At 35.1% G+C, this 72,089-nt stretch overlaps 1 long non-coding RNA gene across 3 annotated transcripts; it reads right to left on the bottom strand.

The window, feature by feature from the left end:
* Positions 1-41,497: 41,497 nt before the first annotated feature.
* On the bottom strand, positions 41,498-68,167 carry LOC141520842 (uncharacterized). Of its 3 annotated transcripts, none has more exons than XR_012477772.1 (4): positions 68,115-68,167; positions 49,184-49,364; positions 47,992-48,125; positions 41,498-41,654 (listed from the first exon to the last, which is right to left on the bottom strand). It is a non-coding gene; the product is annotated as an uncharacterized LOC141520842 (long non-coding RNA). The 3 variants fall into 3 exon arrangements; XR_012477767.1 differs by lacking the exon at positions 68,115-68,167 and adding an exon at positions 58,949-59,070; XR_012477771.1 differs by lacking the exons at positions 41,498-41,654; positions 68,115-68,167 and adding exons at positions 47,546-47,700; positions 58,949-59,070.
* Positions 68,168-72,089: the final 3,922 nt, after the last annotated feature.

Below are 72,089 nucleotides of genomic sequence, written 5' to 3'. Positions count from 1 at the left end.
GGAAAACAAAATAATTCCATGACTGTGGAAATGCCAAATGCAACATCAGTTAGATGTATTTGGGAAAGGGAGAAAAGTGGGCGGGGAGGAGTTTGTAAGGGAAGTGGCCAGGAGGAAAGACAACCAAGACACAATTCCTAGGGATGAAAATAAATGAACTCTTTTCTTCTCATTCTCCAGCTGCTATCAAAAGACACACACACTTCTTATAACCTGAATTCCAAGTCCTGAATGCGGAGGATGGCAGCTTTAATGGTTCAATTTGAGTGCTTCTTTTTCCTTCTAGTGTTCCCTGTATCAGCTGTTTGGAAATGAGTTAATAATGTCAAATTGAGTTGAAATTAATTTATTTAATTGTTTTGTCAATTCTTGGCCATTCATACAATTTTTTTAAAAGAAAAAAGAGATCTCAAAATCCTGAAGGTGTCTTACTGCTCTGTGGAAAAAAAGTATAGTGGAGCTAGTAGATCTGAATGGGGTTACTTATCTGTTGCTATTGTTCTATTGCAACCTCTATCATTGTACTCAGAAGAAAGAAATATGAGATTTCTTTTGTATGTTCTCTATGTGGCAATTAGTGCAGTGAAAGATCTGGGGGGTGTGCTTCCTAAGTCAGTCAAAGCAGCAACATGATGCAGCATCATATGGAAAGCTGTAAGCGATAAAATATGAAGAAGAAAGAGGAAAAACCCAGTTTCCATAGCAACTTAGCATATTTTAGCTAGGAAGATGAATGTTAAAAAAAAAAAGTTCCACTTAGAAACCAATTAGCTACCTTGTCATCAATGGCTTCCACACATGTTTAAAATGTAACTATGTGAGCTAACTCTTTAAAATGGTCTCTTTTGAATCTCATTTTCCACACTGCTATGAAAAACATTGGTGTTTAATTCATGCAAGTGGTGTAAACTTCAGTGTGGAGGCTTAAAGATTCTCTTCTGAGGAATAGCAAGAAGCAATATCTCAATTAATTAGGCATTTGTGTGTGCAAGAAACTTTTCTATTAATGATTTGACTTTAATATGGAGGATCAAAATATTAGATCTAAAAAGAACCTTACAGATCAATCATAGGTGAAGAGAGTGAGGTCCAAGGAGATGAGAACAGTGGTCCAAATACATGTACTTAGTGAGTGGTAAAGCATGGACCTGACTACAAGTCTCCTGATTCCTGGAACTTGGGTGTTTAAGAAGTTCAAAGAAATGGGCATAAAAACGACTATAATTGTTAAAAAAAAAAAAAAAAGAAATTTAAAATGTTTTTGAGCTTATGATTTTTGTACAGGAGATGTCATTCAGTGATTTATTAATGAATTTATCATGAAAGGATATTAAAATATCAGGTATGAAGGTCCATTGAGCCAATTAACTCTTCATTCATTGAGGTGGATGAGCAATGATTGTGATCATTGGAGTTGCTGTCACTATTTTGTTTTAGGTTACCAGAGACAGTTTCCTGAATATCTGGAGCTAAATGAGAACTAGTTGACTCCACAGAGAAAAACTGATCTTCAGATAGTCTCAGTTGGGTCAAGTAGATGAGGTTGAGCTTGACAACTGTTCTTTACATCTTCTGCAGGATCAATCTTTAATGTTGTCTTAACATCTCTTTTTGAGATGTTGCCATTATGTGTAGAAAGGTGATTCTGAAATTAAGTTTTAGAATAATAGAACTTTTTTGCAACCAAGGAAGTAGTATGTGTAGGATGCTTCTGGGAAAGGCTATGCTTTGTGGTGATAAAGCTGTCCTGGGTGACTGAAAGCAATCCTGCAGCTATTTATTTCACATTAGTATTGAAGATCCTCATGTTTTTGTTTGTGGTACTGTGTATCTGCACCAGGAGCTTCCAAAAATTTGCTTACTCTCAGTAGTCTATTAAAAGACATAATTAGTTCAGGGCAAAGTCATTTAGTAAAATGACATTGTAAGAAAAGTACCAATAAACATTTGTCTCATAGATATTTGGTGCATTGTCCCCCTTTGGTGTATCAGTGGAAAGAGTGATCACAAATAGAAACTGGATAGAAATGTACTTATTCTCAATCATCAATAAAAATTACTACTGTGATCCAAATACTGTGCTAAGTGCTAAAGATGAAAATATATAAAAAAGAGAGATAGTCCCAAATCTCAGAGAGGTTTCAATCTAATGAGGGACACATCATAAAAATATCTGCAAAGCAAAGTTGGAATGGGAGGTGCTCGGCATGGAAGCTTAGTAGAAAAAATTTAAAAGGAGTGTAGCTGGGTAGGAAATGAAGATGTTTGTCCTTTGCCCCTCCTTAAAGTAGGAGTCTTGACTCTACTCTGTAATCAGAAGGGCAGAGAATCCTGATGAAGTAATAAAGCTTTATGGGTCTTATAGGATGATGAGATATCCTGTTATGACTAAGGAAAGCATGGGAGAGATAACTGTTTTTTTTTTTAGAATTTTAGGATCATGGGGGCAGCTAGGTGGTGCAGTGGATAAAGCACCAGCCCTGGAGTCAGGAATACCTGGGTTCAAATCCGGTCTCAGACACTTAATAATTACCTAGCTGTGTGGCCTTGGGCAAGCCACTTAACCCCATTTGCCTTGCAAAAACCCCCTAAAAATAATTTTAGGATCTTTGATTGATGTCTTTCATTGCTTCCATTGGTTCATACCAGTATAGTAATCTGAATCCTCACTAGTCCCATTGCTTCAGTTGACAATATTCCATAGGAGTCAGAAGGATATTGTTCCATTAGACATTGTCAAACAGTGTCTACCACCACTAGCTCCTTGCTAAGATGAAATCTTTGGATGGAGTGTGTCCATACTTTCTTATTTGACTCTTTAAAAAGACAGGGAAAAAAAGATGGAGAAGTAAAGGCAAGAAATTCCAGAAGCTCTGCCCCCCACTCCAAATGCCTTTAACTTCTGTCTCTAACCAAATTCTATAGAGGCCAAAACCAAAGAAAGACTGAGTGAAGCAATTTTATGGCCCAATACAACTTAGAAGATTCACAGGAAGAGTCTCTTTCACTGGGGTTGAAAAGGACCATGTCAGCCACCTGAGCAAAATGGCTCCAGCCATTCAGGAACAGTCTGGGGGGGGCACATGGGTCCATGACAGCAGGGTGGTTTCCAGAGCTCCTAGTCCATGGATTGCCAAGGACAACTTGGAAGGTCAGCAGGAAAATTGGGCCACACCAAAGTGAGTGGGGAACCCAGGCCAGAACAGGCCTCAGCACAGCTCTGTTCCCTGGATCCAGAAGCAGGCTTACAGAATCACCCAGAAACTGCTTCTAGAGTTCTCAATTCATGGATGGGAAGGGGATCAGGAGAGACTGCATAGTCTCTCTGCTATCCCTGGGGCAGGACTCTATTGATTTGCCCATACTCAGGTACAGGTCACAGTCTGGGGCCCTATACTGTCATAGCAGAGCCAGGACCCTTTTCAGGACCCAGGGCGGGCGGGGGGGGGGGGAGAAGGGGGGGTGCTTGTGATCTCCACAGACCAGAACACTCAGGAGAGCAGTCAGCGACTCTCATAAAACCTTAAAACAACTGAGGTCCCTGGGGAGGGGGTGAAGAGGGGGGAAATGTCCCTGAAACAGTTGCAAAAACCCTCAAAAACTTGGGAAAGTATGTCCTCCACCATGGAAGCAAAGCCTCACCTTAACAAAGAGTTAAAATCAAGTCATAGGCTGGGGAAATGAACAAACAACAGAAGAAAAAGAATCCGACTATAAACAATTACTTTCGTCCCATGAAGGATCAGAACACACACTCAGAAGATGATAGTCAAAGCCTGTGTATCTAAAACCTCCAAGAAAAATATGAATTGGTCTCAGGCCATGGGAGAGTTCAAAAAAGATTTTGAAAATCAAGTAAGGGAAGTAGAAGAAAAATTAAGAAGAGAAATGAGAGCAATTAAGGAAAAATCATGAAAGAATCAAGTCAGTAACTTGGTGAAGGAGAAACAAAAAAACACTGAAGAAAATAATATCTTAAAAGACTGTTTAGGTCAAAAGGAAAAAACAGTCCAAAAGGTCAATGAGAAGAAAAATGCCTTTAAAAAGCAGAATTAACTAGATGGAAAAGGAGATTTAAAAAAAACTCTCTGAAGAAAATAATTCCTTCAAATGTAGAATGGAACTAAGGGAAGCCAATGACTCTTTTAGAAATCAAGAAATGGGGGTAGCTAGGTGGCACATTGGATAGAGCACCTGCCCTGGAGTCAGGAGTACCTGATTTCAAATCCAGTTTCAGACACTTAATAATTGAAAGACACTTACCTAGCTGTGTGGCCTTGGGCAAGCCACTTAACTCCATTGACTTGCCAAAAGAAAAAACCCTAAAAAAAAAAGAAATCAAGAAACAATAAATCAAAACTAAAGAATGAAAAACTAGAAGAAAATGTGAATTATCTCATTAGAAAAACAACTGACTGGAAAACAAATCCAGGAGAGATAATGTAAAAATTATTTGACTAACAAAATCATGAAAAAGAAAAGAGCCTAGACTTCATTTTTAATCTCCAGGAAATTGCCCTAATATCCTAGAAACAGAAGGTAAAATAGAAATTAAGGGAATTCACTGATCACATCCTGAAAGAGTTTCCAAAATAAAAACTCCCAGGAATATTATAGACAAATTTGAGAATTACCAAGTCAAGAAGAAAATATTCTATGCTGCTTGAAAGAAACAATTCAAATACCATGGAGCTACAGTCAGGATTACACAGAATTTAGCAGTGTCTAAATTAAGTGCTCAAAGATCTTGGAATATGATATTCTAGAAGGCAAAAGAGCTTTGTTTACAACTGAGAGTCAACTACCCAGCAAAACTGAACATCTTCTTTCAGGGGGGAAAAAATGGACATTCAGTGAAATAGGGAACTTTCAAACTTTTCTGTTGAAATGACCAGAGCTGAACAGAAAGTTTAATCTTCAAGTACAGGAATCAGGTGAAATATGGAGAGGGTGGACAAGAAGGGCAAATTATGAGGAATTTAATGATGTTGAGCTGCTTGTATTCCTGCATGGGAAGATGATGCTGATAACTCATAGGAACCTTCTCATTTATCAGAGAAGTTAAAAGGAGCATATATATAGAAAAGGCATGGGAGAGAGCTGAATATGAAAGTATAATATAAAAATAGAGTCAATGGGTGAAAAAGGAATGTACTGGGGGAAAAGGGAAAGGAGAGGTAAATTTGGTTAAGATATTTCACACGAAAGAGTGAATATATAGGTTTTGCAATGGAATGAAAGGAGGGAAGCTGAGGGGGATGAGTGAGCCTTCATTCTCATTGGAAGTGGCTCAGAGAGGAAATAGTACACACACTAAATAACTCAGAGAAATATATCTTATCTCAGAGGAAAAATGGACAGGAAAGGAATGGGAGAAAGGGGGTGGTGGAGGGGGTTGATAGAAGGTGATAGAAGAGAGGGGAGTTTGCAGGAGAGGGTAGTCAGATACAGCACACATTTGATGAGGACCCGGATGAAAGGGGAGAGAGAATAGAATAAATGGGAGTGGGAGGAATAGGATGAAAGTAACACTAACTAGCAATAGCAACTATGGGAAAAAATATTGAAGCAATTTCTCTGATGAACTTATGATAAGGAATGTGATCCATCCCAAAGACAGAACTGTTGGTATCTGAATACAGACTGAAACACACTTTTTTTTCCTCTTACTTTCTTTTTCTTGAGGTTTCTCTATCTTTGTGGGGAGGGGGGAGGGGAATTGTGTTTATTTTTTACAACAAGACTATTGTAGTGATGTGAAAAAATAAATAAGTAATGATTTTTTTTTTAAAAAATACAGAAAAAATCTTTACCTTTTCCTCTCAGAGTCTGACCTATGAGGTGTAGGTACCAAAATCTTTAGAATAAAGGACTAAAAAATCCTAGCTATTTAGTGCCCATAGGTTTATACTTTCTCTATCCCTGCTCCTCCAAAACAAAACAAAAATCACAATCAACCCTCTTTCTTGGTCTCCTCAGAGATTTTGCAGGTACAATTAAATATACTTTCAAAATTTTCATTTCTGAAGATTATGATCTAAACCTGATGACAGTTTTTTTTTTGACAACTACCAAAATAGTTCAGGAGAATTGGAGTTCCCCGTTCTTATATGCTGAATCTCTCATGTAGATGAGGCATGAGGCAATCTAAGGCAATCTAAACCCTGATTGTTTTGCATGAAAATGAGGCTTCTCCATGTCTGAAAAGGCTTTTACTCGCATGCTTCCATAATTAAATGCTAATTCATAATCTAGCATCTAGATTACAGATAGTGTTTTCATTACTGTCTTTTCTAGTCTATGTACATCAAAATATTCTTCCTTGACTTCTCTGCTCCTCAATTCCCTGCAATCCATATTGTATCAATTGCCAAGTCTTTCCATTCTCCCTCTATAACATCTCTTAAATCAATACCCTTCTCTCTATTCACATGACCTTGACTCTGTTCATAACTGTATACCTTTGTTCTGAATGATGGCAATAAAGTCCTGACTTATAATTTTAATTTTTCTTTCTCCAATCTATTCTCTACATAGTTGTCAAAATTATCTTCCCCAATCCCCAGATCTGATATCATCATTCTTTTGCTCAAAAATTTTCAGTAACTTCCCATTTCCTATAGGATAAAAAAAAACCAATCTTTTCAACTTGGTATTTAAAGAACTTCACTGTTTGGCTCCAACCTTCCTTTCAAATCTCTTACTAAACTTTGTTTCAGTCAAAATGCATTACTGTTCTCCCTACTTAATATTTCCACTTCTAATTTACATGCATTTGCACAAGCTATTTACCTTTCTTGAAATATGTACCCTTCTTAGCTTCAACTTTAAGAACCCTTATCTTCTTTAAAGATGCCTTACATTATTCCCCACTTGTCAGTACTTTTCTTCTCCTCAACTTATCTTGAATTTACTTTATTGTTTGTCCTTCCTTCTGGAAGAAGACAAATGACATCAGAAGGGTGATGTCTTGACTTACAAATGAATTGGATTAAAGTGAAGGAGAATTGTGCAAAGACATCAGCCTCACTCTCTCCTCCAGCATCATTGGATTACAGTGGCAAGATCAACTGGTGATGGCCCTGCATGCAGTGGGGTACCTTGGTCTTTCCTAGGGCTTGGTTTACCTGGCAAGAATTGAAGCAAAAGAGGGTCTAGGTTTTCTTCATAAGGGAATCAATCTGGGAGGGGAAGACCCTCATAATTTGTGATTAGAACAGATACAATTTGTATTTACATTCAATGAGCAAGTGAGGCTTGGGCTGTGCCCTGTTATTGGCCAATCAGTAAGAGATAGAGCAATTTGGGTTTAAAGACAAAGTTAAGTAGCTCTATTTGAATAACAATGGACTTTAACAAAGTCTGGTTTTTCAGCCTTATGCTTCAAGAAATAAAAAATGAAAACTACATGAGACAAAAGAATTAATTGTCTCAATTTTTCTAGGGGGGAAGATAGAATAAACAGAGAAAAAAAATCTAGCTTCTAAAGTCCAAGATTCTTTGCAAAATATAAGCAATCAAAATTTATATTCTTTTGTACAGAACACCCATGTATAAGGGTGTGATTCTCCATATGGACAGGGGGAGAATATGAAGAGGAAGAGGATTAAGAGAAGGAGAAAGAAATAGCAGCAAGGTCCAGGAACTGGATCTTTGAGTCCTCAGGGGACAATTACTATTATTCACAGATTGTTGTTCTTCTTTTCTTCTACAAGAGGACCAATGACATTAGGAGGGTATATCTTGACTTACAATTGAATGGAATTTAAGGGAGGCAGGGTTGTGTAAAGTCATCAACCTCAAGCTCTTCTAGAGTCATTGGAGTTGAATGGCAAGACATAAATCAAGATGATTGGGGCTGACCCCTACAATGGCTTAGCAACATATGTATGGACTCCTCCTAGTAAGAGGACAACTTCTAGAGGGGCAAGGCTGCTTCATTTATGTTTCTATACTCCCAGATCAGGCCTGATCCATAGAATGTGACTGACAAATATTTGTCAAATTGAATTAAATTGAAAATATTCCCATTTGTCCTGAATTTTAAAAGTACCATAAATAGGAATTTTTGCCCTCTAGTCTAGCAATACAAGCTATGGTCAGCTCAAAGATCACAAAAAAAAAACACCCTCACTGGGAGTAAGGGGAGGAAGATAATGCCTGGATGTGAATAGAGAGACCCAAGGGCACCCCACAAGGCCATTGCTAGGAGGCTGATATTGATAGCTTCCTAATATAATTATTTTTTTCTTGATAACTAGATCCTAAGATTAGTTATTTCTTTATACTTGGCATCCAAATAATTTGTTACTCAAGGCTAGGGATAGATTAATAAGCTTTACACAAAATAAACTTTATACATGCAAAAATCTTTAAGTAACATGTCAGAAATTAGAACTGGAAAGTACCCTTATTTTGTCCATTCACCTCATTTTACAGAAGAAGAAAAAGAGACCCAGAGTCAGTATCAGACTGAATGACCAAGATGAATTCTGAATCAGATTGAATGAATCAGATGAATCCAGGTTTTCTGACTGATTGATTGTTACATTGTTTGATTATTCAAGCTGATTATTGTTTCATCCAGATTAACATTGGGTTTTTGTGTGAAATTGCCTTTCTTGGCCACAAATCTCACTGTTAGGATAAACAACTGAATAGGAAAAGTGTCACCAAGATCATCTCTCCCAGGGAGATGTGAAAAAAATGGTTTCTGGGGAGGGTGAAACAGTGGCTTACTTCAAGGACAATGGGAATCTGAACCTGGGCCTGATCCAGCCTTTTGTAGGCTGATGTGGAACATGAGCAGGTGATGATTTTCTTTCTTCTCTTCTATTTATGTCTCCATGTTAGCACTGGGATCACAGCACTCACTAGAGCTGAAGCAGGGGCTAAACTGGGCTTCCCTCCTTTCTTTCCCTTCTTCCCTTATCCCTGAGAAAGAGCTTGGAATGTCCTCTTCCTTCTCTCTCCCCTCAGAGGCCATTAGAGCTTTGGCTTGGAAGTTTATGTTTCCTCGTCATACTCTCAAACACCTCTACTGGCCAACAAGATGCCTTCTTCTTTAAAGGACTCCAAATGCACTGGTAGTGACCTCTAAAATTCCTGCCCTAGTGAAGGATGAAGTGCTAATGATCTATGAAATTTTGCTCTGGAGGTTTAGAGAAAGCATGATATAGCAAGTCAGAATCAAAAGACCTGAACTCAAGTTCTGGTGCTGTCTGCTTAAGATGTTAAACAAGTCAATTCATCTCTATGTATTTCAACATCTTCAATTTTTCAATGTCTCAATTTTTACAGAAAAGTACTCAAGTCTACATTAAATTAATTATGTTCACTGTCCATGGTGTCCACTTGATACCTGGGCAAATTCTGGATCTGAATACATACTTAATAATAATACATTTTCCAAAAACTGCACCTGCTTTCCACTCAAACCTCTGGAAATGATCTTTCTATTAATTTCACATTTGAGAAGCCCTCCTTGGAAAATCTGATTTATAGCACTCATGAGGGGCTGGGTGGTTCAATCTTTCCTCTGGCAAAACTCACCATTCAATGAAGCTTAAAGCATGCAGATGCTCCTAATAAAATGGAAAATGCTTTTCTATTAATAATGCGGCACACTCCTCTTTGTCTCCAGATCCCTTTGCTGACTCAAAAAGAAAGTATTGTATTGTGTTTTCGTATAAATCTAACATGTCTCTAGGGAGAAGATTATATTTCAGTCAATGATAAAAAAAATGGAATTTGAGATAAGGGATTTGAGAAGGATTTTATATACCCTCCCTGATGTTTCTTATATTCTCCTTCCAGCACTGTCCTGCCTTCTTCCATCCTTTCTTGAGAATTTCAAAGCTGAATGTGCTGGCAATGACACTTAAACCCTGGGTGAATTCTTGGCAAATAGAATAACCCAATTTCCATCAATGGTCATGATTGTGTCCAAACTAAACTTTGTCCTATGTGAAAAGGAAGGAAGGTGAATGGCAGCTGACCTTAAGATGAGATATCCATAAGACCAAGGATAAGTATTCATGTCCATTTAAAGGGGACCTAACGTTTACAGTCACCTATTCACAATGATTGTTTTTGGCTCTTCATCATCTCTCACCCACCACAATTGCCAGGATTTTTTGATTCTTGCCTCTTATATTTATCATCCCTGTCACTTTCTCTCCACTCAAATGACCCTCAGATCTCTTACTATGAATGAATGAATTAAAAATTGTGTTTACCATGTACTAGAATTGACTACTAGTCACCCAATTTTTCCTCCTGACTCAAGAATCTCCCTTCTCTAATCTGTTGTCAACACAACTGACAAAAATGGTAATAAAGATCTGGCTATGTCACTATTGTCCTCAAGGAAATCCACTCATTCTATAATTGTTTCAAGAATTAACTATGAACAACTTTATGTGACATTTGATGATATTCACAACAGAACTCCAACCTATACATATTTCCAGGTTTGTTATATGACATTGCTTCTCCTCATACACCCTATGTTTAACTGGCCTGCTTTCTTATAAATTGTAAATGGTATTTCATCTCCTTTCAGTGTAGAAAGATTGACCCCTTTCTGATAATGCCTGTCATGGAAGAGCCAATCTCCTTCCTTGGACATAATGAATTTTCTCTTTATTTCTATCTCTTAGATTCTCTAACCTCCTCCAAATTTCAGAACAAATGTCACCTCTTTCAAGAGACTCTACCTGATTCCCCAAATGTTAATTTCCTCTTTCATTACCATTACTTTTCTTTGCATATATTATTGCATATATTTTGTTTTTAGTTGCATTCATGTTTTTCCTGCAATTAGAATATAAAGAAACAAAAAAGAATGTAAACTCATAAAGAGTAGGGACTATTTCCTTTTTGTTTTTGTATTCCTCAAAGCTTAAAACAGTGACTGGCTTGCAGTGGACATTCAACACTGACTGATGTATCACTTATGTTTTTAGGAATGGTTCTTGCTAAAGTGATAGAAAAATCATTAGGAAAGAGAGAATTATGCCTACAAAGTATGATACTATCTCATCTTTAATAGTGTTTGATAATTATGTGGTATTTGAAAATACAGAGTGCTTTATATATATATATATATATATATATATATATATATCATCTCATGTGATGATTTCAACAACTTGTGAAGAGAGTACTTTAGGTATTATTATTATTATTATTATTATTATTATTATTATTATTTTCATAATTAAATCGAGGCAGAAGTAGTTACCAGTCCATGATCAGAGAGTTAATGAGTATTAAAGATAGAATGCAAAAATAAGCCTCTCATGCTTCCATGTCCTTCAATTCTCTTGTTAGCTTTTTTGGCTCCAGAATAAAGAATGTGTTTTGACTGGGAGATTCCATGTGCTAAAGGAAAAGAGAAAACTATTGATAATGAGAATAACCACTCCATGGCAGTTATTCCTCTTAGATCTACTCCTTAAAGCCCAATAACATCTGGTGACCTGGCCAAATAACCATTAATCCACTTTCTTTAGTTGGATTCCAAATCTTTCTAAAAACATCTTGTTTTCACTAAAAGAATTACTTGGTTCCCAAAGAACAGGGACTTTGTTGAAGTCAAATATTTTACCTCGAATAAGTTAATTAGAAGAATTTTATATGTTTATATAGATAGTATGTGGGTTTTATAATTATATAAATGTATTATATTTTAAAGATATATTCATCTATATGTATATAGGATTTATATATCTATATGTACACAAATGCATACAGACACAACCCTATATGTAGCACACCCATATATATATGCATATATGCATATATATATACATGCACACATACACACACATACACAAACACATACAATCAAATCTAATCCCCAAAATAGCCTTCTCTCAAGGTTTTTTCTTTTTCTTTAAATCACCTTCCACAGAGTCATCTTCTTGTTCATTACTGCACTGTGTTCATTTTAATGCCAGCAGTATTAATAACATCTGTGATTACTATCTCATTAATATGATGTACCACAGAGACTTCTTTGCTAACTTATATACAAGCATACCTCATTTCATTGAGCTTTGCCTTGTTGCACTTCACAGATATTTTTTTGTATTTTACAAATTGAAAGTTGTGGTAATCACAAACATATCAGTGACATTTTTCCAGCAGCATATGCTCACTGTGTCTTTGTGTCATAGTTTGGCAATTCTCACAATAGTTCAAACTTTTTCATTACAATTGATATATATATACATATATATATATGTGTGTATATATATATACATATATATATTATATAGTTGACATGTGATTGGTGATCTTTGATGTTATTATTACAATTGTTTTGGGCTTCACACACAGTACCCCCAAAAGACAACAAATTTAATTGATAAATGTGCATTCTGATCTCTTCAATGTTGGACTGTCCCCTGACTCCCTCTCCTTGGGCTTCCCTATTCCCTGAGATAAACAATGTTGAAATTAGGCCAATTAATAAACTTACAATAAACTCTGAATATTAAGTGAAAGAAAGAGTCCATCTATGTGACAAACTTCATTGTTTCTAATTTTGAGAAACTGTCACAGTCACTCCAACATTCAGTAATCACCACCCAGATCAGCCAGCAGCAAAAATAATAGGGCAAAACCCTCCACTAGCAAAATGATTATGATTCATTGAAGGCTCAAATGATGATTCGCATTTTTTAATAATGAAGTATTTTTAATTAAGATATGTTGTTTTAGAGATAATACTATTGCACATTTAATAGATTTGCTTTATTTGCAATAGAAATGAAAAAAATCATATTGCTTTATTGTAAAATTTACTTTATAGTTGTGGTCTGGAATCAAACCTTCAGTATCTCTGAAGTATGCCTGTATATTCTTCTTTCACATTTGCATTGTTTGCTTAGGGGTGCAAATGAAATATCTCTTACCTTTTAAGATTAAATTCTCCAAGAGTCTTTACTGGTCCTTCCTCTTCTTTTCCCCTCTTTTTTTCTCTCCCACTCCACTGCTAATACATCCTTCTGAGATTACTTTCCACATAGAGAATGTAGAACAGAAAAACTCAGGGTGGGATAGAGGAAGGAACATATAGAGGAAGTCTAGAGTACAGCCTGAAGAAGAATAAGATTTGGGTAGTCTGGATGCCCTCCCTAATTAGAGGTTATGGTTAGAAGGCACCACCATATGGGAAGGGTATATTTCTAATTTTATAAATTCCAAAACTGGAGTGAGACTTGATGAAAAGCTAGATCATAACTCTAGACTTCAGGTTGGTGGAGCAAATCCCAAGTATATCATAGAAATGAATAAGAATCATAGCATACACATAGCCCAAATAATGGTACTTATTTGTAAAAAGCTTTTCAGTTATCATTTGTTCAATATGGAGGCATGGCACAATTAAATCTTTTCACTGAGAATCACTGGATTAGTCATTTTGGGTGAGGTGTTGCTATGGAATATTAAATCATTTGGAATCTGCAAAGAATATCCACACATGCCTTTTCTAAACTCTGCTAACCTAAAAGATAGCTATTAACATTGTATTAATTCAAGTCAACAGTTATGTACCTACTGTGTATAACTCATTAAGGATATAAAAATAAAATATAATTCTCTATTCTCATGGAGCAAGCATAACCTCATAGTCCATAGGAATTAGGAAATATTTGACTTAAAATGGAAAACTACAGTACTCTATCTCTCAAAATGTGCTAGTGAAACCCTAGGTATTTGTGTGACCTTTTCAAGGAGTCTGCAAAGTGAAATTATTTTTATAATAATGCCAAGCATTTCAATTTCTAATAAGGTACATAGGAATAAATATATAAAACCCACATAAACAAAAAAGGTGAGTCATTTTTCCTTTGTACCCCTAAACAATCAATGCACATGTGAAAGAAAAATATACAGGCATACCTCAGAGATATTGAGGGTTTGCTTCTAGACCACAGCAGTAAAGTAAATTTTATAATAAAGCTAGTAACATGATTTTTTTTCATTTCTATTGCATATAAAGTAACATTTGCACTGTACTGTAATCTATTAAGTGTACTATAGTATATGTCTATAACAACAGTATAGCTTAATTAAAAATACTTCATTATTTTAAAAAAAATGCTAACCATCATTTGAGCCTTCAGTGAGTCCACCTTCATGTGCATGGGGTCACTCTTTTCTAGCCCCTACCTTCAGTTGTCCTTGAGGCACATGACTTTCTTCTAATCTAGTGGTCTTCAAAACATGCCTGGGGGACCCTAGGTATTTATGTGACTTTTTTCAAGGACTCGGAAAGGAGAAATTATTTTTATACCAATACCAAGGAACTTTAATTTCTAATGAAGTTCATAGTATTAAATATATAAAACCCACATAAACAAAAAAATCTTTGACTTATACTGTATTGATAGGATATCATATATGACTTAAATAACATAAACCATTATTTTGCTCTCCTCCCTACATACAAGCAAAAGATACATTTCATAGATCATGGTGTCAGAACAAGAAAGTACCTTAAAATTCATTTAAGTTTTGCTAGAATCATGAATCATTCTCTGAACATCACAAAAAATCTTCATATAATCTTCAATTGAAGATGTCCAATAACAAGGAATTGGATTCCACCTAAGGAATTCCATTCCCTTTTTGGACAGATTTAATTGTTAGGAAGTAATTTCTTATGTTAAAACCAAATCCGCTACAGTGTGATGCACTCTCACTGCTCTTATTTCTTCCTTCTAGGACTGAAAAACAAGTACAGATACTCTTTCATTTTTTAAATAGTTGGGGAAAAAATTGTCAAAGATGGGTTTTGGCATATTTAGAACCTCAACCAAAATGTGTACCTAGACAGGAAGTTTTCATTATGGATAGATGTGTCAACCATGGTAATAAAAACTTGAAGTCTTTAAAATCCAAGTTAACACCAAGTGAATATCACTCTAGCTCTTTGCTGAAATTTCCCAGGAGGCTAGGGATTGTCAAATGCAAGCAGGCAATGCTTATTTAAAATGTCTTCATTTGTAGTTTGACTGACATTGACAATTCCTGCCTACACATTAATGCTTATGATTTACCCTCACTTGGTTACCACAGAGAATAAAATTCTAAGTACTCCTGTATGTATAGGCAGGATCACTTTCTTCAGAGACCTGTCAATGAAACAATGTCCATTTTCACAAACCGAGTTTCACTTGGAAGTTGAGAAGTAACATATTATATATTTAATATCAAATATGAAAACACACTCATTTTGTAGCTTTAGGTTATTAATATTTTTATAAGATTGGACTATAAAAATATTATGGATATAGGACTTGCTTCTTTAAATAATTAGTCTTTTTTCCCCCAAAATGTTACAGATACAGGGAATCTTAAACTTAAAAAAGACCTTAAGTCATCCTATCCATTTAAATTTAAATCATTTTATACTAAGAAGAATGCCATTTTAAAGGTCTTCCGAGAAAAACATTCTATAATTCCCCAATAATCCATTTTGTTATTTACAAATATACACTTTAACTTTACTAGTCCTTAGTCTTATCCCTCTAACACTGTCGGATTAATCTACCTAAAACACTGTTTTCATTTGTCATATATTGGTTCAGTTCTTAACATCATTTATTCACAAATCTTGAATTACTGACTTTTGTGCATAGATGAGAGGCCCAATTCTTCAGTCTACTATTATTTAAGGTTCTGTGCAACAAACTCTGTCCCTACCAATTTTGCATTCACTTTTGCATGCCTCATTTAAAGAAAGCTATTGACAAACTGTAGCATAACCAGAGAAAGGTGAGTAGAATGTCCTCTCCCCAGGGGACTTGAAACCATGCTAAAATAGAATAGATTGAAGGAACTGGGATCAACAAGTCTGGATAGGAGAGGTTTAGTGGGAGCAGGATGAATATCTGAAGGTCTGTGAAAGATAAATTAGGCTTCTTGGGTACAGAGGATAAGGACTAGAGGCAGTGAATAGAAGGCATAAAGAAGCAAATTTTATTTTGATATAATTTATTGTTATATTAAAATTACATAAAATAACAATTATAATTATATAAAATTATGCAAAAAATTATAATTTATAAAATTTCATGTCAAAAGTGAAATAGTATATGGTGAGTACCCATTCCTGGATGTCTTCAAGTAGAGAGTAGATGAGATGCCATGATATAGAGATTTCCTAGTAAAGTACAAATGGACTAGATAACCTCTGAACTATTTTCCAACTTTGAGATTCTTTGAACTTGTGAAATGGCATTTTTTATTTTCCTTTGCTCACCAGCATAAGAAATATCTCTACCAGACTGGTCTCCTAGGTTTTCCTCAAATACAACTTGCTTATTCCCAACTTTTTGTGTTTTGTTCAGCAATTGTTTGCCATCAAAAGGATATTCTCTTCTCCCTTCTGCCTTTCAAATCTTATCTATTGTCTAATGTTTAGATTCAATCAATTGTCCCATGAATTTTTTTCTCAATCTCAGTTGTTTATATTAACCACTTCCTTCTCTGAATTGCTAAAGCAAAAAAAGTTATATTTAACCATATAAGATCTTGGCTTAATATATAAGATTATGGAAATGTTAAAGTCAAAAACACATTTTTTGTGTACCTGCAACAGAAATTTCTTGAGATCAGAGATCAACTCTTATTCTTTTTGTATACCTGGTAGATTAGATACTCAGTACATATTTTTAAAATTTTAATTCAGCAATTATTCACTTAAATTATACATTTATTATAGTCTTTTATGTGCAAGACATTTTTTATTTTCTTTGTGTAAAATACAATATCTATATTTGTATTTCCATAAATTATCTCCTTGTAGCTTCCTAATTGCAGTGCTATTTTCTTGACTTGTTAGTAACTTTTTATCCAACACCCCTGGAAGTTTTGATGTCATAGTAACAGTTCTTCCCATCGTATCTTGTGCTCCAAGGTTTTGTTTACCCCCCCTAACAAATTTTATTTTATTTCTCTCTGACTACTCACAAATTTATTGAAACTATCTTGAATCCAAATCTTATTTATCTTATTTTTACTTTGTTTGATGATTTTAGTATTCCCTTCAGAACGGGTAGATAAAGGCTAATCCTAAAGGGATTTGTTAGATATTCTCTAGGCGATAACATTCTTCATTTTTTTTGCCAGGAGTAATTCAATTTTAGGGAAAATAGTGTATAAATTATTTGAGACAAGCAACAGTTTTGATATGTTTTTTTTTGTGACAGCAAAGGCTGAGTGTATATTTTTCTACTGGCCTAAGGCTGACTCAAAATGTATAATCTTGATCAGATAATGCCAAGTTGAACTAGTTTCCCCATTTCATCTAGTTCCCTGCTAGATGATCCCTGGCTTTCATGACATACTCACGTGTTTCATTGCATTTTTGATTCTGTAGTTTTAAGAATTGATAATACTCCAAAGAAATGTGCAAAATTTGTAGCTTCAAAAAGCAGCCTTCAATAACTGTTATAAATATGACAGCAGCTACTGCTATAGGAAAGTCAAGCATTTTAAGTATAACACCTTCTGGTAATACCTCCCTTAGGGGGTGAGTGTTAGAAATACTATCATAAATGCCCAAATTAACAATAAAGTACATATGAAGAGAAATATTATCTACATCCAGAGAAAGGACTGATTAAGAACTGATAAATAGAAGTATATGCAGAATAATTATATATACCTATATATTATAACATAATATATATATACATTTTGATACACATAAAGATACAAATACATAGATACATATGGATATATACACCTATGTGTGTGTATACCTATTTGTGTCTAATTGTAGCCATTTCTTGGGGTGGGAGTACAGAGGGAAAAAAAGGAATATTAATCATAAGTTTGTTATATGTTTAAAGGAATAGCAAGTTGTACAAAAGAGATTCATAGGTTCATATGAAATCATTTAAAAAATTATATATGTTATGGACATTCTTGTTTTATTCCATAAAATAAAAATAAAAGAAATACTATAGTTGCTGTGGATGAGAAAAAGTATAGCACTCTTTAGAGTAATCTTCCTTAGAGCATTGCAGTCAAGTATATGTATTTTTCTCCTTTCTTTGGAGCATACACTGTTCCCTAGAAATTAAGTACATGTATTTTTCTCCTTTTTTTTGGAGCATACACTGTTCCCTAGAAATTGATTGGAGATTTGATTATGCATGAATATCCTTTGTTCATTTGTATTACTCATATTACTCATATCACATGTATTACTCATTACTGAAATGAGTCTACCACCCCACCCCCAACCAGTTACTGAACCTGGAAAGTTGATAACATTCAACAGCAGGAGAAGTACCTTCTGCCTGATGGATGTCTTGAAGGTAATCATCAAGGTAAGATGAGACTTTGGTGAAGTTGAAAGAAGAGTCTTTCCCACTCACAAGATGGCAAAACTGGAGTCGTCTAAGGGTCACATTCTCCAAGTGCAGCTAGACCCCAGATAGCATTATTTAAGGGACAATTAGCTCTATTTTCCCTTGTCTTCTCCATTAGCATTGACTGGGGATGCAGAAATGTCCTGTAAGGTCTGCATATATTAGGAATAAACATTTCTCAGAATGGTTGTGGTGGCAGCAGCAGCAGTGGCAGGACTGGGTTTGCAGCAAAGAAAAGACTGGAAAGAGGGAGAAGGGCAGGAAAGATGATTCCAGCTGGTATTTGACTGGACTGTGGTCAATAGAGGTGAAATATAAAATGCCTAATTTTCTGGCTTTCGTAGATAACTGAGACTCAACATAAGTGATTGAACTAGTAATTTGTTCTGATTCTTATAGGATTTACTTTATTCACATTTGCTTTTCTGTGTGGGAATAAACTACTTGTCCATAATTCACTTTTATTGTTTTTTTTTTTTTTTTGGTATTTCCTTTACTTAATCCACTGAGATGTGAGAGGAAATGCTAGACTAGGGTCAAACGTGGAACTGTTCTATGAGTAACTATTCTATGAGTACTTAGAGAAGGGATGAGGAGGCAATGAATGTGAGAATTAGGAAGTCTATTTACCCAATTAAAGAATCAGGAAATCTCAGGGTCAGCTATTTGGGTAGATAAAAGTTTAGCCTCCTAGTCTTTAAAAAAAAAAACTTCCTGGGAATCTGATTTTATTGACATAAAAATAAAAACAAGTCAAAGGGCAAAAATTGCAATTAAGATTACAAAGATTAGAGTACTGAAGTTTGAAAAAGTATAATTTTACTGATGAAAGACTTTTTTCATTCAAGGGGATATCCTAATCATTGTCAGAACAAATTCCTAGCAATTAAATCATACTATAAAACATCCACCAAAGAAAGAGTTTGAGTTATTTTGTACTTCCTAAAATCTTGTCAACATTGAAGAAATAATGAACTCTGGTTTATCTGTTGACATCACTGGAAGCACACCTGCTCTGGAATTAGAAAAATTCCCAAGTGAGGATGGAACACTTCCACGTGTCTTTAATACTATGTCACATAGCACAAAAGTGTAAGAAATTAATCAAAGAGAAAAATATGTCAAAATGACCTGTTTCATTTGTTTCATTTCAGATGTGTTTTGCCTTGGAGGTCACTTTGTAAGTTTGAAGGTGCATGGTTCAATGAAAAAGGAATGGTTCATTATGATAAAATATGCAAGAATGGTTTGATTGTGACAGTGGCTGAGATAAAAATTCAGAGATTTGGGTTTAGAGTGGTGTAATAGTATGCAGGTGAGGCAAAATGTAAAATATCTAATCAATCACTAAGTATTCCCCAAAACTTCTTTATGTCCTGATTAAATCTAAGCAGCATCTTTCCATAAGATTGTAATAGAAATATGTTAAGTTCTCAAGACTTTTACTGTTAATGTGCAATTATAGGTTTTTTTAAATTTTTTGTGTATAGGAATAAATTACTTATCTCATATTTGATTCATGTTCTGCACTGAATATTTTTTTTTAATTCCTCCTTTTGGAAGAGCCTCTAGATGTGTACAATTAAATAAAATAGTCTCTGGCAAGCGGGGGTGAGAAACTTAATGAATCAATGAGTATGAAAAAGGGAGACTCACTCCTATCATTAGACATCTTGTCCCAAACTGATCAGTCCAGTTGTATGTGTAGGTGTAGAAAACAGAATGGATTGTTGAACGGAGAAAGAAGAGTAAGAAAGATATTACAGAAGAGGAGACAGATTTGAAAGATGTTTCTGAGAAGAAATTTCAGAATCTTGTAACTGAGGAGAGTCAAAGAAAAGTTCGAAATTATGAACATAGGAAAGTGCGTGAATATCATCTAGAGGCCAGAGGGAAGAGCAGGCCTTATGCAGGCTTCTGTCTAAGTTTAGGACCAACTACTGAGAAATAACACTGATACCACCCTGGGCCTTTTAATTACACTTTCCTTCTTTCAGGTCGGGCTGATGATTGTGATAGAATGTTTTAATCAAGTGTTGTGCTTGAGGCAGAGTACTATTCTCCAATAGGGTTGATTTACAGTTAATAGGATATTTAATGTCTGATTATGCTAGTCCAAACAATCTTTTAATTTAGATATTTGCACAATGTACAAGGTTGTCTACCTTTGTATCCTGGAAGTAAAGTATGGGTTCAACATATTTAGAAATCAACCTATCAATAAATGTATTTTAAGAAGTGTCTAGTGGTGGCTAGGTGGCACAGTAGTTAGAGCACCAGCCCTGGAGTCAGGTGTACCTGAGTTCAAATCTGGCCTCAGACATCTAATAATTACCTATCTGTGTGGCCTTGGGCAAGCCACTTAACCCCATTGTCTTGCCAAAAAAAAAACCCACCAACACCTAAAAAAATTTATAAAGCATCTATCATGTACCAAGCATTTTCAATGAACTGGAGATATCAAAAAAGAGGTAAAAAGACAGTGCCCATCCTCAAGGAACTTACAATTGAATGAAGAGACAACATTCAAACAATATATAATAAATAAGCTATATATATAGGGTAAATAGGAAATTATTACCAAAGGAAAGGCATGGAATCAAGGGGGTTGGCAAACCCCCTTTGGAGATTTGTGTTGGGGCTTAAAGGAAGTCAGAGAAAACCAGTAGACAGAATTGAGATGGTCCAGCATTCCAGGGATGAGGGATAGTCAGAGAAAATGCAGAGTTCCTCATTTAGTTTGCTCAGAAGGACAGATCTTTCATTTCAGAAACTCTGGCCTGTCTTCTCTGATAACCACTGTACCTCTCAACTCTCATTTACCAAATCAGTCAGAGGATCAAAGAATTGACAAAGTTGTGTCCATTGATTATCTACTTAAATAGGAATGACTTCTAAAAAATCATCTCTAAGGAAATCATTCAGTCTTTTCTTAAAGACACACAGTGAGTGGAAACACAGAGGGTTTTACTTTGACATAGCTCTAATTGTTGGGAAGTTCTTTAATTGAAGTCTAAAGTTGTCTGTGTCTTGGCAATTTCCACCCATTGCTCTAAGTTCAGTAAATTAGTCAATGACTGTTTTGCTCCCAATTCAAGCAGTGAGTCAATCAACATGTATTTATTAAGTGTCTAATACTGGCATGGTGCTAGGGACTGGGCATACAAATGCAAAAAAGTGAAACAAATTTTACATAAAAGAAACTATTCCTTTTATGGAGTAAAAGAGAATAAACCATTTTCACATTTATATAACAGTTCAGGTTTTTAAAAATTGCCTTCTTTATAATATCTCTGTTGGTATTAGCATTATCACTTCAATTTGATGTATTAAGAAACTGAGGCTCAGAGAGATTGAGTGAATTTTTAAAGGCCACATAACTCTTAAATGTAGAGAATGGAATTTTTTAACTCAGGTCCTTTGGCTGCAGGGACTATGTTCTTTCTCCCCTTTCATAATGTTTATCCTTTTCTGGTGAGTCCATTCTCCTGTAAAAACATTGAGACTAGCAAAATACAGAACCTGGACAGGTAAATATCTTGTCAATATAGATATTAACTTGAAGAGAAAATTGTGGCTTTATTGTTTCCAAACAAGTATTTGAAATTGTCAATACAACATCCCTCCTTTAAGGAAAATTCTTATTCCAGTGCTAAAATTAAAGCATCTCTTAAATCAAAATATTCTACAAGGAAAGTTTGCTAATGAGTATAACTGGAGACAATTTAGGTGAGAGAAGAAAATGGCATATGTGTTTTATATACTAACTCTGATTTGCCAATTTCCATGCCTTTAAAAAAGTTCATTTTCAAAACATCAGTGCTCTATCACTTGACAGCTTTCTGCATCTGAAATTCTAAATTTCTGGTGAACTGCAGTATGCAGTTAATGTATGTAAATTTAGAAAATAGTGTATCTGAATTCATATGCATGCAACCCTAAATGATACTCAGCTTTTAGATACTAACTTGTATGGTTGATGGTTTTAATATTATTATTTGCATCTCAATAAATTATGCTTGCAAAAGGAAAAAAATAGAAAAATCCAGGTTTTATTAATAGATATACTAATCATAATGTGGAAAGCAAAATTGATAGGAAATTCAATTGCATGATTTCATAACATCATGCATTTCTGTGTATTCTGTATCCAAATGTAGGATGTGAGCAGCACAGTGAAACAGGCATGGCTGTTCTGAGAAAACACCTGACTAGAATTCATGAACAAAATCTAAGTATCTTTTATGATTTTCAGTGTTTTTTCAGACTGTTTCAAAAATTAAACCCAATAATGTTTCCCCTCTAAGTCAGTCCTTTTTAACCCTCAAAATGTTTAAGGGTACTATTATCCATAATTTAAGATTGCAAAACTAAAAACAGAAAAAACATACTTAAATACAGTGGATATTTCCACTATGGATTTCACCTACAAGAGCATGCACAGTGAATTCCCTGCAGTTGTAAAACAGTGAGATAATAGATCCCTGGCCATTTATTTTCTTTTATTTGTATCTATGTGTGATCTAAATGTGTATTGTGTGTTCAAGAGGGAGAAGGAATTGGTAATAGAAGAGGTATTAGCAATAGGATTTAGCTTGAACTTAGTAGTGGGCAAGCTAATGGAGGACAGAGGAAGAAACAGAAATCACAGGGATAACAGAGCTAGGCTGTCTTTAATGGGCGTCATATGGCGAAGATTCAAATCCTCAAAATCCTGAAGCAAGGAAGTTACTCCCCATGGGGAAAAATTTCAGGATTACAGAATACGGGAGATTATACCTGGATTTTATAAATTTGGAAGACAAAGTAAAGACAGGGTAAAATCCTAGGGAAAAGAGATAGAAGAAAGGAAGGAAGATGGAGTGACACTTGGAATATTAAATATGAAGGCATCCCCAAGCAGTTGTGAGCAGAGAAGTGAACTATATGGGTTTTCCCCCCAATCAGTAAGAAATTCTGGTGTTGCAACTAGACATGGGAGACAGGAAATAAATAATAACGGGAAGTAGACTTGGCATAGTGAAAAGAATGTATCATTGAACTATGAATTCCATGGAAAGGGTTGATCACCTAGAGTAGGAGTCAAGCTGAATTCACCACCTCAAGGGGATATAATAATAGATCTTTATTTTGATCCCTGAGAACTTGATTAAGGAGGAATAACTGACTGAAATTTCATCATCTTATTCAACTATGCTGAGGAAGAATTTCCTTATTCCTTATGAATTTTTTCCTGAAACATTTTTATAAAATCTGTCTTTTAAAGAGTTTCATCCTTTTAAGTAGGGGACAAAGAATGATTCTACCATGTAATTGTTTCATTATATGTATTTATTTTATGTCTTTTTTTGTTTTTCTATTTCTTTTTCTATTACATTGATTTATCTTACACATCAGGTAACACTGAGGGGGACTTGAGACATAATTTGCATAAAATTATTAGTTATAGTTATAATGACCCTGGGAAACATAAGACAGACTCCAGTACAAGAGTTTTCAAAGATTTCAAGAACCTTGTTAATGAAGAGAGGAACAGGAAGTCAATGAGAATTGCATCAAAATTGCATCAAAACCAGACCACTGGTGCTGAGTTTTCTCACCACTCTCTTTTTCTTTATAAAGAGTATATAATTAGAGAAAAATAAATAAAAGAATAGGATGTTAGAAAATAAATAATGTGATCATAACTCTGAATGTGAATGAAATGAAATTATCCATAAAACAATATGTTTAAAAGAAACAGAGCTGAAAAATAAAGAGTAAAGTCTATACCTTAGCTAATTTTTTTTAAAGCAAGGGTAAGAGGAAGCTAGGTGGTGTGGTGTATAGAGCACTGGCCCTGGAGTCAGGAGGACCTGAGTTCAAATCTGCCTTCAGATAGGTAATATTTACCTAGCTGTGTGACTTTGGGCAAATCTCTTAAACCTCATTGCCTTGCAAAAACAAAATAAATAAATAAATAAAATCATGGATAGAACTCATGATCTCAGATAAGAAATAAAAAATACATTTAATTAAAATTAAGCCAAAAATTAAATTTTACTTAAACTATCATAGACAGTGAACTAATATCAAGTCTGTACATATATGCACCAAATGGTATGCCATCTAAGTACTTAAATGAAAGATTCAACTAATCAAAAAGAGCAGTTGTTAAATAAAAGTAGATAATAAAATTATAATAGTGGGGGGTATATCAATATTCCCCTTTCAGACCTAGATTGATCTAACCAAGAAAACAAACAAAAAAAAAGTTAAGGACCTCACTAGAATTTTGGAAAAATTAAATTTGAGAGAGCTCTGAAGATTACTGAATGGTAATAGAAAATGATAACAATCACTCAGTCAATAAACAATAAATACCTACTATGTACCAGCCATAATACTAAGAATTAGTGAGAAATACAAAAAGAGACAAAATGGAGTCCTCCTTTGAAGGACTTTGTCATATAATGGAGGAGACAGCATGCAAATATATACAAAATAAACTAGAGAACCCTTACTTCCTCAGTTCAAACTTCCACTACTTGCTAGTGGTGTGACCCTGAACTAGTTATTTAGCCCTGTTTGCCTCAGCCTCCTAATTTGTAAAGTAATCTGGAAAAGGAAACGGCAAACAACTTTAGTATCTTTGCCAAGAAAACCCCAAAGAAGATCATGAAATGTAGGACATGACCGAAATAACTGAATAATAATGATAGGATATGAAAGACTACTGTTGGTGGCTTACCAGGTGTTCCATCAATTTTGAAATGCCGTTTGGAAGTATGTCCAAAAAAGTTATTTTAAACCCCATTCCAAAGAAAGCAGAGAAAGGGAGAAAAATGACAAATATAAAAATATTTATAGCAACTCTTTATGGTGAAACTATAATAGTAACTGTAAACTCAGAAAAGACCTATAAATTGAATCTGAATGAGATGTGAAGGAAGACTCTTTTGCTGTAAAAATGAAAGAAAATGGTTTCAGAGAAACCTGGAAAGATTGATGCAAACTGATGCAGGGTGAAGTAGATAGAACTAGGACAAGAATTTATATAATGATGATAATATATATTATATATTATAAGAAACAACCCAACCATGGTGAACCATATAACCCACCTCCTGACAAAAAGGTAATGGAACCAGAAGGCATATTGCTACATTTATACATATATGCACATACATTTTTGTAAATGAGCAGTGTCAGAATTTGTTTTGTTTGTTTATACATATTTATTATGGGAGGGGAGAATAATTCTGTTGTAAGATTAGGTGAGTAAAATCTTAAAGGTATAGTACATAGGATGAGCCTGTGTTCACGATGGAATAGTTCAGAAAATTGCCCAAAATTCTAAAGGCAACTATTGTGCCACCATTAGGCAAGACTTGATTTGAAATTTCTCTTTTAATTAATTTTTATTAAAGATATTATTTGAGTTTTACAATTTTCCCCCAATCTTGCTTCCCTCCCCCTACCCCCCCCCACAGAAAACACTCTGTCAGTCTTTACTTTGTTTCCATGTTGTACCTTGATCCAAATGGGGTGTGATGAGAGAGAAATCATATCCTTAAAGAGAAGAGAAGACTAAGAGGTAACAAGATCAGACAATAAGATATCTGGTTTTTTTCTAAATTAAAGGGAATAGTCCTTGCACTTTGTTCAAACTCCACAGCTCCTTATCTGGATACAGATGGTACTCTCCTTTGCAGACAGCCCAAAATTGTTCCCGAATGTTGCACTGATGGAATGAGCAAGTCCTTCAAGGTTGAACATCACTCCCATGTTGCAGTTAGGGTGTACAGTGTTGTTCTGGTTCTGTTCATCTCACTCAGCATCAGTTCATGCAAATCCCTCCAGGTTTCCCTGAAATCCCGTCCCTCCTGGCTTCTAATAGAACAATAGTGTTCCATGACATACATATACCAGTTTGCTAAGTCATTCCCCAATTGAAGGACATTGACTGGATTTCCAATACTTTGCCACCACAAACAGGGCTGCTATAAATATTTTTGTACAAGGAATGTTTTTACCCTTTTTCCTCATCTCTTCAGGGTATAGACCCAGTAGTGGTATTGCTGGGTCAAAGGGTATGCACATTTTTGTTGCCCTTTGGGCATAGTTCCAAATAGCTCTCCAGAAAGTTGGATGAGTTCACAGCTCCACCAACATTGTAATAGTGTACCAGGTTTCCCACATCCCTTCCAACAATGATCATTATCCTTCCTGGTCATACTGGCCAATCTGAGAAGTGTGAGGTGGTACCTCAGAGAAGCTTTAATTTGCATTTCTCTAATAATTAATGATTTAGAGAATTTTTTCATATGGCTATGGATTACTTTGATTTCCTCATCTGTAAATTACCTTTGCATATCCTTTGACCATTTGTCAATTGGGGAATGGCTTTTTGTTTTAAAAATATGACTCAGTTTTTTGTATATTTTAGAAATGAGTCCTTTGTCAGAATCATTAGTTGTAAAGATCATTTCCCAATTTACTACATTTCTTTTGATCTTGGTTACATTGGTTTTATCTGTGCAAAAGCTTTTTAATTTAATGTAATCAAAATCATCTAATTGGTTTTTGGTGATGTTCTCCAACTCTTCCTTAGTCATAAACTGTTCCCCTTTCCATAGATCTGACAGGTAGACTAGTTGTTGATCTTCTAGTTTTCTTATAGTATTATTTTTTATGTCTAAGTCCTGTAACCATTTGGATCTTATCTTGGTAAAGGGTGTTATGTGTTGGTCTAATCTAAGTTTCTTCCATACTAACTTCCAATTATCCCAGCAATTTTTATCAAAGAGGGAATTTTTATCCCAATGGCCAGACTCTTTGGGTATATCAAACAGCAGATCACTATAATCATCTCCTGCTTTTACACCTAGTCTATTCCACTGGTCCACCACTCTATTTCTTAGCCAATACCAAACAGTTTGGATGACTGATGCTTTATAATATAATTTTAGATTGGGTGGGGCTAAGCCACCTTCTTTTGCCCTTTTTATCATTAAGCTCCTGGCAATTCTTGACTTTTTATTTCTCCCTATGAATTTACTTACAATTTTTTCTAACTTGTTAAAGTAATTTTTTGGAATTTTGATTGGTAGGGCACTAAACAGATAGTTTAGTTTTGGTAGAATTGTCATTTTTATTATATTAGCTCTACCTATCCATGAGCAGTTGATATTTGCCCAGTTATTTAAATCTAATCTAATTTGTGTGAGAAGTGTTTTATAATTGTTTTTTAAAAAATTCTGAATCTGTCTTGGTAAATAGACTCCCAAATATTTTATGTTGTCTGAGGTTACTTTCTAGCTCTTCCTGCTGTTTCTTGCTAGACATATATAGAAAAGTTGAGGATTTATGAGGGTTTATTTTATAACCTGCAACTTTGCTAAAATTTCTAATTGTTTCCAGTAGTTTTTTGGATGATTTCTTGGGATTCTCTAGGTAGACCACCATGTCATCTGCAAAGAGTGAGAGTTTTGTCTCTTCCTTCCTAATTCTAATTCAATCAATTTCTTTTACTTCTCTAATTGCTGATGGTAGCATTTCTAATACAATATTGAATAGTAGTGGTGATAATGGGCACCCTTGTTTCACCCCTGATCTTATTGGGAATGCCTCTAGCCTCTCCCCATTGAATATAATGCTTGTTGATGGTTTCATATAGATACTGCTAATTATTTCAAAGGAACAGTCCATTTATTCCTACACTATCTAGTGTTTTTAAAAGGAATGGATGCTGTATTTTGTCAAAAGCTTTTTCAGCATTTATTGTTATGATCATATGATTTCTGATAGGTTTGTTGTTGATATAATTGAGTATACTGTTTTCCTAATATTGAACCAACCCTGCAATCCTGGAATAAATCCTACGTGATCATAATGTATTATCCTAGTGATGACTTGTTGTAATTGTTTTGCTAAGATTTTATTTAGGATTTTGGTATCTATATTCATCAGGGAAATAGGTCTGTAATTTTCTTTTTCTGTTTTAACTCTTCCTGGTTTAGGTAACAGTACCACATTGGTTTCATAGAAAGAGTTAGGGAGAGTTCCATCTTGCCTTATTTTTTCCAAAGAGTTTATACAGGAATGGAACCAATTGTTCCTTAAATGTTTGGTAGAATTCTTAATCTCTTCCTCATTTAACCTGGGCAACTTATATTTTTGTAAATATTCATCCATTTCACTTAGATTATCAAATTTATTGTTATAGAGTTGGGCAAAATAATTTCTAATTATTACTTTAATTTCCTGCTCATTGGTGGTGAGTTCACCTTTTTCATTTATGATACTAGCAATTTGGTTTTCTTCTTTCTTTTTTTTAATCAAATTGACCAGAGCTTTATCAATTATATTTGTTTTTTCATAATATCAACTTTTGGTTTTATTTATTAATTCAATAGATTTTTTTGCTTTCAATTTTATTAATTTCTCCTTTAATTTTTAGAATTTCTAACTTGGTATTTAATTGGGGATTTTTTATTTATTCTTTCTCTAATTTTTTTAGTTGCATGTTTAGTTCATTGATTTCCTATTTCTACAATTTATTCATGTAAGCATTTAGAGCTATAATATATCCCCTGAGAGTTGCTTTAAATGAATCCCATAGGTTTTGGTGTGTTGTTTCATTATTATCATTAGCTAGGATAAAATGGTTAATTCTTTCTATAATTTCTTTTTTGGTCCACTCATTTTTTAAAATGAGGTTATTCAGTTTCCATTTTGTTCCGGGTCTATATCTCCTTGGCCCAGTATTGCATATGATTTTTATTGCATTGTGATCTGAGAAAGATGTATTCACTATTTCTGCCTTTCTGAAGATGATCATTATGTTTTTAGGTCCTAGTACATTGTCAATTTTTGTATAAGTTCTATGTACTGCAGAGAAAAAGGTATATTCATTTCTATCCCCATTCAGTTTCCTTCATAAGTCTACCATATCTAATTTTTCTAACAATCTATTTACCTCCGTAACTTCTTTCTTGCTTATTTTATGATTCGATTTATCTAGATCTGAGAGTGGGAGGTTGAGGTCTCCCACTAGTAGAGTTTTGCTGTCTCTGTCTTCCTGTAGTTCTTTCAGCTTCTCCTCTAAGAATTTGGGTGCTGTCCCACTGGGTGGATATATATTCAATATTGAAATGACTTTATTGTCTATGGTACCTTTTAGGAGGAAAAAGTTTCCTTCCTTATCTCTTTTACTGCTATCTATTTTTGCTGCTGCTTTGGCTGACATAAGAATTGCTACCCCTGCTTTTTTTACTTCAGCTGAAGCAAACTATATTTTGCTCTAGCCTTTTACCTTTACTCTTTATGTATCTCTGCTTCAAATGACTTTCTTGTAAGCAGCATATTGTAGGATTCTGGTTTTTAATCCACTCTGCTATTTGCTTATGTTTTAAGGGAGAGTTCATCCCATTCACATTCAAGGTTATGATAACAAATTCTTTATTGCCCTCCATGCTATCTTCCCTCTGTTTGTATTTTCTCCCCTTTCCCCTGCTTTTTTCCATATTCCCCATTCTTTTGTTTCTGAATACCACCCCCTTCAGTGTGTTTGCCCTCCTATATCACACCCTCCCTTTTCTTTCCCTTTTCCCTTTTTCCCTTTTCCCTTCCCTTCCTTTTGTTATTTCCCCTTATTTCCCCCACTCCCCTTCCCTTTCTCCATCCACCCCTCCCCTTTTCCCCTTTTAATACTTGAAAGGTTAGATGTTTTATAAGTTAGCTGAGTATGTGTAGGTTGACTTTAAGCCAAGTGTGATGAGAAGATTCAGGTGTTTCTCCTCTGCTCCCTTCTTCCCCATAGGTTTTTTTTTACCTCTTAGTGTAATTAGATTTACCTCATTTAATCCCCTCCCTCCTCTCGTCTCATTCCTGTCCCCCTTTTTAGGGAGATAGTGTTTTTTTTAGATTATTCTACCTAAGTCATAGAAAATTCTGAGTGTCTTTCCCTTCTAGTTCAGTATATTCTATCAAATAGAGTCAAAATTCTTGAGAGTTATTAGAGTCTTTCTCCCAAGTGGGGTTAAAGCCAGTTATATCCCATTAGATAGTAGTCTCATGGATAGGTCATGAAAGTCCATCATTTCTGGCTAGGTGTATTCTCTCTGTTAGAGTTACATTTCTCCAGATTTATGAGAATCCCCCCCCCCATGCTGGGTTATACCCAGTTTCAACTTGCTGAATTGAATTTTTATCTTTTACTGCCCCCCCCCCTTTTAACCTTTTCATGTGTCTCTTGAACCTCCTGTTTGATGTCCAAATTTTCTATTTAGCTCTGGTCTTTTCATCAGAAATTTTTGGAATTCTTTCATTTGTTAAATGTCCATCTTTTTCCCTGGAAGAGAAGGCTCAGCTTTGCAGGGAAGTAGATTCTTGGCTGCATTCCAAGCTCCCGTGCTCTTTGAAATATCTCATTCCAGCCCCTTCCATCCCTTAGAGTTGATTCATCCAGGTCCTGGTGTGATCCTTACTGTGGCTCCTTGATAGTTAAATTGTTTCTTTCTGGCTGCTTGCAGGATTTTCTCTTTTATCTGATAGTTCTGGAGTTTGGCCACAATATTCCTTGGTGTTTTCATTTTAGGATCTTTTTCTGGTGGGGATCGATGTACTCTTTCAATAACTACTTTGCCCACTGATTCAGTAATATCAGGGCAATTTTCCATCACTAGATCCTGTAATATTAAGTCCAGGCTTTTTTTCTCTTCAATGTTTTCAGGAAGTCCTATAATTTTCAGGTTGCCCCTTCTCGATCTATTCTTGAGGTCCGTGGTTTTGTTGATGAGGTATTTTACATTTGCTTCTTTTTTTTCTATTTTTTGATTTCGTTTAACTGACTCTTGCTGTCTCATGGAGTCATTAGTTTCTGTAGACTCCATTCTTTTTTTGGGGGGAGGGGTTTTCGTCATTAACCTTTTGCAGCTCCTTTTCCAATTGGTCAATTCTACTTTTGAAAGAACTTTCCATTTGACCAATTGAGGTTTTGAGAGAATTAATTTCTTTTTGCATTTGCTCATTTGAGGATATGAGAGAATTATTCTCATTTTGTTTTGGTCCAATTGATGATCTGAGAGATATATTCTCATTTTGTAATTGTCCAATTGATGATCTGAGAGATTTATTCTCCTTTTGTGTTTGTCCAATTTTACTTTCTAAGGTTTTGCTTTCTTGTTGCATGGTATTGTCTCTCCCAAATTTTTAAGCTCCTTCCTTATTTCTTCTTTCTGTGTTGGAGACCAGATTGTATTCTCCTCAGAGGTTCCAGGTCTCTCTGGGTTGGGGTCTTTCCCTTCCAGGAATTTTTCTATGGATCCACCTTTCCACTGACCCTTCTTCATTATACTAAGACCTTGAGTTGGGCGTGGGCTAGTTCACCTGGGCTTGGGATCACTAAAGGCACTCACTGAGTGCAGTTTCTATGGCTGGCCAGTAGGAGATGCTGGTTGCTTTCTCTGGAGTGCCTGTGACCTTGATTGAGGCCTTCTCCCTTTGCTTGAAGGGAGGAGTTGGAGCTATTGAACTCTTTTGCCTTCAATCAATGGTGGGCTTTACCCTGGCCTGAGGTCATTCCTCAGCTGGACTTGTTCTTCTGCTCACACATCTGGGCCTGAGGCAGAAGTAGTTTGCATTTGTTTGTTTGGAAAGAGGCCTCAGTGCAATAGAGGCGTGGACTCAGAGTTTCTCAGACCGGAGGAGCCCAGGGATGGTGTCCGCAGCTCTTCTGCACTAGAACTCTCCCCACAGCCTGGTCCCCAATCTCCAGGGGGACAGCACCAACACCAGCGCCACTGCTTCCCCACGGACCCAAGCCCCTTTTGTCCAGCCCCACCGCTGATCCAGCAGGTCTGGCTCTCCGGCCCTCAGACTTGCAGTTCCAGGTCAGCTGTTAATCTGGCTGATCCAGGGCTGATCCTCCTTCTGAGCCCAGACTCACCCACCGGAATTCGGCCAAAGCTGCTGTGGGAGACAAATCCTGAGGTAGATGTTCTTTCTCCTGGCTTTTCTTTCTGGGTTTTGTGGGTTGAATTTCTTTTAAGAGGTTTGTTTCATGTGATAGATGGGGAAGAGATCAGGAGACTTTAGAACTGTGCCTGTTTTGTCTCCACCATCTTGGCCGGAAGTCGATTTGAAATTTCAATCTTTGAACACTGGGATGCTGGAGTGCCCTGAAGACAAACTTCATTTACTTCACACCTACTCTTAAATAGTTTTTTCTCATAAAATATTCCATCATCTCCTTCTATTTCTTTGCCTTAATTGTCCCCCCCCATCTTCACTTGGAATATTCTTTCTCCTCACATCCACCTGTTGTAATCACTGGTTTCTTTCAAGACCAAACTCAAGTACCATCTAATATAAGAAGTCTTTTCTGATTCCTCATCAAATGTTAATAATGTCTTTTCCAATGCATTTTGCATTTAATTTGTAAATAATCTGCATTTACTTATAACATATACATTTCCTCTCCCCTGTTGGATATAAGCTCCTTGAAGAAAAGGATTGTTTCATTTTTGTCTTTCTATCCCCAGCTCATATCAAAGTGCTTAGCACATTATAGGCATTTAAATAAATCTTGAAATATGAGATACATAATTTTGAGAACTGCTTCTGTTTCTTATGCCAACCTTTAGCTACTCATGAGAAAGGTTAAGGGAAATACCAATATAGTGCAATGGAAAGAATACCCGAATTAGGACCAGCTGCATTTTGCCACATGCTTAGTAAACATTAACTGTGGGCAATGATGGTCATAGAATAACATTCATATGTTCAGTTCTTTCTGTTGATGACCTGAATGCAGTTGCACTGATGAGGATTTTCTATTGTAAAATGGAGAACAGACAATATAATTTTAAAGAAAGATTGCATTTTGCAACCCATCTGATGCATGGCATTTGACAACAGGAAGGTTTGAAGAAACTTTATTTACAAGGTGATGAAACTACAAGTTAAGAAGTGAAATGTATTTTAAGTGGAATCCAGAGAATATGGAAAAATGATCTTGAACCATGAAATGGAATTTTTATCCTTTTTGTTCAGACTTATGAGTTCATTGGTGTGATGCCTATAAAAACTCAGCTCAGTCCAGTGATTTAGGCTTGGGTGAGATTACAATGTAACAATACATTTTTAGATCCTAAAGTACAATGAAAATAATTTTATTCATTATAAAACATTTTTAAAAGATATAATTCTCCATAGTATTTTGAAAAATAGCAATTCAGATAAAACAACTCCCCCCCCACCTCTGCCTTTACCAAAGCAACTGTCCATAGTAGATCAAAATATTGTTCCCCACAAGACCATGGGTATTCTATTAAAACCTTCAGTGCCAACTACTCATGAGTTTTTAGCTAATTTTTGCTTGTTTTTTGTCTATTTGTTTTGCCTCAGGAGGCAAGGAAATAAAACCAAGATGTTTCCAGGAACATCTCACTGCCATAAAAGGAAAACACCCCATCTACATAAAATAAGTGCCACTCTTCAAATGGGGAACTCAGTATCATAATTCTCTCCACTGGTTTCTTTTGACAATTTGTCTAAAATTTAATGTCTTGGAAAGTTGGATGGGTCATTCAATGAATTGGAAGTGAATCAATTGAACTGGTGGAAAAATTTCTCTAAGTAGGAATTAAAATTATACTACTGAAACTAAACTTTCCTGGAACACACTGGACTTGTGAGAAATGAATGAGAACTTGTCCTAATTATCTGAGCTGAAATACAGAAAATGTACTATATTTGGAAACCATTTCTATAAAACTTTACTTCTATTATATCTATAACCATATCTTTGTGAAATTCTCCCTTCTTACCTTCCCCTTCATCATCCTCCCCACCAAAAATCTGGACAAAAGTACTACAGATCATACAGATTATTAAAAATAGAACTAAAGTATTTTTAAAAATATTTTTAATTATTGAGAAATCCATGGGGAAAGTCTATGTCAAACAAAAGAGGCAGAGGAGAATACTTAAATCAATTTCGGTTAGTAGTTAATATATATATATATATATATATATATATATATATATATATATATGTTTTAATTAAGTCAATTCAACACAATTAAATGCCTACCAAGAGTGAAATACAGAATTACGCAAAGGAGATAACAAGATTGAAAACAAAAATAGTACCTCCTCCTCAAGAAGATTTCAGTCTAATGCTATGTGACTGTGTTTATGTTTGGGGGGGGGTTGATGTGATATACAGATAAACAAATATACTTCTAGGTAGAATGCAATATGGACAAAAGAGAAAATCATATTCAGTGGGCGTTCAATCTACAAAATGCCTATGAATATTGTATATATACTAACTGTATCATGAACTACTCAAGATGTGGAAAACACCCTATCTGACCACCGGATATAGGAGCTTGAACCAAAAGCATAAGAAAAACTTCAGTGCCCCTTTAGGGTACCCCTAGATCTCTAAGTAAAAGATGTAGCCAGCAATAATCTGAGGATTTGATCTGTTGAACTGCTTGTGGATTGAGAAGACAAGTCTAGATTCCTGATATATTTAAGTAATTTTCTCCACCACCAGTCGCTTTTTAAAAAAAAATTTAATTTAGTTAAGGCAATGAGATTAAATGACTTGCCTAAGGTCACACAGCTAGCCAATTATTAAGTGTCTGAGGTCAGATTTGAACTCAGGTCCTCCTGACTCCAAGGCTAGTGCTCTAGCCACTGTACTACCTAAATGCCCCCCCACTACCTTTTTAGGTCTTTCATTTGAAGGTCTTCTGATTACATGATGTAGACTCATAGATATCAATTCACTCTAACCTTAAGTGTACAATTAGTTAGGTTCATATTTGTGTTACTTCATGATAAAATTCTGAATTTTCATTGTCTATTTTCTAAAGAATTTAGTCATTCCATTTGTTTTGTACTTATTTGTTTTGAATCATCTCTCATGACTCTGGGTAAGTCACTGAACCTTTCTCAACCCCAGTTTCCACATTAACAAAGTAGTAATTATAATAGTAATTATGTCAAGGAGTGAGGAATATGGATTATTCTAAAAGGAGTAGCACCTCTGGTGTGAGGATTTGCCAAGACCTTTTCAGGATTAGGTACTACATAATTAACTATTATTAGTAACAATATATTAAATAGTAGTGGATCATTCTAATACCTTGTTATTAAATATTATAAAGCCACAAAACAAAAAGTGTGCTATTGCAGGTATCATATTAAAAAGGTTGCATTTCAGCAAAGAAAACTTCCTACAGATGTGCCAAAATTATTCTAGATTCTTTGCAAAGTATAACAAGAATCTAAGAATCCTCTGATCATTAATATCAAGTCATGAGAAGTGTATCTGCCAAAGATATTCAATCCCATCATAGGGTTCAATCAAAAGGGGATTCCCAAAAGAAGATGGCACTTTCAAGAAGTCCTGTGAAAGTCACTGTACTGATTCATTGAGCCTGGGAATGTGCTATAGTCTCCTCGATTCAATCTGTAAATATTTGATCTAAGACATAGGAAAAATGAATTGGAGGAAGGAAAAAATTCTATTACACACACAATGATAGACAGTTGAATAGACAACCATAGAGAAAATCTATATTGTCATATTTAATTTCTATGCAAATAAAAAATTAATCATTCAATGAGCATCTGTTAAACATCTGGTATGTCCCAAAAACTATGTCAGGTTCTGAGGATAAAGAGATTAAAAAAATTAAATACTCCTTCTCTGCGGGGAACTTACATTCTATAAGGTTAAGAACATCTTACTATGCTATATCAAATATGTACATACTAGGTAATTTTTACTGGAGAAGGCATTACTAGTTGGGACTATCAAGAAAGACCTAAGAGAGAAAGCAACAGTTGAGTTGAATTTAGAAGTAAACTAGGAATTATATTTAAGAGGTGTGAATGAGGAGGGAGTTCATTCCAAGCATAGGAAATATTCTATGCAGCCGAAGAAACTGAAATACAATTTGGCTGGGAAACAATATTTAACAAGCTTGGAAAATAGAATAAAGCCAAATTTTGCATAAATGCAAAATGAAGGATTTTGCTTTGGATACTTGGACCATTAGAGTCTCCTGAATGTAGGAGTCACATCATCAGATATATGTTTAAGAAATGTCACTTTGGCAGCACTGTGGAGGATTACCTGGAGAAGGGATAAGCTTCAATGAGACATCTGGGAGGTCTATTGCAATAGCAATTGTCTGAGAGAGGGGATAAAAGGCTGAACTAGGATTGTTCCCATAAAAGATGAGAGAAGTTGACTGATGTGAATGCTAGAATGGAGAGAGAATGGATGACTTGGCCAATGATTGTATAAAGATAATGGTATTGATTGGAATAGAAAAGCATTTATGTGTCATTTATTATGGAAATAAGAATGGAAAATGAGACGGTATCAGCTTCCAAAGAATTTACTTTCAGATTGGCACAAACAACCCATCAAGAAGAAGAATTTAACTGTTAGATGAATGGAAACTTCCCTTGTTCTTTTGTATATGTTTACAGAACTGATGGTAAGTTCTAGGGATCTTTAGGTTGTCTTTGTTAGGAGCGAGAGGTGCTGGCAACATCTGGATAGGCAGGGTTCAGAGTTGAACTATTGGTAGGTGAAGGGGAAGGGTGATGCTAAGGTTGTGAAATGGGATTATTGAGAAGATGGTATTATACCTAATTAAAATGGAAGTTGGAAAGAGGGAAGATTTGAGAGGAAAGATGAGTTCTGTTTTTGACATGCTGAATTTGAAATATTTACAGAGCATCCTATAAAAAATATCTAAAGGCCTAGGAGTAATGGAACTTGCATGTATTTCCTACTATTGGGCAATCTGAGACTGATACAACATCTGAGAATGTTGGGCTAAAACCAATCAGATATCAACTCAATCCAATGTAAGCTCCTAGAGGGGAAAGAGGCACCAATATGGTAACTTCCTGGGAATGAGAGGCCACCAAGAGGTCTAAGAAAGGATAAAGAAGATCAGGCTGGAAATGGATCAGGTCAGTCTTTGGGAATATTCAACAGTGGAATTGAATATATGGCTTGGTGGCAGTTCTGGCCTGGACAAGATATGGAGTCTCAGTCTTGAAAATAAACAAATATAATGCCAACCACTCTAAAAAGAAATATCTCTTAGGAAGTTGTTGTTAAAGGTATGCCTAGATATATAACTCAATTTCAGAGGGATGATAATTGATCCCAGGAGAGCTTATGACATCTCTGAAAGTATACAAAGAAAGAAGACTGTCTAGTATACGGCCTTAGGTCTAGAAATAAATGTGTATAACTGCATAGTATCAATCACCTTAGGAAAATGGAAAAGTTCTTTTAATGATTTGAAACTTTTCCTTTTTTAATAACAAAATTCTTCTAGTGATAATATCAAGTCATGTAATACTTTCTCTGAAGAGTTTAAGTTGAGGATCACCCAAGGCACAATGGAACAAAGCATGGTGGGCATGAGCAACCTATGATACAATATAAATTATGAAAATGAATCTTAAGGATATCATCAAAGAACTATATGATCAAAAAAGAAGATAGACTGGTCATATAATAGTGAGCAAAAATTGAATATTGAGTAGCTCACATAATCTACTAGTAATCTTGTGATATCAAGAGAATGTGATGTAGACTTCTACAAGATAGATGACACAGGTTTGTGTCTGAACTCAGGAGTTCAGATCTTCAGGAAGATCTGGGTTCAAATCTAGTTTCAGATAGCTGTATAACCCTGGGCAAGTCACTTGAACACTGTATGCTTCTATTTCTTCAAATATAAAATATAGATAATAATAGTACCAACTTAGCAAGGTTGTTATGAAAATCAAATTAGATGAGATTCATAAAGTGCTTAGAGTAGTACTTGGTACATGCTTGGCATTTTATGAAATCTTGTTCTCTTCTCTTCCCCCACCATTTCTTTGGCAAACCTATGGGAGGAATGAGAACAAGAATTTCACAATATTGGCAGGTATGTAGAGGGATGGAGAGGAAATGTATCAATGAAATTATAAAGACATGTCAGGTTTTTAATTCATTATTTTTTTCAGTAGTTTCATTCATATCCAATTCTTTGTGACCCCCATTTAAATTTTTCTTTGCAAAGATACTAGAGTGGTCTGTTATTTTCTTCTCCAGCTCATTTCACAGATGAAGAACTAAGACAAGCAGGGTTAAGTGACTTTACCAGTTTCACATAGCTTGTAGGTATTTGAGGTCAGATTTGAACTCAGAAAGATGAGTCTTCCTGATTCCTGGTTGAGGTAACTTATCCACTATGCCTCCTTGCTGCTCTGCTTTAGAATATGATACAAAGAAAAAAACAATAGTGCTCATCTTATCAGAAGAATGAAATGCTGATTTAGGCCAATCCACTTAGATTTGGTTGTGTGGCATGACATAGAAACATTGAAAAATTGTAAAGGTTTAGCAGGGGCATGACAGCCATAGTCAATTGTTTAACCTATAGGACTACTGAGTCAGTTTCTCTTTACTTTAGATTTCTGTAATATTTTAAAATTTTGGTGAAGAACAAGAATGAAAGAATCACAATCTCAAGATCCTAACAACTCTAAAACTTTAATCTCTTTTATTAGAACAATAAAACATTGGCTTAAATTTGAACTCCCAAATCTGGTTATTCAGTAGAAAATAGATCTAATCAAGGACAATTCTAAAGGACTTGTGATGGAAATTACCTTTCACATCCAGAGAAAGAACTATGGAGTCTGAATGCAGGCCAAAACATACTATTTTCAATTTTTAAAATTTGCTCTATTCTTTATGAATTTTTTCCTCTCATAGATTTTTCCTTTTTGTTCTGATTCTTCTTTCACAACATAACTAATATGGAAATATGCTTAACATTCTTAGACATATACAATCTATATCAAATTATGCACTGTCAAGGGGAAGGGAGGAAAGGGGAGGAGGAAGAAGAAAAAAATCTTACAGGAAAAAAGAATGTTGAAAGCTATCTTTGCAAGTAATTGGAAAATAAATATATTTATTTTAAAAATTAAAAATTAGGGGCAGCAGTGGATAGAGCACTGGCCCTGGAGTCAGGAGTACCTTAGTTCAAATCTGGCCTCAAACACTTAATAATTACTTAGCTGTGTGACCTTGGGCAAGTCACTGAACCCCATTGCCTTGCAGAAAAAAGAAAAAATTAAAAATTAAAAAATTGGAAGAAAATAGATTTTTAACAAAATGGTACTGAGACCTCTGAGTCAGGTTCATGCAAGAGAATGGAGAAAGTCTCAAAAGTTGCTGTCAAGGATACAGTTGCCATTGTCCATATGATAAAGTCATCACTGCCTAAATCTTTGATGCATTTGATGTCCAATATCCAAATTGCATAGAGCAGAACACAATGAGTAAGGTTTTTCTCAGCTACATATCCAATATCTAAACAACCAAAACTTGATAAGGAGATTTTTCAAAGTTGTCTCACATTGAGGGTTCATTTAACTTTCTCTCTTTCCAACCTGATAGGCTTATATATACTTAGAGATATTGACTGAGGGAAACACAAGCTTTAAAGGATGAAGAGAGACAAATGTTCTCCTTATTGGTGACACTCATCATGCTGCCTTAGCTTAACCACCTGATTCCTGGTTGAAGTAACATCTATATCTCTTGTATTCTCAAAAGTGCTCTTCTTTTCTCTGAATTTTTCAGAAATCCACTTCTTTAGGGTCTAGGAGCCACATGAAATTATTTCTGGAGTTCTCTTCATCTGTGACAAAGATTCAAATTATAGAATTGAATGTCTCGGGACTGTCAGATAGGGGAATCTGTTTTGGCACCTCTCAAGTCCATCCCTAGCCACACAAAAAGAGAAATAGAACAGGCTAAGGAACAGGCACCCTGACTATAGCTGTCACTGTCTGTTGCCCTCTTTTGTGCTGGAGTGGAGTGAAGAAAACCATCAGCATCTTTACTCCTCTTCTCTTCCCTTCCTCCCAACCAGGATGAAAAGGGGAACATACCAGGGTCAAACAAGGCCCAGGCTCCCTAAAACACCAATTCCTATCTATTAAAATCCCATTACCTATTTCTTTGACTCTACCTGAATAACATATAGGGATGGTTACACACTGTCACTATTATCCACAAATACTTTACTTTATTCATCAAAAATTCTGAGCTATTTGATTGTTATTATTTCAGTTGTTGTGACTCCTTTTGGGGTTTTTTTAGAGTGGTTTGCTGTTTCCTTCTCTAATTTTATATACAAGGAAACTGAGTCAAATAGGTCTTGCCCGCAGTCTCACAGCAATTAAGCTTCAGAGGTTGGATCTGAACTCAGATCTTCCTGACTCCAGGTCTAGAGTTCTATCCATTGCACTGAGGAGTTGCCATATCTGACTATTATTCTATCTCTTCCTATGCCTTATCTCTTCTACATCTATTCTTAGTCATTATAGATATTTCTGCTGCCTTTATCTCTCACTACTTTGTTAGGCATTACTTCTCTTTTGATTTCATTATCTTCCTTATCTTTTAAATTATTTAGTTTTGCAAGGCAATGGGGTTAAGTGTCTTGCCCAAGATCACACAGCTAGGTAATTATTAAGTGTCTGAGACCAGATTTGAACTCAGGTCCTCCTGACTCCAGGGCCAGTGCTCTAGTCACTGCATCACCTAGTTGCCCCCTTCCTAACCTTTTGAAGGTCAACACTATACTTAGTCAATTCAACTCAATATTGTCCCCTACTTTCTAATAGTTTACTCCTTTATTCCATTATAACTCACTTCTTGCCAGACTTCAGTCTTGAATTACTCACGCCAGGGATTTCGAAAAGCTTAGTCTTGTCTGCTAGCAAAGCTATGACCTACTGGTCATAGTAGTCATCCTTACCTATGTCTTGCCATTGGACTCCAATGATCCTAGAGAAGATAATGAGGTTTATGACTTTGCATAGCTTTCCCTCACTTACATCCAATTCACTTGCAAGTGAAGACATTGTCCTACATTGTGATATCAATGATCCTCTTTGAGAACAAAGGACAAATAATAATAACCAACACAAATATACAACCAACACAAATAATAATAACCAACAACTCAGACCCAGTCCTACTTGTCTTATTGGCTCAATTCACTTCTAGAATGGGGTCCAGTTACCCATGGGGCTGCACTGATAGATGAAGTTCAGCTGTTTTGAAATCCTGATATGAAGCTCTGATGGTGCTCTGAACCCTTTGAAGTTCACAAGGTTACAACCTTGTCCTTTCCACCTCTGGTATTCTTTCACCTAGGGCAAGAAAGAAAACAAATGAGGACAGAAGCAATAGAAGAGCCATGTGTTCATGACTCCAATATGACTTGGGTGTGAAAGGTACTGGTACTAGTTCTCTCAATAACCATAGGATCATATCCTGGTATCATCACATCAGTCAAGACTACAGCAGCTCATCTTCAGAGGAGACTGGGAAAAAGGGGTGAAAAGGACCCAATTACTCCCTAGGGAGTCTTTTTATGTAAACCCAGACCTGACTTAACAAACAATCAAAGGGATTTCATTATGGTTGCTATACCCCAAGAAAAAACATAACTACACCAAAATAGGTTAAAAAAGGGGAATGGAGAAACTTCTACATCAAGAGATACAAAGCAGGTCTACAGTCTTAAATTTGGTTAAATGATGATTAGATAAATAAAATATGATAAAAACTCTTTAAAATTATGCTTTATAGATACATGTTGAGCCATAGCTAGGAATTCTGGTACCTGAGACAAAGGTGGTTGAGTTAGGTATAGGGGCTAAAAGATAGTTTAAAAAAAAGGAAAAGATGGGATGGAAGAACCCATTTCCCAATGGGAAGTCCCAAAATGCTGAGAATAGGGAAGTATAGGAATGTATAGTTTGGACCAGTAGGATGCATCCTGCCAAACAGCTCCTAGATGAAGAAAAGAAAATTGGCAGGCAGGGAATACAGTTATAGAATTTGATTCCATTGACAATGAATTAGGGTCCCAATTTGTTCACATCCCCTCCAACATTCATCTCTACCTATCTATTATTTTGACCTAGTGGAGGTTAAGAGATACTCAACATTGTTTTAATTTGCATTTTGCTAATCAGTACTTATTTTAAGCAGTTTTTATATATCTATAAATTAGATTTCTTGTTTGGAAAATTTACTGGTCATATCCTTGGACCATTTTTTCAATTGGGGAATGACTTGTATTCTTATGGATTTGACCATCTCCAGTTATCCCGATCCATTTCTGGCCTCTGGACCCAGATGACTCCGGAGAAGAAAGTCAGGCTACTGACTTTGCCCAACACCCTCTCATTTAAATTCAAATCATTTGCATGTCATGGCATCACCTCCTGTTATTATGATCTTCTTTGAGAACAAAGGACAAACAAAAAAAATTCAGATTTGAAAATTTCATTATATATTTTGGATATGAGTTCTTCATTTGATAAACTCACTATGAAATTGTTTCCCAATTTTCTGTTTTCCTTCTGATCTTGGCTATATTTGTTTTATTTGTACAAAACTTTCTAATTTATTATAAACAAAATTATCCATTTTACACTTAATTTTCTCTTTCCTTTTATTTTTTCAAAAATTGTTCACCTATCCATAAGTCCGATATGTGTTCTGTGTTCTTCTAATTTTTTCATAAAATTTCTCATTATATCTAGACCATATATCTATCTTTACTTTATCTAGATAAATGATTTAAGTTATTGGTTTATACCCAGTTTCTGCCATATTGCTTTTAAGATTTTACATTTTCCCAAATAATGAATTCTTATCCTCAAATCTTAAGGCTTTACACTTGCTGAATACAAAGTTGTTGTATATTATTATGTCATTATGATTTTTGTGAATTGATCCAATTACTTAAGATTGTTGATCCAATCATTTAGAATTTGGAATTATGACCAAAGAATTATTAAATTACCGATATATCATTTGTCTTGACAATGACAGTACTTGGTCTATTTCTGAATATAATTAGGGGAAAAAGGAAAAAACCTGTATGTTCAAAAAATTTTATAGCATCTCTCTTCATGGTGGCAAAGAACTGGAAATTATAGGGATGCTCATCAATTAGGGAATGCCTACATAAATTGCAATATATAATTGTGTTGAAATACTACTTTGCTATTAGAAATGAGGAGCTCAATAATTTTAGAAAAATATGAAAAGGTTCATGCAATAATAAATAGCGAAAGGAATAGAAGCAAGAGACCATTGTAATCAGTATCAGTAATATTGTTATATGAATGACTTTGAGTGAATAATTTATTTTGATTATTATAAATGCCAAAAGTAATTATAAAGGCCATAAGAAGAAAGATACAATCTACATCCAGAAAAGCGAACTTTTATAAAGGAGTATGTATAGAATAAATTTACAGATATATGCAGATATATGTATAAGTATGTGTGTGTGTGGTAAACACACACATTTGTGTCTGATGGTGGCCATTTCTGGCAGAGAGAGAAAAAAAAATTCATATAATGTCTATTTGGGTGGAATATCAGGTTGTGTATAGTATATTTTTAGTTTCATGTGCAGTCATCTTTTTTATTGCACTATGCTATGGAGATACTTTTTCCATAATTTTTTCCATAATTTTTTATTCCATGAATAAAAATAAAATTTTAAAATATCAAATAGAGTTAATCCCTAGTTTAGCATCAAAGTTAAAATTAAGAAATTTAAAAATGGCAATAGAGATAATTTAGTTTTAAACTTCATTTAACATTTTGCATTTATTTACTTGAGTACACATGTTTTCATTATTAGAATATATAAGCTCCTTGAAGTCAGGAGTTGTTTTATTTTTTCTCTTTGAGGAGAGAGAGCTGAAAACCTTCAGAAAATAACAACACTATTTATTCCAAGATTGTCATGGAGACAAAGACTCTTCTTTTTTAACCATTTTCCTTTTTTGTTATTATGAATATTTCCTTAAAACATGAACAGAAAAAGAGAATATTTTAATTTAAAAATATTCTGAGCTTAGCAAACAAAAAGAGCAATTCCGCATACAAAAATAGAACAAAAAGATTGTATATGAAAATGCTATGTGAATTTTTTTCATGTATATAGTAAATTCAGCAAATAAATGCAAATAGTCACTTGTTTCTTTGTGTTTCCTTCTACTATTTTTTTTGTCCTATACAACTAAAAATGCTTTGATGACTGTATTTGTTTCTTTTGGGGGGGCATGTTGGGGGCAACACTATAATTAAGCACAATGTCTTTACTACTTATTTTCATTTAAAAACAGGAAAAAAGAAAATCGTGGTAACATACACACAGAGAAGTAAAGCAAATTTCCATATTGTTATTTTTCTGAAAAACTGTATTATACAGCATCTGGAGCCCATCATCTCCTGTCATGCTTCAACTTAGTTCAGGAAAACTGCTTCTAAAGTAATGAATCTGGGGAACATAGCAATCTTCTAGGACACAGAATATCCCAGATCCCACATGCATTCTTAGAGACATAGCAATCTACCAGGCCATGGAAAAGATCACCTCCAGACCATCCAATTAAGAACTGAACAGAGGGACTCTAAAAATCCTGTAGAGATCACTGGATAAATAAGTTGCAACAAGTAGAAAATGCAGGGCAATGAACAGAGCACAGGCTCCGCAACTTGGAAGACAGGCCTAGCTTTCTTTGCCTGAGCTCCAATGTACCCAAATCTTCCATAATGCCCATGACTACAGGATAGTTGATCATTCTTTTCTTCTTCTTCTTCTTCTTCTTCTTCTTCTTCTTCTTCTTCTTCTTCTTTAGTTTTTGCAAGGCAATGGGGTTAAGTGGCTTGCCCAAGACCACACAGCTAGGTAATTATTAAGTGTCTGAGGTTTTATTTGAACTCAGGTACTCCTGACTCCAGGGTCGGCGCTCTCTCCACTGTACCACCTAAACACCCCTATCATTCTTTTCTTCAATGGTAGAAAAAAAAATTTTTTATTTCTTTTTTTGTAATGTGGGAGGAGAGTAGAATGGTGAGAAAATAGATTTCTGGCTATTTAAAAAACTAAAAAAAGTTGAGAGGTTATTAAAGATGTGGAATTTTGCATGTACTTTGAAATGAGGTCCTTGTATTATTAGTTTTATTTAACTTCTATTTTGTACTTGTATTTGTAAACCTCGTGAAGTGATAGTAATCTGTAAATATAATACAAAAACAAAAGACATCAATAAAACATTTTAAAAATTAAAAAATAATCATAAGGAGCAACCTAGCCTCTTGAGTCTAGGAGGATTAGGAGATTAAGTACGAGTTTTCAGTTGATCATTCCTGGAATGAGTGTGTCAAGGAATCCCTAATAATAAAGTTTGCTGTAAATTTTTACTAGGAAATGAGATTAGTCCTGACTTTTAATGAAAATCATATTGCAATATTAAGGAGATAAGAGAGTAACACATTTTCTTATTCCAGTTGTCATTACAAAATTCAGTCACCATAATGAAAAGGAGTAGCTCCTTATCCTATACTTCATTTACACCGATAATCTGTATCTGAGGCTAAATGATTGTTTAGGGTTATAGGAAAAGGAGGATCAAATGTTTAGATTCTACTGATGAGCTCATCTATTGATCCTATTTAATTTTCAACCTTATTCATAGTAACATAGATTTAGAGCTTGAAGAGTTCTTAGAGGCTATTAAGTCCAATCTTATACTTTTTACAGATAAGGAAACTGAATAGGAAACAAAGAGGTTAAGTGATTTGCCTAGGATCATGAAGTTGGTAATTAATTGGGGTGAGTTCAGAATCCACTACCTCATTTGCCCAAGATTAACCAATCCTCTACTACAAGCACTTACTAGCTTGTTTAATTAAGAGAGTGACCTGGGAACAAATTTTAAAATAAGATGCCTGTTTGGAGAAAGGTAATAAAATTAGAAAGATCTGAGTTCAAATTTTGTCTCCTACTCTTAGTAGTTGTGTGACCTTGGACAGGTCATTTAACTATATTTGCCTCAGTTTCCTCATCTATAAAATGAGCTGAAGAAGGAAATGTCAAACTAGTCCAGTATTTTTGCCAAGGAAATTCCAATTGGGGGTCACAAAGAATCAGGCATAATTAAACAACTACTGATTTCTCAAGATATCACACCACAGGAAGCTTTTATCTGAAGGCATCCTTCCACCTCAACAAACTTTGTTTATACAAAAGGTACAGGATAACAACCATCTTAGAAAGAGCAAGTTGGGGTGGCTAGGTAGCGCAGTGGATAAAGCACCGGCCCTGGAGTCAGGAGTACCTGGGTTCAAAATTGGTCTCAGACACTTAATAATTACCTAACTGTGTGGCCTTGGGCAAGCCACTTAACCCCATTTGCCTTGCAAAAAAAAAAACTAAAAAAAAAAGGAAAGAGCAAGTTACATATGGGGGGGCCGAAGAATGAAAAATAGTGGCATATTATGGTGATCCAGGGATCAAACCAGGTAAGGGTTGTATTGGTAAGGCATCAGAGGGGTTGACTCAGATCTAATGGTGTGAAGTAAGGTTCTTAATGCTATTTGTTTCAGAGAGAAGGTTCCTCAAAGGTATTTTCTGCTATATTTTAAGATATGCTAATATAACAAATTTATTATCTCAAGGATACAGACTGTTATAGACTTTTATAGACTATATGCAGATTACAGACTGTTAGCAATTGACCAGAGAGGAATAGCAGTAACCAGAAAAGAAGAGATGAGTGTGTAGGGTAAACCTTGATTATAGAAGAAAAAGGATGGGTAGGCAAGAGCTATATAAATATGTTCTAAATTATTATCATAAAAATAAATGGAAAGAAAGGTGACACATCTGTGACTAATGGTTGAATGGCACTTAGAGAGGTATGGGATAGAAGATCAGGGATGTGCAATTGAGGGGTGGTAGCTGAGGTACAGTTGAGCCTCACCTCTGCCTCACCTGGCACCCTCTCACTGTAAGTCCCTGGTAGAAGTGAAGCTGGTAGAGAGGAAAGAAAGAAAAGATGGGTTGGGAGGGAAGGGAAAGAGAGCAGTGTTATCCTTAATGAATACAATGCCCTTTGGCCCCAGATGAATCCAAAGTGGTCTTGGGCAACATACACATTGGGATCTCATTCCTTTAGTTTTCAGCTGAAGCTTTGCAGGTACATAGAAGCTTTTAGAATAATCATTCTTAATGTATGTGCCCATTTACTGATGCTAGCTGTGGCACAAATAACATATAACTTATGTTTGCCATTACTTGTATTGGTCTCCCAAGTCTCCCATAATGTTATCAAGTTAGATTTTTGGTGTGCCACAAATCTTCATTCAAATCAATGTGGTCTGTGATCAAATAGAAAAAAGTTTGAGAATCATTTAAATGATTTTAAATATCTTTTGAAATTTTTATTTATTTTTAATTTACAGAATTTAACAAGCATTTTCATAAATAATATAAAAAAGACAATTGCATATAAAACTATAAATATAATATACTACTTGCTATTCCTTTTAAATATACTAAGAAAATTATAGTACAAAATTTTTCTTTTTTTCTTCCCTCCCTCCCTACCCCCATATCCCCACACAGAGATGATTATCATTAGAAACAAATAAGTATATGTATATACATACATCAATCTATTGATATATATGGAATATGTGAGTAAAATTATTTTATCCATGCTTCTATTTATCAATTCTTCCTCTGGATTCAGATAGCATCTTTCTTTATATGTACTTTATGTTCATTTTATCCCTTTATTGTCCTGTGAAAGCAAGGAGAATGAGAAAATTACAGATGTCATCACTGTCTTCATGACTAAAATGCCATCTATGACATTTTGGAATCTTAACATTTCATTAGGTAGCCTGCATTTGCTTAGACACACCACTGAGCCTCCTTCATTGGTTTGTTTTTTCTTTTTTTCTTTTTTCTTTTCCTCCTGCTGGTGAGAAAGACTAAGCCTCCAAATACAAATTCTTACAAATTAACTTCCTTTCATTTATCCATCACCTATGTCCTTTTAATACCCACATCTGTTGCTCAGTATTGTGTAATCTTGGGTAAATCCCATAACATCTTTCTACAATGTTTGCCTTGTCCATAAAACGAGGGGCTAATCTAAATAGCCTCTCCAGTCCCTTTCAGTTCAAGATCTGTGGTCTTATAATTCCAAGAACTTTCTAGAGGCTGGGAGAAGAAATTGTAAATTTCTGTAATTTTTGTAAATGGTCTGGTGACATTGTTTATTATTAAAATTCTTAGAATGATGCTTTGACTTCAACTATAATATTTGGATAGCATAAGAGAACAGTAAAAAACAAATTATAGTTCTTCCTTCAATAAATAACAATAGCATTAATTAGCATCTTCCTATGACTGTGACTCAGTAATTATCTTAATCTTGAAATATTAGGGAGATAATATAAAAGATCATTTAATAACAAGAATTGCTATGTTTATTTTTTTAAATCAATATACAGATAAATACCTTGCATTTTTTATTTGCAGAGAGTATAAATTTTATTCAAATTGATTGCTAAAAAAATAATAATCCAAAGACACCAGATGTGGACACATGCACTAAAAATGTTTTTGTCATACTGAGATTTTGATGCAGAAAAATATTTGCTCATATACATTGATATTCTTTAAAGATTCTCAGATCAATAAAAATAAAACCAAAATATCATCCATAAGACCTATCACCTACTCTTTACAGTCCTTGGGCTGGGCAGTCCTCATGTTGGCTATTTGCATGTCTAGGTTGTGCTGAGGTCAGTGGAAATAATCTGAAGGTGAATGAAGGAATCCAATATTTACCTAAAAGCTGATAATATTATTGGTGCTAAAGATGAAACAGTAGATTTCCATAAACCCTCTCAGGTCTTTGCACCTTATTGAATGAAGCTCCTTTACAACATTCTTGCATTTCAGGGCCTTCTTCAAAGCTTCTGAATTCTGAGTAGGACATTGTCTTTAGGCAAGAAGCATGTTGTGAAAGCTGAACAAAACAAAATAAAACAAAGAAGCCATTCATTTGGCTTATTTCTCAAAAAGGTTGAGGAGTGTTGCAAATTGCTTGGACTTGTACTCCCAAATATGATGTGCTCATACAGATGTGAAGTGGCACTGTGAAAAGTTAGAATTTCACTCTGGCAATATGGAAGCAATTTTCATTCTCTGGGGACTATGGTGTATGTGTTTATAGTTCTGGCAATGTCATCTGGTAAGTCTAGCAACAGGAAACAGGTTTAGAAATTATCAACTGTCCTACAGTCTGATTATTTAGGAAGATGAAGAAACTTATAATTGTGTTCTTGGAAAATCATGGAGAATGGGAATAATCAAAAGGACACTATCAAAGGAAAGTTAGGAAGGAGGAAAATTGATTTCAGGGTTGACTTTTCATTGAAGAATTGAGAATTGAAGAAACTGAGGATCTTTTTACATACTGCAGAAAGGCAAAATTAAGTGCCATTAATCCTGAAAAAATCACTCTCCCTCTAGGTTACTTGTTACTTCTATTAATAAGTTTTCATTAAAAAAAAAAGAAAAAGATGAAAGAAGTTTTTACTGAATGTCCACTTTTTGCCAAATACCACACTAGATATTGGAGCACAAAGACAAAAATGAAATAGTGTCTGCCCTCAAGGAACTTATCGTCTGTTTCTAAGTACTATGAGTCTTTACTATGAGTCCAAGACTATGAATCTTCATTTTGTTCAGCCTTCTTTTATTTCAGGGAATTGAAGAATGAATTGACCACTAATTGTGATATTTTAAGATATTTTCAATTGTAAATTTAGATTAGAAATAAATCCCAAAATCTTCTTTTGGATGATCAACTTGGAGAAGAGTCCTAGATGTAGAATTCATGACCAGTGACTATCTAGACTCCCTTTGAAGACCTCCATTAAAAGGGAACTAACTCCCTGCTACATCTCATCAATTCTCCTTTGCAGTTACTAGACCACAACTTTGGAAGTTTTTTGTTTGTTTGTTTGTTTGTTTTTTTGAGGTAGAAAAGCTCAGGGTTTTTATTTTACAAGCCTGAAAAATTCAGAAATTAAACTTTTTCCTAGAGAAACAATAAACTGCTTGAGGACAAGCTGAAAAACAATGGTCTAGGCAAGAATGCCTGAGGGAAAGAGAGTAAGGAAAGCAGTCATAGGAGCTGTCTGGGTTTAGACTCCAGTGAGTCTGGCCATGAGGGGAGTTTAAGCCATATTGCTCCGGTGGCACAGGCTGGGAGCACATGGTTCTAGCTTAGAGAAATGGTCACCCTGAAAAGAAGAAGAGAGAGGGATATACTCTGGAAGACCTTATTTAAATGCATTTTCATAGTGGGTTGGACAAGGGTGGTACCTGGGGAGTGGTTTAGCACCTGACTCCAGGTGGTCTCTAATACTTATGTCATAGGGACAGTCCCCCAAGGAGTGGCTAAGACACAACTCATTGTGCATTGGTTGACTTTCTACCCACTAGTCTTTCCTGTCTCAATGATGTCACCTTCAAGTCCAACATGGTCATTTTCTTGGTTCATATTCCCCCCACAACATTTTGGGACCCAAATTCATCTGGGAATTGTGAAGGTGATGAGTCTTCTGTAATTTTTTCAAAGTTGAAAGGGGTCATCATGTTCACCCTACCTATCCTTTCAGAGCCAATTTAGAGGGGAATGTATTGCATTTGAGGCAAGGTCCACAGGATGGGGGTGGTCAGGATGGGGTACCAGTTGGTTGTTATCTAGTAGAGACCACTACTGGAGCTTCATAGCTCGGAGCCTGGAGAAACAAACCTCAGAAAAAAAGATTAAGCAAACAAAACCAAAGAGAGTAATTTAACAGAGGTCTCAGTAAGGAGAAAAGTCAGGAGGTCCATAGAGAACAAAGATCATTCTCCATGATATTAAGCCAGTATCAAAATACTTTAATAAGAACATAAATTATAATAATATAGCACAGATCCATTAATAGTTGCCACATTAAATTAAATTGTAACCAAAAGCTCAAGAATGGTATAAATAAAACCAATAAATGATTTGCAATAATTTTCTGTTTTAACTCTAGCCATGTTTAGAATGAATAAAAACCTTTAGCTGAAGAATGGATCTATTTATAAACATTTTAAAATGGATCAAAGGCCATCCTTCTAATATAACTAGTCAAGATGATATTTCTTTCCCTTAAAGAAATTTGTGATAAACAATCATATCCCGATGTCACAATTCTTTTTTTTTAAAAGGCCAAGACTAAATATTTGCTTGCTGTTAAGGATTTAGAGCATGGCAGATTCAAAGATTCATTCTTATACTTGATTAATGAATACCTGGAATGATTAAAATAATTTTTTCTAAATAGCATAAAGGGACATAAAAGGACATGTTCCGGTATGTATATAGATGTCTGTTCCAGGCAGAGGTCACATAGATAATCCTGTGCAATGAACTAGTCTCCAGTTCTGCCAGGTGAGGCATTTTTAAGAGAATCCTGTCTCAGTTGATGCTGATGATCATTCCCTCAAAGGTCACCCAACATGCAGTATTGAACATCAAACCCCTAGGGCTGGTAGTTTCTTTGGCATATTGTTGTATTTTTATTTAATATACCTGATGTCAGACAGACAAATTTTAGCAATATAGCAATTTATATGTATGTATATGTATATATTATATATTGTGTATATATACTTATATATATTCCCTATAATTAGAGCTTCAGGTAGCTTCAACTCCAAAGGAATCAAAGTGCAACATGCTGTAACTATGATCAATATAAGCAAAGAGATCCAGAGACAATTTATTTATTTATTTATTTCTCTATTTATTTATTTGTTTATTTATTTAGGGGTTTTTTTTGGCAAGGCAAATGGGGTTAAGTGGCTTGCCCAAGGCCACACAGGTAGGTAATTATTAAGTGTCTGAGACTGGATTTGAACCCAGGTACTCCTGTCTCCAGGACTGGTGCTTTATCCACTGTGCCACCTAGGAGCCCCTCAGAGACAATTTATAACTAATTCTATGAATCACTGAAAATGTACCTAAGGGTTATGCTGCAAATGAAATATAATAAACAAAACTCAGGATGTAAATATACAATAATACTGAATCACATTTAGAACTAGATTAAAAAAGCAAGTTTTGGGGCAGCTAGGTGACAGTGAATAGAGCACTGGCCCTGGAGACAGGAGGACCGAGTTCAAATCTGGCCCCAAAAACTTAATAATTGTCTAGCTGTGTGACCTTGGGCAAGTCACTTAATCACATTGCCTTAAAAAATTTAAAAAACTAAAAAAACACAAGTCTTTCCAATAAACCTGTTTAATTATTAACCATACTTAAAAGAGATATAAATACAAATCATTGCTTTCAAAACCATTTGAACATTTTAGGTAACTTTAAATTTTCAACATGTGTTATTAATTTCAAATGTAACAAAACAGTTGTAGGAACAACCAGATTGCCAATTAGAGTAATACAAGAATTATTATATTTTATTAAATATATTCTTTTCATTATTATTTTATATCTAAGCCTACTGATCTATAACAACATCAGTACATTGTTTAGAAATTTCAGGGATTCCAGAGAGAGGCCATGACTTTTGATACTTCTCATTATTCCTACAGATTAGCCAATTACTAATTTCAAGATTCAACATAATAGTAACTCCAAATCACTTATATTTTGACAGAAGATAATCAAATCATTGTAGGTGCAATACCTCGAAACCTTAAATGAAGGTGAAGGGAAATTAAGGCAGTTACAAGAATTGATAACATAATTGATAAAAACTTATAAATGTCAAAGAATAAGGGAGACTATTAACCTTCTTAATCAGTAAACTTACTGAGGGTCACACACTATGAAGTTCATTATATAGGCTAAGTATTACTAAGAGAAATTAACCCTTATTGCCAGGAACCAAGAAAATTAATATTACTTGAAACAAGAGCAATAACAACCAACTGACTTATGCCAGGCACTTTACCATCACATAGAGATGAAACAATAAATCACCCAATCCAGTTAAAAATTTCAAAAAAGATACATTTTCCCCCATTTTATCTTATTTTGAAAGCACATTGATACTCTAATCATGTATATACACATATACACAAATGTACATGCATACACATATATGCACACATGATCAAAGACAAAATTTTTGCAAATTGTTGACAATGTAAAATAATAAATACTATCTATCTAAAACCACCAACAAATATTATATGTAATGGGAATAAACTTGGAGCATTTCCAATAAAATCCATGGTGAAACAAGGATGCCTATTATCATTATTTCTATTCAATATAGTATTAGAAATGTTAGCAGTAGCAATAAGATAAGAAAAACAAATTGAAGGAAATCAGGACTGACAATAAGGAAGCAAAACTTTCACTCTTTGCAGATGATATGATGGTATACTTAGAAAACTTGAGAAAATCACCTAAAAAATTCCTTGAAACAATTAAATTCAGCAAAGTAGCAGGATATAAAATAAACCCACATAAATCATTTCTATAAATGAACAACAAAGCTGAAGAGCAAGAGGTAGAAAGAGAAATTCCATTTAAAATAACTATAGAAAACATTAAATACTTGGGAATCTACCTCCCAAAATAAACCCAGAAACTGTATGAACACAATTATAAAACACTTCTCACCCAAATAAAGTCAGATCTAAATGAATGGGGAAATGTCAAATGCTTATGGTTGGGTTGAGCTAATATAATGAAAAAAACAATTCTACTCAGTGTCATACCAATCAAACTACTTTACTGAGCTAGGAAAAACAAAATTCATCTGGAGCAACAAAAGGGCAAGAATAACAAGGGAACTGATGAACAGAAATATAAAGGAAGGTGGCCTAGATCTACCAGATATAAAACTATAATATAAAGCAGCAGTCATCCAAACTGCCTGGTACTGGTTAAGAAATAGAGTAATGGATCAGTGTATAGGTTCAAAAGAAACCATAGTTAGTAACTATAGCAATCTACTATTTGACAAGCCCAAAGACATCACCTTTTGACAAAAATTATTGGGAAAACTGGAAAATGGTATGTTGAAAACTAGGCATAGATCCACATCTCACACCCTATATCAAAATAAGATCAGAATGAGGACAGGATTTAGACATAAAGACATGATAGATAAATTAATAGATCGTGAAGTTATCTATCAGATCTTTGGAAAGGGGATAAATTTATGACCAAACTAGAATTAAAGTACATTATAAACTTCAAAATGAATGATTTTGACTATATTAAATTAACAGGGTTTGCACTAATAAAATCAGTGTTGTCAAAATTAGAAGGAAAGCAGAAAGCTGAGAAACAATCTTCACAACTAAGAGTGCTGATAAAGGTCTCAATTCTAAAATGTATAAAGAATTGCATCAAATTTATGAGGTCACAAGTCATTCCCCAATTGATTAATGGTCAAAGGATATGTACAGAGAGTTTTCAAATGAAGCTGTATATAATCAGATAAAAAATGCTTGCAATCATTTTTGATTAGAGAAATGAAAATTAAAACAACAATGAAGTATCATCTCACACCTATTAGATTAACCAAGATGAGAAAAAAGGAAGATAAGCAATGTTGCAGAGGATGTGGGAGGATTAGGAAATTGATGCATTGCTGTGGAGTTGTGAACTGATACAAGACTTTCTGGAGGGCAATGTGGAAATGTGCCCAAAGAACAATAAAAATATTCATATCTTTTGACTCAACAATTATAATTCTATGGCTATATCCAGAAGAAATTTTGAAAAAAGAGAAAAATCCTTCGTGTTTGAAAATATTCATAGCAACTCTTTTTGTAGTGGCAAAGAATTGGAAATTGAGGGGATGCCCATTAATTGGGGAATGGCTAAACAAGTCATAGTACATGAATACCATGGAATACTGTTGTTCTATAAGAAACCATAAATGGTCAGACTCTAGAGAAGCATGAAATGACTTACAGGATTTGAAGCTGAGCAAAGGGAACAGAACAAAGAGACAAAGTACACATCAACAACAATATTGTGAGATGAATAAACTTGTTGGAAGCAGCTCCTCTCAGTAGTTCAGAGATGAGGACAACTGTATTAAACTGGTTATGGACAATGTTATCCCCATCCAGAGGAAGAAAAAAAAAACACACACAACAACAACAACAACAACAGCAACAACAACAACCCTTCAGAATCTGATGAACACTTTATAAAATTCATCTGTAATATATCTCTTTCCCTCAATCCTAATTCCTCATACTAAAAATAATTGATACTAATCTGTAAACATGTCTATCAAAATATGTATGTACAGGGACGCAGGTGGGGCAGTGGATAGAGCACTGGCCCTGGGAGTCAGGAGTACCTGAGTTCAAATCCGATCGCAGACACTTAATAATTACCTAGCCCTGTGGCCTTGGGTAAACCACTTAATCCCAGTGCCTTGCAAAAACCTAAAAAAAAAATATGTATGTACAATGCTAAGCTGACTATTCACCACCGAGCAGAGTGGGGTGGGAAGTGAGGGTGGAAGGAAATTTTGTAACTTAAAAATAGACATGTGCATATGGATGAAAATAAATAAACAATCCATCAAACAAAATAAATAAAAGGAAAAAAGAGAAATTGTTGACTGTATTCTCTAGGCTTCTATAATTCACATAGCAAACCTTTACAATCTGATGGTAAAAGACTAAATCATTAGAGGAAACTTCAATTCATTCATTCTGTTTGTTATCAACAGTACAATTTTAAATTCCCCCAAAGTTTAGTTTGAATTTATCCTTATACAAAAAATTTAGATTATCCTGTACAGAGAATACAGATATTATAACATATCATTTGCATTCCAAACTTCACCCAAGAGAATATTCAAAATCCCAGTCTCATTGATTAAAATAAGTTGGAAACAATTTTTATCAATATTAGATTGAATTTACAATAGATTAGTTTATAGATGGAAGTATTTCACAAAAGTATTTATCACAAAGTTTCCAAATACCACTTTTTCTTGGTTAAAGTAAGATTTTATATATAAACACCTGTACTTTCAAATATAAACTATCATATTTCATAGACAAAGGGGTTCAACTTTTCTAAGTCAGATGGAACCAGAAGCAACTTATCTGATGATTGAGCTGAGCTTTTTCTTTTTTAATGAACCCAGATGGATCAAATTTTGGAGTAGTTGTACTTAATTAAAGAGATAAATGGCAAAGATGCCATTCTGTCTTTGTTTGGTTTATCTGCTAGCAAGGTGTGGCTTACTTTAAAAAGTTTTCTTTGTATGTACATATATATATATATATATATATATATATATATATATATACACATACACACACATATATTATATATATATATATATATATATATATATATAACCCTTTCTCTAGTTTAAACCTGATTTAGTCATTTGATTTATAAAGGGAAATATTGTATTTGCAGTTTAGAACAGAAGTCAAATTTTTTATACTATGATAATTCCCTAGCAAGGAGTTAAGCCCTAAAATCTTAAAATGGTTATATCCTAATTCAGATGATAATCTGTCTCTCATTGATTACTTATTAATTTGAAATTGTTCTTTTTAAAACAATTAAATGCAAAGCCCATGTGAAAAGGAGTAATAAGCATTTCAGAACTTACATTTCATTTAGACTGGGCTCAAAATGAACTCATTTCCCCCCAAACAAGAACACATCTTATACTATTTCAGATCTGGGTTACATACTACCAGAAAGGTTTCATTACTATCTTTCTAGTTAAATAATGTACAAACACACATACACACACATACACACATACACATACACATACACATAGACAAAACTTACTTTAGAATAAAGATTACATATTGGTTCATTTGTGTAGAGGGTTTTTAGGGTATCCCACCACTCCAATAAATCCCCAAAAAGTCCAGTGATCTCTCCTGGCCAGTGGAGAGGAGAAAAGGGTTGCTGGGAAGTACACAGATATCTTTGATTTAAAATAGATACTTATATATAAATGTATATTTATATTTTTATTTTTTGAATAGTAGTAATTAAGAGTGGTCAGAAAAATAATTTTAGGGTTAATTATAATTTCTTGAGGAAATTCATATTGTATATTAAGATTTTAAAGTAAAACAATAATTAAAATTCCTTGAAGTGGTTAATGCATTCTTAAGTTACCTTGCACAGACCAAATCCTGTCTGGTATCAGAATTTAGCCTTACCCCATTTCTATTAGCACACAGCTTAATGGGTTCAAATCTGAATTCCCCAGACCCAGAAAGAGTTTATATGTTAATTTTGAATTATCAGTTCCCATATAGTTCTTTTCATTTATTTTAAAGATAAAGTTAGAAAACTTCCAAACCAGAATTTGCTCTTTCAGCCATGACAAGCCCTTAATTTATAGAAACCCTTTGGGATATTCCCGGGTTTTAGGTCAGTTGGACATCCCCCTTTCCCTCCCATGGGTGGGGTTCTGCTCCAGTTAGTATTTCCTTTTAGACATTGATTGACTCAGTGATTCATTCTTTACTATCATTTAACCAATTAATACCAAATTAGTCTACAAAGGAGTCTCTAGGTAGAAGACAGAGTAAAGCCAAAAGCATAAACACATTCCTCAGACAGGTGGGCAGGCTTGCTGCAAAGCCCTAGTGATGGGAGTCAGGGTAGGTCCTCTACATGAGGGTGGACCCAAGAAAAACCATGCCCCAAACCAGGGAGAAGGTATAGGGTTCTTTTAGAATTTATCCAACATAATGAAGAAGTGCAATCAGAAGGTCACCTCAACTGGTGCAAGGATTAGTTGCTTCTGTGTCCTGGAGCATGAACCCCTCACCTGACCCTCACCACCACCTTCCCATAGAGGAGCTGATGCAACAGAAGGGAGGAGGGGAATTTTGTAAAAAGAAAGTCTCAAAGGGAGAGAAAAAAAGGAGAGAGGAGGAGGAAACAGACTGAGGCTGACAGAGTGTGAATGAGACTCGTTTCTCACTGGATCAACATAATCCGTGGCACCCAGACTATGGGATTCTAAGAGAATCCAAGAATCCACTTCTCTGAGAGGAGGGCAATCTCTGGTAGGACAGATTAGACAAATCAAGGCAGGGAATGCCATAGTTGAATAATTGTCACTCCAGGGACAAGGGGAACCAAGCCAACTCATTAAAAATAAAAACTCAGATTTCTAGCCACCCTAGTTTATTGCACATGGCCTGCCAGTCTCCCTAGGGGACAAATCCATCTCCTAAACTCTGGTTATTGAAGTCTAAATTGAACCTTCTTATTGCAAAACACAACAGATGTGAAGTGCTGGGGGTCAGACCAAGAGCTACACACTCCACCTAAAAAAGTGGGGAATCTAAATAAAACACACATGCTTGGAGGTCGAGCAAGACGTTGCAAAACTAGGGGTGCTGCAATAATGGTATCCTGTTTATTGCCTGTAATCATCTCCCCACAAACTCATACACTGCTACTTCTCCCCTGATTTCCAGGAAGTGAGAGAAGGGTAAGGAGAGAAGGCTGCCTAAAAGTCCAATTTGGTGTGATGTGAAGGAGATGGGCATGATTCAGGGACCCCTCACCTTGTAGAAGTTGAACAAGAAGGCCAGGGCCAGATTCATATCCCTTCGTGGTTTGCCAATATGATGTTGGGGAAATTGGTGGTACTGTCATAAAGATGAGAGTTCATTGCACTTGAACATATCAGGTCTAGCCCTAGAGGTAGAAAAGTTCAGGATTTTTATTTCACAAGCTTGTAAAAACTTTTTTCTTGGAGAAACAATAAGCTGCTTGAGGACAGGCAGAATAATAAAGGTATAGGTGAGAGTGCCTGAGGGAAAGAGAAAAAAGGAAAGCAGCCTTAAGAGCTGGCCAGACTTAGATTGGAGTGAGACTGGCCATGAGGGGAGGTTAGGTCATATTGATCTAGTGGCATAGGCTGAGAGCATATGGTTCCAGTTTAGGGAGATAAAGTAGTCATCTTGCAAAGAAGAGAGGAAAGAGAGTCACGTTGGAAGTCTCTAGCCCAACATCCAATTGCATTGATAAATCAGGACCCCCAGAGATCTGGCTAGATTTATCCTTCATGGATTCCAGGAAACTCCTTGAGGGGCAAGGTTCTTTTCTAATGCTATTTGAGTCATTATCCAAAAGGTTTTTGCCCCATATCAATCACTGATTATAGTTAGTATTTATTTCCCTTTCAACATTGATTCAATGATTCATTCCTTACTCTCATTTAACCAATTAATACCAATTAGGTTTTTTATTTTGTATTTCTTTTATTTTAATTTTTTTTTTCAGGGCAGATAGGGTTAAGTGGCTTGCCCAAGGTCACACAGCTAAGTAATTATTAAGTACCTGAGGTTAAATTTGAACTCAGGTACTCCTGACTCCAGGGCCAGTGCTCTATCCACTGTGCCACCTAGTCACCCCTTTAAATTTTTTTTAAGAAAAGATTTTATTTATTTTTAATTTTACAGTTTTCCACCTAATCTTGCTTCCCTCCCACCAGTGTCCAAAGAATGCAGTCTGTTAGTCTTTACATTGTTTCCATGGTATGCATTGATCTAAGTTGAATGTGATGTGAGAGAAATAATATCTTTAAGGAAGAAACACAAAGTATAAGAGATAGGAATATTACATAATAAGATAATGGTTTTATTTTTAAAATTAAAGGTAATAGTCTTTGGTCTTTGTTCAAACTCCACAAGTCTTTCTCTGGATACAAATGAATGTCAATTAGTTTTTACAAAGGAATCTTTAGGCAGAAGATAGAATGAGACCAAAAGCATAAATACATACCTCAGTTAGATAATGTGGACTTAGAGTTAAGAAAATCTGAATTCAAACTCTCTAGCAAGCTCATCTATAAAATCAGTATAATAATATCACCTACCTCCCAAAGATGTTGAAAGGATCAAATGAAATGACCTGTGCTAAGGGATTTGCAAATCACAACCCACTCTGTAAATGTTAATTGTGATTAAAAATCTATATTCTTTCCTGCATTCCCAAACTGTTATACCACCTTAGTCCTTGGAAAGAGTAGATTAATATTTAAAATGGCTACCACTATACATCAACTCCACAAGGTTCACTCCCCAAAAGCAGCATTGCTTTCTCGAGGAGTCTCTCTCTTTTGAATTATTGATGTTCCACTGCTAGGCTGGGTCAGACAGGTTACTCCTAGTTCCTGGCAAACATTGGCATGATCCCTTACCCAGGACCCCCTAGCAGCTCATCCAGCCTTTGCACCCAAGGGACTAGTCACCTCTATGATGGGTTTCTGACTTTTTGTAGATTACAAGTTTGTACTCTTTAATCTAAGAACAAGAAATAATAGACACAGCAGAGACAGAAGCATCATCTCATGGTAACAATGTCACTGGTATGGGTGAGATTTCAAGACTTCTGTCCCTCCTAGAGATTCAAGGCAACCAACCTTTCCTCCTCATTCAACCAGACAGAAAAGAACTTGTTTGGATCCTTGTGGGTCAGACTCAGAGGGAAATTGAAAAGACTTTCCTCATCATGTGGCTAATGGGAGGGAGGTGTGGGATGGGGTGGGGAAGGGTGAAGAAGCCAAAGAATGCTGAAATATGTCTCTGAAAACCCACATGGAGATTGCATCAGTTGATTTCATTGCTTGGGCTCATGAGAGCTGACCATCATTATTAAACATACACCAAACTGATATCAGCCTCTTGGAAATTCCCACCCTCTAAATGACATTTAAAACTGGAGAGCTTCGAAAAAAAGTGCTCACTTGTGTTTTTTTATGCATTTAAATGCAAAGATATTCAAAGCAAACTACATGTGGCAGTCTGGTTTAGTGAATACAGGCAAGAACTGAGAGATTATAGAATGTGAGCTACTCTTTGCCTTGGTATGGCTTTAACTCAGTTCAGCATTTTCTTCTCTTAGATGTCTAGCACTTGGTTGGGCAGAATAGGAGAATCAATGAATTATAAGGGCAACTAGGTGACTCTGTGAATAGAACACCGGCCCTGGGATCAGGAAGACCTGAGTTCAAATCCAATCTCAGATTCTTGACTCTTACTAGTTGTGTGACCCTGGGCAAGTCACATAACCCTGGTTGCCTCACATTCAGAGCCATCCCCAGTCATCCTGATTCATATCTAGCCGCTGGACCCAGAAGGCTCCAGACAAGAAAGTGAGACTGGTGACTTAGCATAGCATCCCCTCACTAGAATCCAATTCATGTACTTGTCATGGCATCACCTCCCTGATGTCTTCACCTTCTTTAAGGACAAAGGAAAAGCATCATCACCATCATCATCATCATCATCATCTGCCCTGTACTTAAGGAATTAATAATTTAGTTGACAGGTGCATATTGACAGCAAGTTGTATGATATAATATACATGTACAATCTCAATGTATAATTATTAATATACATAACTTTCATCCTCATGTAAGAGAAAGTGGATTCAAAGTAAGTATGTATTTGTCTGTATTCAGTCTCTCATAGAGCTAGGAAGTAGTCCAGTGCTATTTTCTCTGTTTATGCATGGGAACATTTAGCAAGCTGCAAATAGGTAAATCATAGAGTGGATTACACATACATAGCAGAGAATTGTAAAATTTTTTGAATTTTTAGGACTTGCATATTTTAGAACTGTTCACAGATAGGGAACTCTCAGATTTGTAGAATAGAGAACTGCTGGCAGTTGTGAAACTCTATGAAGATATGTGATCCTACCCTCTTTGTATTGATGGCAAGAAAATTCCAAATCGGTAGGTCATATAGGTATTTGAAAGAGATCCTGGGGAATGATTGTATCACTTTTCTTTACATGGTTAAGTGATATAAAGAAAAGCATGGCAGCAGACAGCAACATATATGTTTATTTGGAGCTAGGTTGGGTTCTGAGCCAGAACCAGTCATAGGAGAGAATTCCTCTTTTACTGAAGAAATGTATGTTTCCTAATATGCAGGGAAAACTGGGCTCATGATGAATCTCTGATTTATTGTTTTCTCTCTCTTTTATATCTGGGAAATAACAATTACAAGGAATATTCTCTAGGAAACAGCCTGGCAGACTTTGTTTTCTACCATTTCAAAGATTTGCTTGGGCAGAGCCTTAAACAAAATTGAGCCATGAACCAGTTAAACTAATAAACAAACAGAAATAATCAACTGTAGTAACTGCAAAAGTTTGCTGCCCAAACTCAGATGTAAATATAAATAGCATATCATTTGTGTTATTTCCCCCAATTCACACTCAGGGGTTAGGTGCCCCAAGGGATAATTGCCCCAAGTTCAAGGTACTCTTATTCCCAAAATTATAGCTCATGAGCCACCCAATTTCCATCCTCAATGCATTTATAGCCAATCACCAGTCAGAGGGACAACTCTGTTAGGTGGAACAATGACTGTAGTAACTGTCCTAGAGTCAGGAGGAGCGGGGTCCAAATCTTGATTCAGACACTTTACATTTATTAGCTGTATGACCTTGAGCAAATGACTTAACTCCATTGTCTAGCCAAAAAAAAGAATGGAGACCAGTCAGAGGACATAATTACCCCAAAACACTACTTGTATAGTAATTTCAATAGCTTTAAAACACTTGGGAATCCCTCTCACAAAAATACGTTTAATAAAGTGTGAGTACCACATAGAAGTTACAAGAGAGGAACTCTCACCCATGGCAGGCCCTAATGTCTTTTCTCTTCTCATGGTATCTGCATGACTATTTATATTGGAAGAATTGCTCTTCCCAATCTCCTGGGTTTGTTTCTTACTTTGTGTTTTGCTTGCAGTCTCAGTTCTGAGGCCTTCCATCTCCAAAAAAGATCATTTCCCCAAGTACCAGTCTCTGTCTATGTCTCTGTCCCTTTATCTCTGCCTCAATTTTTCTGTCTCTCTGTCTCTATTTCTCTGTCTCTCTATCTCTATTTCTCTGTCTCTATCTCTCTGTTTATCTCTCTTTCAGACTCTGTCTCTATCTGTATCTCTCTCTGTCTCTGTCTTTCTCTGTCCCTCTTTGGATTCCAAATCTGTTTTCTCCAAGAGTATATAAAAGGTCAGTTGGAACAATCAATGAACAAGCATTTATTAAAACAAAAAAACTGAAACAATTCCTACCCTCAAAGAGAATAGCAACAAAATCCATTTATTTCCTGGGCAGAAAATAACAAAATAATCTCAGGATCCAACTGAGCTGATATTTCATTCCATTAAATGTCCAACTTTAGGTAAATCATTCAGCCTGAATAGATGTTTTATCAGCAGAAAATTCAGAGTAATTAGGGATTTGTCCTATTATTACACAAATTTTAGTCTTAGCCACATCAGAAATTTCTTGAAATCCCTTGAGGCTTTTTCAGATATGGGTGCTTTAAAAATACTTGCTTATTGTGTTTTATGATGTTATTTTCTGCTAATAGCACTGACATTTCTCTGTAGCCAGATAAAAAGGTTGTTTGTGCCCGCAGAGATACTGTGTGGGGGTAAGAGACAGAGAAGGCTCAAATAACCCAGTGTAGACAAATAATAATCTATAGTTTGTACTGGGTATTTTCATGCTTTTTCTAGCTGTCTCTGATTTTCTACTTACTCATAGATAGGATAGGGACTAGTTTTGACAGGGAAAGCTGTGCAAAGATGTTTTTGCCATCTGCTAAAAATATTTTTGGATTTTCTCCACACAAAGGCTTATTAAAAATATTTATTAAACCTCAACTATGTATTAATTTTTCTTGAGGTTATGACCTAATTTTTTTTTTCCTAAAAAGAAGAACCAAAATAAAATTGCATTGAGGATGGAAAAGATTGTTACTTCATTGACTGTGTTATTCTTGATACTGTCATTATACTATATATGTTGGCAAATGAAGATTGAAAACTCCTTGAGGGTCTGGGCTGGATTGACTATTTCTTGAATATCTACAATAAAGAGAGTATAGTATAAAGTTCAATAAATGTGCTAAAGAATTCACTGCTTCTACTTACAAAATAAATATGCTGTTATAAAAATGTTTTGTGTATAATTTTACATATTTATATGTGTAACTGTGCACAGGCATGCATATATGATGTGTGTTCCTCTTGAATCATAGATTTAGATCTATAAGCAATCTTGGAGGTCGTCCAGTCTACTCTTCTTCCCTCAATTTATAGATTAGGAAACTGACATCCAAAAAGGTCTTTTCTTTATCACTTCCACTTCTTAGAATCCTTATTTTCTGATTCAGGTCAAACACCATCTTTGACAGACTGCCATTCCTGGTTTCTTCCAACTGTCTAACGTCCATCTACTATGGATAAATTTACTATGGACAAAGTTTTTATGTCCCTAGTTATGTAAATGTTGTTTCTCTCATTAAGTAAGCACCTTGAGGACAGAACCTATTTTTTCTTTTTCTTTGTATATAGTTAGTGCTTAGCACAATTCCTGTAACTTTTAGGTACTCAATAATTTTTCATTTATTGATTGATAGGTAACAGAGAAAGGTTTCAAACCCAAATATTCTAGTTTCAAATTCAGACTTCTTTCCCATGCTTCTTCTTCTATCTTAGCTCTCCAGTGAAATGGTAGGAGTTTTGAAGAGAGGTAAATGCTATACTTCAAGTACCAATCAGAAAGAATTTCAAGGAAGAAGATTTTGGGTTCTCATGAGGGAAAAACAACAACAGCAGCAATAACAACTTCCTAACTCTTAGAGCTATCTGAAAGTGAAATGGGCAACCACAGGAAGTAATTATTTCCTATTCACTAGGCGGTCAATCAGGCAGGAATAGGATGTCCACTTGTCAGGAATAGTACAGACAGTATTCATTCATGAGAAAGTTTGGACTAAATGAACACTGAGATCTTTTCCAACTCTGGGATTCCAAGTTTCTATATATTCTAGTATCTCCTTTTCCATCCCAGAGACTGGCACAAGGCTGATCACATTAGTATTCAATAAGCCTTTTGTTGATAGACTAATGTTGACTGGCTGTCTCTTTGACAGATTGTCCAGTAATTTGCATCATACAGTAGAAAACCACATTAAGGTTGTGTCTACTTGGCACCCACACAAATTGAGTGTCATGTAAGTAGGGGGATTTTTTTTCTTAGTCCAAACATTTTTTAAAATTCAAATTCATTTTTATTTAACATACTCAAACCAACTTTAATAACTATGCAATAGTCTGAAAGTGCAATCGTAAGAGCATGAGCTTTTCTGTTTTTCTAGGCTAAAATCTGACAGAACAAGAATATATGAATGATTTTTGCATGTCAATAGAAGAAGCATTTGTATAGGTAATAAAAAATTGTAGATAATATGTACCCACTCTTAATCAGTTGCTGGTACTAAAAGGGCCTCACAGAAGAATTAGACTAGGCAGTCAGTTCTGAAAGTAATAGTTCTTTTCTTTGCCATGTTTAAGGGAAGTTCATATGGTTTAATAGAACCATTCAAAGATGCAAAAGTCTTGGACAACAAGAAGTGGCACTAAGACATCATATTGAGCACCTCTTTTGAAGGGAACATTATCAATCCCTCCAAATTATGATAAATCATGAGTTCCTTCACATAGTGACCACAACTCTGTCATTTCCAAACTAGGACTGAGAAGAGATAGGGAAGGAATTCAATAAGTGTCCTTAAAAGAGACGGGGATATAATGGTCTTCAGACCATGACAAGAAGAATGTGTCCATAGTGGTTTGATATTTGTGGATCTATGCATTAGGGAATCTCATACAGATTAGAGATCTTGGCTCTAATGGCTGTGGCTGTATAGCAAAAAGGTTGCCATACCCAGTCATGCAGTATGATGGGGAATGTATTTCTCACTTCTTGCTTTCTTTAACTCCAATGGTAGCTACAAGCACATGGCAGTGGGCAGTGGATGGCCAAATCTGAGTTTTGGACACTTGTTTCTTTTGTTTCTGAATATAAACCAATGATCAATGATCCTGAGAAATAGATGTTCTAAGCCCTGGCAGGATTGTAAATCAAGTCAAGAAGCATTTATAAAGCACCTTCTTGATGCTTCATGATTTATTGTGGTAGAACTAGGGAACAGAAAGAAAGGCAAAAGACAATCCCTGATCTCAAAAAAATTACAGTTTAATGAGGGAGCCCACATACAAACCGCTTAGTATAAATTCAATATCTATAGGATAAATTGGAGGAAATCTCAAAATGATTCAGGGAAGCCAGGAGGCAGAAAGGAAGAGGGAGAACCTTCCAGGTACTGGGGAGAATCATTGGAAATGAACAGTCAGGATAGGGAGTGTGCTATGTGAAGAATAGCAAGGACACCAGTCCCAATGGATTGTGACATTCATGAAGGTAAGTGAAGTAAAAGAAAACTAGAAAGAGTGGAAGGTGCCAGGTTGTGATGGTCTTTAAAAACCAGACAGGGTGGACAGGTGGCTCAGGATAGAGTGACAGTCCTGGAGTCAAGAAGACTGATCTTCGTGAGTTCAAATCTGGCCTCAGACACTTATTAGCTGTGTGACCTTGGCCAAGTTACTTAACCCTGTTTGCCTCAGTTTTCTCATCTGATAAATTGAACTAGAGAAGGAAATAGCAAGCCACTCTAGTATCTTTGCCAAAAAGATCCTAAACAGGATCATGAAAAGTAAGATGCAAGTGAAATGACTGAACAACAACAAAAACAAAAAAAACCAGAGTTTATATTTGATACTTAAGGTAATAGGGATCCCCTAGACTTTGTTAAGTTGGAGGTGGAAAGATCAGACCTGTGCTTTAGGAAAATCACTGAATGGAGGGTAGGCTAGAGTGGGGAGAAATGAGGCAAAGAAATCCACCAAAAGGCTATTGCAATTTGTACAGATGTGAAGTGATGAGGGCCTGTACTAAAGGAGGTAGCTGGGGGATTGGAGAGATGGAGGTGTATATGAGAGAGGATAGGATATGAGAAAAGAAGATGAAAGGGAATCAATTAAGTATGACATTTATGTTGTGAAGCTGGATGACTGGGAAAATAGATAGTGGTGACCTTAATTGTAACAGAGAAACCTGAAAAAAGGGAAAAGTTTAGGAGAAAAGATTATTTGTCTATTTTTGGTCATTTTGAATTCAAGATGCATATGGATATCTGGTTCAAGATATCCAGTAAATAGTTGGAGATCTGAAATTAGAGGAAAGGCAAGAAGTAAGGTACAGACAAATAGATTTAAGCATCAGTTACATATATATGACAATTGAATCAATGGAAGCTGAGAAGATCATAAAGCTGGATAGTATAAAGGGGGGGAGAGAATCTAGGACCAGAACTTGGGGACCATCCATGATTAAGAAGTGTGACCTGAATAAAGATACAGCAAAGGAGACTGAAAAGAATGAGTCAGACAAGTAGAAAAAGAGCCAGGAGAGTACAGCGACCTATAGTGAAAGCCTAAAAAGAAGTGTTGAGGAAAAGAAGGTGATTATCAAAGACTGAAAGAGAGGTCAAGAAGCAAAAGGAGTGAGAAAAGCCTTAGGCTTCGCAATCTTGTCAATTCTTGAATTTGGTAGCTTCACAGTTGGGTGACGGATGACCAAGGCAATCCCTGGGAAAGTATCACTACTCCTCTAAGGGGAGACTACAATTCCAGAAGGATTCTGTCTCAGGAAGATCAGAAAGATAGTTGGAGAACTGGGCTTGCTTAAGCAAGCATACCACCCCACTGCCAGGACCTCATTGTTCCCTTTCTGGCAAGGGAGAGGGATCTTTCCTCCTCCTCTTTGCCAAAAGTCTATAGGAGGAAAAAGCAGTACCTGTTGCCATCCTGAGGTTTTGGGTTGAAAATTGTTGGAGACTGAGTCAGAAGCATCACAAAAGCATCTGGATATAGTCAACTAGGGAGGCAATTGCATCATAATAATGATGAAGATTATGATGGTGATGATAATAACAACAATCAAGGGACTCATTTTTTCCCCCACAACTACCCTGTGAAGTAGATGCTGTTATTATCATCATTTTACAGATGATAAAACTGAGGCAGGCAGCAATTAAGTAACTTGTCCAGGGTTACATAGAAAGTGACTGAATCAGGATTTGAACTCAGAACTTTCTGATTCTAGGTCCAGGACTCTAGTCACTATAGCACTGATCTTCCTCTTTAAAAGATCTTTATCAGATTCAGTTTCTCCAAAGGAAGGGGGAATTAATGTATGAATGATGATGATGTGAAAAGAACCAAGAGAACATTGCAAACAGCACAATATTGTTTTAAGAATGACTTTAAGTGAATTAATCATTTTGACTTTATATTACCCAAATTGACTATAAAATACATATGAAGAAAGACACTACCTATATGCAGAGAAATCATTGATAAATAGAAGTATGCACAAAATAATTTTACACGCACGCATATGTGTGTACATTATATATAAATATATATTTATGTAATGTATACATAAAAAAATGTACACATTATATATGGACCTCATAGCCAGGGCTAGAGTACAAAGGGGGAGGGAAGAAAAAAAGAAATTTACATGATAATTTTATATAAATTTAGAGGGAATAGCAAGTTGTACATAATTCATTTTCAGTTTCATGTGTAATCATCTTTTTATTATATTATTATATTATATTATATTATATTATATTATATTATATTACATTACATTACATTACATTACATTACATTATATTATATTATATTATATTATATTACATTACATTACATTACATTACATTATATTATATTATATTATATTATATTATATTATATTATATTATATTATATTATATTATGAAACTGCTCACTTGATCCCATAAATTAAAAACAAAATGACTGTATGATTTTTTTAAAGTAGGAGGGGAGAGTCTCTTTCCTGATAGGTCTGATAGCTTTCCCACACCCTAAAGAATGAGACAAAGGACCATGAGTCAATTGGGAAGCTAGAAGTGTATGATTTCCTAGAATGTTACAAAGAGAGAAGCTTCCAGATATGGGACAGAGGTTGTTCAGTGAATATATAAAGTAGAAGACAAGAGGTATCAGGCAAGAGGAGAAATGACTAAGATACAGAAAGTACTGGACAAGGTCAAACTAGACTAAAAAAGAAATAATATTCAAATACATACATATAGAAGATAAGGTGGCATAATAGGAAGTTCATTGAACTTCAAACCAGAAGGCCCCTGAGTTCAAATCCTACACTCCTTTTGATGTATTCCCTTGGATACATATTGGTTGTGTGACTTTTAGCAAATTGATTAATCTTTCTGAAACTTATTTTTCTTAGCTAAAAATGGGGATACTGCTATTATTGCTTATATTGCTAATTTGTTGGGAAATTGGAGTGATCATTTATTTTTATTATGGTAGGGCCAAAGAAAACTGAAGATGGAATTAACTAGGTGAAAGTGGAAGAAGAATTGGTGAGGCCATAGCAAGAGGCAAATGGAGATGTTCTGGATTAAATGGGAGCAGGGAATCCTATAAAGTTGAACCACATAGCAAGTTTCTTGATGGGGCTGAGAGGACCTTCAAATGTAGTAGGAAAATGTTCTATATTGAAATGAGAAAGTCATTGTACAGATAAACTGCATTCAAATAATGGAAAGTTGCTTTTCTATCTATGTCAAGGTCTCAGGTAGGTGGAACATGGATAAAATCTTGAAGTCTTGTGTGCAAATAAGACCTTAGACACACATATAAATTGTGTGGTGAAAAGCCATTTCACTTTCATCTATTTCCTTTCCTGATCTGTAAATTGGAGATCATTGGTAATACCTGCCTGCCAGTATTATTATTAGCATAAAATGAAATAATATCTTTGAAGGACTTTGAAAACATTAAAGTACTCTATAAATAGTAGCATTTATTATTTTTAAGAATACTGTTAAATTATCATTAGATCATTAAAATCCCCAAATTTACCATTAGGAATGAAAGACCAATCATAAACATATTTTTATACCCACACACTTTCTCTATAGCTATATTTTGATGTCCTCAATAGAATGATTATCCTGGGGTCTTGAAGGCTCTGCTTGTGAAGAAAAAACTCTGGGAAAACTAAGCAAATCAGAAAAGTTTCAGTATAAATGAAATGGCATTGATCTTTCAAGAAGTGGTTGATATAAATAAAAAGAAATTCATTGTCATTTTTGACCACTAGATGATGGATGTTTTTAACTGTATTTCTGAAATTTGGTAAGGCAAGGTTGACTTTATAAGCATGATAATTAAAACAGGAATCTTTGAAGGATTGAAGTTAGAGTTAGTAGCCCCAATTATAACTATCCATTAAATAAACCAACTATTAAGTTGAGAACAAAAATGTCAATAGGCATAATGTAGTAAAATGATGAGTGACAATGACTATCAGTCTATTTATCATCTTCATTAGTGAAATTCATAAATGGCAGCACAGTTTAGTACAGACAACAACAAAACAAAACACTCAGTTTGGAGTTAGAGGATCTTTTTGAATTTTGATTCTACTCATTCCTTGTGTGACCCTGAGCAACTTCATCTCCTCTCTGTGACTCTTATAGGATAATAGGGTGAGAGAATGAAGAGAATTTCAAGGATAGTCCATTTGATTTTATCTTTTAAAAGGTTTATTCATACTTTTATTAATGCTTTTTATCACATTCATTTATAAATATATCCCTCCCTATACCCTACTCTGTGAGTTATCTTTTGTAACAAAGAAAAAAATAAAGGGGGAGAGAAACTTAATACCACATGATCCTTACCTGATAATATATGTGAGATTCCACAACTCTAGTTCCTTGTTGTTGTTTGTCCTTCCTTCTTGAAGAGACTGTAATGACATAATTATGTAAAAGTCAATGTAGAGTATATGTCCAACTATGACTGGTCCTACTAAGATGAGTTCAAAATACTCTTATCACAAGTTGCATAAAAATAGTCTGTATGAACACTCAAGAGGGAGATGCCTCCAAACTTACACATCCAGCATTTCCTTTGAGCATCTACAGTTTTGCTTCATTTATAGAGAACAGTGCATTCTTTGATACAGATATGTTTTGCTAGACATTTTTGTGACAAGGTCTCCCAATTTTCACAATAAATTCCAAAGTTCTTCAGAGAAACCTTGAAAGTATCCTTATATCACTTCTGACCTTCATTTGAATGATTGCCTTGTGTGAGTTCTCCATAAAATTCTCTTTTTGGGAAGCATACCTTTGGCATTTGAAAATGTTGGCAACCCATTAGAGTTGTATTCTCTATAGTAAAGTTTGAATGATTCAGTTCAAGAAAATCATCTCATTGTCTTCATATCTCATCTTAAAAATCTTCCTAAGATAGTTTGAATGGAAGTGGTTCAACTTTCTGGCATGACACTAATAAATTGTTCAGGATTCATTGGCATATAACAATGAGATCAACGCAATGGCTTGTCAACCTTCAGTTTGGTAGGCCACCCTCTTTCCTCTACTTTCCTTTACTTTCTCTAAGAGAGCTGGTTTTGGTAATGTATGCATCAATGTCATCCTCTATGTGTATATCCATGGAAAAATATATTGCCAAGGTAAGTAAACTTATCCATAGCATTCAAAATTTCTCCATTGCTGCAATAGATGGCTCCATGTATAGATGATGTGGTGCTGACTGGTGGAGAACCTCTGTTTTCTTGGTATTAATTGTCAGGCCAAAATTAATACAGACTAGACACATTCTATTCTCTGTTGCATCTCAACTCCAGAGCCTACCTTGAGCAAGCAATCATTCATGAACAAGAAGTCATTCACCAACTCTC

Source organism: Macrotis lagotis, chromosome 1, assembly GCF_037893015.1.
Source record: "Macrotis lagotis isolate mMagLag1 chromosome 1, bilby.v1.9.chrom.fasta, whole genome shotgun sequence".
NCBI classification, from domain to species: Eukaryota; Metazoa; Chordata; class Mammalia; order Peramelemorphia; family Peramelidae; genus Macrotis; species Macrotis lagotis.
The sequence above is the reverse complement of the archived record's forward strand: the minus strand, read 5'-3'. Positions and strand labels throughout refer to the sequence as shown.